The 72,089-nt window shown below is 43.9% G+C and overlaps 1 protein-coding gene across 2 annotated transcripts; it reads left to right on the top strand.

Moving 5' to 3' along the window:
- Window positions 1–3,275: 3,275 nt before the first annotated feature.
- On the top strand, window positions 3,276–48,422 carry ALLC (allantoicase). Of its 2 annotated transcripts, none has more exons than XM_069768133.1 (12): window positions 3,276–3,329; window positions 4,402–4,508; window positions 8,121–8,171; window positions 11,405–11,492; window positions 12,557–12,679; window positions 12,927–13,003; window positions 15,182–15,314; window positions 15,883–16,038; window positions 16,140–16,213; window positions 16,563–16,671; window positions 47,642–47,769; window positions 48,118–48,422. In XM_069768133.1, the coding sequence occupies exons 2-12, from the start codon at window positions 4,416–4,418 to the stop codon at window positions 48,256–48,258; spliced, it is 1,173 nt and encodes a 390-aa protein (XP_069624234.1). In that variant the 5' UTR covers window positions 3,276–3,329; window positions 4,402–4,415; the 3' UTR covers window positions 48,259–48,422. The 2 variants fall into 2 exon arrangements, with proteins under 2 accessions (XP_069624234.1, XP_069624235.1); XM_069768134.1 differs by having other exon boundaries at window positions 3,278–3,329; window positions 4,373–4,508.
- The last annotated feature ends 23,667 nt before the right edge of the window (window positions 48,423–72,089 follow it).

The following is a 72,089-nucleotide window of genomic DNA, read 5'->3' on the forward strand; positions in this document are numbered from 1 at the left end:
CCATTTTTTTCATTGGTCCATCTGATTGAGTACTTAGGTTTGATCCGTAAATCATGTATTGGGTTTTTTTTTTTTCAAACAATGTTCACAAAAAAAACAAAGACACAGTAACTATATATATATTCTATCCGTGGAAAACACAGACTAGGTACTTGAAAATATGGTCGTTATGGACTGTTATGCGTTGTGGGTAACAAAAATTTTGAGTCAAGAGGAAAATTAAGGAAGGACACCTTTATGTAGTCCATTGTACAAGAAAATGCCTGGGACAAGAATATGAGCTATACAAAACAGAAGTGAAGGCCTAATTTGCTTTTTTTATGCGGGAAAATATTTGAGATACTGTTATTTAATGAGTCTTAAAACAGTAAAATGACTTATTCATACACTTGGTCATTAGTATAAAGGTATACCAGCCTTCATCTAACAGATGGCATTTCTGTGCAGATCACTCCATTTTGATGGGTCTTTGAGTCTGAAAGCAATCTAGAAAATATGAAAGTTGGCGGCATGATACTCAAAGTTTAAAATAGTTATCTGGCCTTGGGGTACAAACCTGCAGGCACTCTGTAATTGTAGACTTGTGAATCCTCACAGTGTGCACTATGGGCAGTCATGTGACCACAATATGCGATTTGCATACTTCCGGCCACAGAGAGGCGTAGCTAGGGTTTTTTTTCAGGGGGGCGAAGCCTCTGAGTGGGCCCCTAACCAGGTAACCTTGATTACAACTGGGTGACGTACCCTAATAGTGGAGGAGAACCTCAGCAGATGACCGCACTGTTGCTGCTCCCATAGGCAGACTCTATAGCACAAGGCAGCCCCCAAAGGCAGACCCTACAGCACAAGGCAGCACTCATAGGCAAACTCTATAGTATAAGGCAGACCCCCCATAGGCAGACTCTGTAGTATAAGGCAGACCCCCATAGGCAGACTGTAGTATAAGGCAGACACCCCCATAGGCAGACTCTGTAGTATAAGGCAGACCCCCCATAGGCAGACTTTGTAGTATAAGGCAGACCCCCAAATGCAGACTGTAGTATAATGCAGACCCCCATAGGCAGACTCTGTAGTATAAGGCAGACCCCCCATAGGCAGACTCTGTAGTATAAGGCAGACCCCCCACAGGCAGACTCTGTAATATAAGGCAGACCCCCCATATTCAGACTCTGTAGTATAAGGCAGACCCCCCCATAGGCAGACTCTGTAGTATAAGGCAGACCTCCCATAGGCAGACTCTGTAGCATAACACTAGATAGACTCTAGCTGCACAACTAGAAAACTCCACCTCAGACCATGCTTCCTAAAAGGTCATCAAATGGTTTCTTGTACCTTCTGAGGAATCAGAGTGGCGATCGCAACACATTGCCAACAAGAGGAAAGGAAAATCTGCAGGAAGATATTAAAACCTAGGAAGAGAAAATCAAAACACTTTCACATAATTTAGAGAGGAAAAGCTAAGGATGGCTATTGGCTAAACATAAATGGAATAAGAACAACCTCCCAGAAACCTACAGAGGTGAAAAGAAGAGGAACTGGGAAGGAAAACAAACAGACTCACTGCAGGAATTCAACTGATGTTTGCCATGAAAGGTAAACCTAGAGGTACCAAATCCAGAATGTGGTAAGACAGAATAATCTGGGAAAATAGAAAACACCTGGAGATGAGCAAACCAAGAAGGGTAACAAAGACTGGAACCACCAGCATTTGGACAGGGAAGAAAAGGCAATAGCTCAGCAGATAGAGGAACCGACCACAAAGCAACACATCGAATTCCCAAGCCTGGCCATGACAATTTTCTGATAGTTGATTGAATCCATCTTTCCCTCCACACACTGCACTTTCCAGTCTTAGAGGAAGCAAAGCAGCCACAGAGCATCACTGAGCCACCGCCATGCTTCACTGCAGGCATCACTGAGCCACCGCCATGCTTCACTGTAGGCATCACCGAGCCCCTGCTATGCATCACTATAGGCAAGGTATTATTCTCAGTGTATACTTCTCTTCCAGTCATACCACTTAATTTTCATATCCTTTTTGGTCAGCAGAGGTATACATTTTGGAGTTAAGTCTTGGAGACCTTCCATGTTTACTGTGAATCTTACTGTGTAAACTGAAACCCTAGTAACTGCTGCCTCCAAATCTTGCTGCAGATTTATTACAGTCACTTGAGAGTCAATCTACCACATCCAGGTAGCGTAGCTCATGTCATTGTAACGTTGAACTTGTGAATATGCTTCCAAGAGATACACTTGAGAATAAGGATTTGCAGGATCCTAGTCCAGTTGCCTCTTCAGTTGTCCAGGGCCACCAGACGAGACCACTGCAAACGTCCTGCTACCTGTCTCATTCCAGAACTACTTCTGATTACTAGGCCCCACAACATTTTTATGTTGTGGTACAATACATACATGGCATCATGCCGGGCCTACTAATCAGGAGAGGTGCCGAGAATGCCATAGGTAGGAGAGCTTTACATGGATCTGGTCTGGTGACCATGGACGACCAACATGGCCACTGTACCATGGTACTACAAGTATATTTGCTCAACTTTAAAAGATATAGTTGGATGCAGAGTTCGTAAGTTCAAAATTAAAGGAACACTAGGTATTCTACCTGGATGTTGAAGAAAGCAGAAACTGTCACCAACTTATACATTTAATGCCTTTGTATCTTTTTGTATCCTTTTCCTTGTTTGTGTAAGGCTATGATCTCTTCTCTTACTTTTTACTTTTCTCTTAGCAATCCAAGAATATTAGTTGCTCATGAAAATTTGACCAATATTTCCTAGAAACGCTGCCAGAAGCTGGTATCTGGCTATGTATTATTGCAGCAGTTCATAACCATCAAAGTTCTATAGACACTTGTCACGAAGGGAGAAGATAATTCTGAGATGGCAGAGGTCATTAGATTAGAAGTGACTCTGTGTTGAAGTGGGAGAAACCACTGATTATATTAGTTGCGTTGAGCTATTTAATTTTATTTTCAAACAGCAGAAAGTTTGTACATTTTTTTCATAAACTTTATCTGCAAAAGGGGTTGAATAATTTTGATATTGACTGTAGACCACAATTCTCCTGATCTGCACATGTCCTTTTATACAAAAGTGGTGGTAACCAATGATTTCTAGTGTATCGATACATAATTCATGATGTGTGATAGTTGTAATATTCTGGGTTCACGATTGCAGGAAGATCATTAACTGGAGTAACTGATTGACAGGGTGGTTAAGAAATGTCTGTTACTGTATTTATTTAACCACTGTGATCTTCCAGTACTGACTGAGAGCCACCGAGGATCATAGTGCATGACAGACCCTATCAACAAGGTAAGACTAAATTAAAACCTTCTAATAGAGCCAGACAGACAAAAAGGTCAAAATTCATGCTACATACAGCCCTGGCAAAAATTAAGAGACCACTGCAAAATGTTCAGTTTGACTGATTTTTCTCTTTATAGGTATATTTTTGAGTAAAATTTAAATTGTTCTTTCATTCTATAAACTTGTGACAACATGTCTCCGAATTTCCAAGTTTGTATTTTTATTCTGAAAAAGAAAAATGGTTAAAATGAAAAAAAACAAAGAAACAGTGCTTTCAGACCTCAAATAATGAAAAGAAAATAAGTCCATAATCATTTAGAAACAACAATACTAATGTTTTAACTCGGTAAGAGTTCAGAAATCAATATTTTGTGGAATAACCATGATTTTTAATCACAGCTTACATGCGTCTTAGCATGCTTTCCACCAGTCTTTCACACTGCTCCTGGCACAAAAATTGAAGCAGTTCTTCTTTGTTTGATGGCTTGTGACTATCCATCATCCTCTTGATTACATTCCAGAGGTTTTCAATGGGGTTCAGGTCTGGAGATTGGGCTGGAGATTGGGGTTTTGATGCGGTGGTCTCTTAATTTTTGCCTGAGCTGTATAAGTAAATAGATAATATGTCATATATTATTATTATTAATGTTACACAAACGTGCTTGGATAAGCGACATGCATGCGACATCACGTCCCTGACTGCCATGGCAACTCATTGACTCATGTCCTGTTGGGTAAACTGGAGCCTAAACAAATGCTGCAAATTAGTCCAGTTATAGGATGAAATAATTCAAACCTGCAGCTTATACTGAGCAGTGTGAGATTTCAGCAGCAAGAGGGACACTGAGGAGTAAAACTTTCATAAAAGATTATACAGCTATTCTCACAAGGATTTTCAAAGAAATACACCAGTCTCATTAGGTCTAAGAGATCTACTTAGTAATAAATGGATATTTATAGTGAAATCTGGTGACAGAACCGCTTTAAAAAATGGCTTGACAAATAACATACAAAGTGCCCAGTAATTGGTATTTTTGTTCTTTATTTAGAGAATGAATTTATTGTTTGCTTTCTGTAGTAAGAGCATCCAATATGTCTTCATCAACGCAAGAACATAGAGGCGAACAACCTGTTCCAGAATTTGCACAGATGAATAATCTGGCCTGTGAGAGTGTTGGAGGGAAGGTAAATAACAATGAACGCCGAGATTCATGTGCAAGTATTTAGCGAGGTGATCAAAAATATCAGCGAGTAAAAATACTGATCATCCAGTGAAAGCAGGTATATTGCAAATTTATAGTAATAAGCTGCGATTTATCAAGACTCATATTTTGCATGCTAGGCTTGATGGTGCGCTGGATACGCCAAATTGATTAAGATGCGTCCACCATAATATGGTATATGAAAGAGGGTTAACTTCACAAAACAACCATTTAATTGAAATGTCTAAACATAGAACAATCCATATTACCGTATTTTGCAGCTTATAAGACGCACCGGATTATAAGACGCACCCCAAATTTTGAAGAGAAAAATAGGAAAAAAACTTTTTTTTAATAAAATGGTGGGGCTTCTTATAATCCATGCGTCTTATTGCTTACCGGGGGCGGTGGCTGCGGTGAAGCGGGGTCCCAGGGTCACTGCTGTAGGAGGCAAGAGTGGCGCGTTACTGCAGGCCGCAGGCTGGGATGAGGGGGTGTTTCGATGTGCGCCGCTGCCGGTGTTTGGTGGTGTGGGAGCTCTGTTGACATTTTGTGAAAGCCCAGAGCCCCCACACTTACATGGTTTACTATGCTGTAAACTCCGGGAATATGGCTGCCAGGGGCGGCGCATGCGCAGATGGAGATCTCGGCACCAAGATCTCGGGAGATGAGATCACAGAGATCCCATCTGCTTTTGTGGATTGACCAAAGATTCTCATTGTGACTGAGATCTGTGGAGTTTTCTGGCCATGGACTCAATATTTCAATGCTTCGTTCACTGAGCCAAACTTTTGTCTTGTGGCATAGTCTCCATCATGCTGGAAAAAGCAATGTTCATTCCCCTGGACTGTAGGGAGAAGTTGGTCTTGAAGGATGTTTAGATCCCGTTCTTTATTTATGACAGAGTTCTTTGATAAAATTGTGAGTTAGCTACCTCCATGGATGAAAAGCCTCCAGACATGAATGTTCTCAGTATGCTTAACTTTTGGGATGACACAGGACTTATGGTAGTGCTCACCCTTCATAATAATAATCTTTATTTTTTATATAGCACTAACACACAGCGCTTTACAGTTTTGCACACATCATCGCTGTCCCTGATGGGGCTCACAATCTAAATTCCCTATCAGTATGTCTTTTGGAATGTGGGAGGAAACCAGAGGAAACCGAAGCAAACACGGGGAGAACACACAAACTTCTTGAAGATTGTCTTTGGTGGGATTTGAACTCAGGACACCAGCGCTGCAAGGCTGCAGTACTAACCACTGAGCCACCATGCTGTCCTTTCTTCTCTGTACAATCATTATTTTAGATGTCCCAAACAATGTCCCAAACAATCTGAAAGGGGCTTCATCAGAGAAAACAGCTTAACTCCAGTCCTTCATAATCTAATCATTGTACTTCCTGAAAAATGTCAGTCTGTGCTTGATGTTTTAATTTGAGACAATAGACTTTCTTACTGCCCCTCTTGACATTGGGCCAGTCTGCAAAAGCCTTCACCTCACTTTGCATGCAGATGCACTGACAACTGCGTGCTGCCATTCCTGAGCAAGCTCTGCACTGGTGTTGATCGTATCTTATAGCTGAATCACCTTTAGGAAACCGTTCTGTCATTTGCTGGACTTTCGTGTGTGTCCTGAAGCATTCTTCACAGCAATTGACCCCTTCACTTTGACGTTCTTGATGATTGGGAAAAAGGTTGATTTAAGGGCAGTCTTGAAAGCAGCAATGTCCTTGCCTGTAAAGCCATTTTGATGCAAAACAATGATGACTGAATGTGTTTCCTTTGAGGTAGCCATGGTTAATAAAAGCAGACAACAGTTTCAAAACTTTTTGCCATGACTGTATGCCTCTAATGAATATATAGTATTGCCCCGACCGATTCATCAACCAGTTTGTGACAGAATTCTGACATAAAACTGTTTGAAGTGTGAGCCTCTTAATGAATTTGGTGCATTTTCCAGCTGCTCTGTGCAATCACAAGAAATGTACTTCAATCAGGGACTGGACTACATCCCTGTCATAATTTATGCCACGTTTGCAGTGTAAATTATAATGAATTTGTCGGCAGTGCTCAGCCATGCCCCCTGTTGGCTAGTTTGCACTCACTTTTCAGAAAGTTGGCATAGCTGTTCAAGACGGACGTCAAAAAACTCTGAGTTATAGAAACAATTTGCAACATTTTAAACAGTTTCACCCCAGAATTTTGATGAAAAATCTTTGATGAATCGGGCAATATTGTAAATTAATATCGTGTATAGTCTATTATGGATTATACTATTTTTGGACATGTCATTTTAAAAAAGTTGTTTTATGAAGTTAACCTCATTCATATTCCATATTAAGGTATGTGGACTACATGGAGGGTGATTTCTGCTCTCCTTCTATGAGGAGTTCCAAGTCTGGCAAACTCCATTTTCAATGTATTAAGTGGACAATGTTCATACTACGTTCTCTGTCTAGAGGCACAGCTAGGCATAGAGACCGATTTAGAGAATAATCTCTACTTCTACTATAATATAATGATTGTTTCAATCTTACTTTTTTTTTCTTAACCTCTCTTTATAAGCCTCTTTCAGGGACCTGCTCTATTAGTCAAAGAAGAGATCCACAACTGCTGCTCTGGAGGATTCAATGCAATCTAGTATTACATAATTGCTGATACAAATTAATATATGCCAAGTGCTGTAAAATAAACATACCCCGTACTGGCATAGTCCCTGGTCTCAGCTGACAGGCTGATTTTTAGGTCTGCTGACACATAGTGAGGTGAACTACAAGAATCAGATACTGTCCCGATTGGGTCACCATGTCGTGGTGGATGGCTTTTACATTTTTTTTTATCAAACCAATGTTAACCTAAGTACCCTATGTTATTTACATGTACTATTAGTACTTTATTTTACTTACTACAGGGTATTTGTACTTATCTTAGGTTCTGCTTGTTAAATGGCCACAGTGTTAATGCACACCAATGTATTGCACTTATAACAACATGTGCTCTGGCTCAATTTTTTAGGTTTTGTCACTGGATTGTAAGTAAATTAACTAGTACAGAGTATCTGTCCTAAACACACGGGTAAATGTTTTTCTGTGCTGTGATCTCGAAAAACCGCAACACAGGAAAATAAAGTAAAACATTAACTCACTGCACACTTGAACTTGAGTTACCCATGAAGTTGTGGATGTTTTCTTCTTCTATTCTGCTATTGAATGGCCAGCTTATTAATTAGTAATACTATTAGTATAAGGCCGGAGTCACACTACAGCGAGACACGGCCGAGTCTCGCAGGTTAAAAACAAGCTCTGGCACCGACACTCCGGAGCGGAGCGTGCATCTCCATGTATTGCTATGCGGCCGCACGCTACGTTCTGGAGTGCCGGTGCCAGAGTTTGGTTTTAACCTGCGAGACTCAGCCGTTTCTCGCTGTGTGTGATCCCGGCCTAATAATAGCATCTTTTTGAAAAATCTCAAAAACAAAAATGTTATTGATTCTTTAAAATATTGCAGAAATAAATAATTGTATTCCCAATGATTCCCTTTCCAGGAATGCATGTTTAAGCTCCTGTAACATTATACGTCCATATTTTGCAGGTTTTATTCGCTACTGATGACTGGTTTGCGGTTGCTGAAAATCTATTAAAAGTAAAGTCTTAGTTTATTATTGTTAGTGGGATTTGTCGGTTTTAAATCTGAACTAATAAATTATTTCTGCTTTTCCATTATATGGGTGTCACTCCTCTCCTGCTTCTCACACAGTCCCATCCCAATTTAAACCTCTAAGTCCTCTCCATTGGATCTGAATCTTGGTTATTCAGCCAAGCTAGGTTTATGGAAGTGGTAGCTCTCTGAATGCAGGAAGGGCCAAATGGCCACTGGAAGGACTAACCTTCTAGTTAGACCTCTTCATCTGGTTCACCCATGTAGGGATCCTGGTGTTGCCCTACTGGGTCATACTTGTAGGACACTCAGCATCAGGTGTGGACCTTAGGGGAGGAGGGACAGTCTCAAAAATTGATAGTCTGGCCTTGGAATGTTGGACCTTCATTCTGCCAACCTCCTTAAGGTTCAGACCTGATGTTGGATCTCTTATGCTTTTTATCGAACATAGAACTGTGTAAGAAACCCTGAGAGGAGCTGCATCCAGATAAAGGAAAATTATGAAAGTATTTATTTGCATTTGTTTTTTCAGCTCTGAGAAAGTTAAAAATTATGAATGATGATCAATGGTATTTCCTATATATGTCCACCTCTTGTTGCAGTTTCATGGCAGTGTTGTAAATGTGCACCGCAGTACAAGATATATTAGAATTGGTAGCAGAAGCATAACTTGGCATTCAACATGGGGGAACAAAACAGATCTGATTGGGGCTTTAATCCAGGTAATGCGTACCATTAGGGAGGTGCATTATAATTCTACTACTGGGTGTGGTGGGCATCTCAACAATCAACAATGCTGCTACTGACTAAAAACCATTATAGATAGAACGACAGGAAAATGTAAAATTATTAATTCCATAGACCATGTAACGGATTATTGTCAGAGGCGTAGCTTGGGGTTTGGTTCAGGGGGTTGAAACTTCTGAGTGGGCCTCTAACCAGGTAACCTTGATTACAAATATGATGGAGTAACGTAATAGTGGATGTAGGAGAACCTCTGCAGAACACCCTGCTGTTATTAAAAAAATCTCTGTACAAAGGCCAACACTGGTGTATGGTGACCATATAGTGGTAGATATCAGTCCTGCAGAACATATAAGAGATATCTAGGGTGCAAGTAGGAGGAACGTTAGAGGTCACACAATACAGTTACAGTACAGTAACAGATAGATACTTACAGCTTATGTACATTTTGGTGGAGTCATTCACTTTTCCTATCTGGCCCAGACCGACATGACAACCTCTGTAGTTAGGACTCGGCTGCAGAGATTACCACAAAGACGCATATGACTTCTCACATTTGAGGCACCTTAGCCATGTATCCCCAACTTGCACAAACTCCTTATCCTGCTAATACCCCAATGCTGAGCCGCTTCTGCTGTATGTGTCCCTATTTCTGCACCTACTGTGTTGTATTGTGTGACCTCTAACGTTCCTCCTACTTGCACCCTAGATACCTCTTTCATTGCACTCATAAAGCATGATGTCAACAAAAGTGCCCCACAAGCATTGTAAGATACCCCCACGGTGAATTCCTCCACAGCACCCTCCACACGCACAGTATGATGACCCTACTGAACCCCAACCATTAACTCCCCCAGAAAAATATGGTGAACCCCAACACAGTATGATCCCGCAACTGTGAAACCCACGCAGTCCTCCGTGCAGTATAATGGGCATACAGTATAATGTCCCCACACCTCTACACACTGTGTAATGGCCCCCACATAGTATGATGGACCCCACACAAACCTTCTCATTGTATTATTGCTTGCATACAGTATAAAGCACTGCATACAGCATAATGCACCCCATACTCCATACAGAATTATGCATCCCATAGTCCATACAGTATAATGCAGCCCATAGTCTGCTGTTTAGAATAATGCAACCCATAGTCCTAGTATGGAGTATGGGGTGCATTATGCTGTATAGACTATGGGTTGCATTATGGTGTATGGACCATACACCATAATGCAACCCATAGTCTATACAGCATAATGCACCCCATACTCCACCATACAGCATAATTCATCCCATACTTCATACAGCATAATGCATCCCATAGTCTATACAGAATAATTCACCCGATAGTCCATTCAGTATAATGGCCCCATAATCCAAACAGTATAATACACCCCTTAATCCATACAGGATAATGCAGCCCATAGTCTGCTGCATAGTATAATGCACCCCATAGTTCTCTATATAGTATAATCTACCCCATAGTTCATTCAGCATAATGCACTCCATAGCCCATACAGTATAATGCACCCCATAGTCCTCTATACGGTATTCTAGCTACCACAATGTTCTAAACAAAAAGAAATACAATACTCATCTACTCCTTGTTCCCCCCTTGCTGCTCTGGTCTCTGCAGTGAATGTTCTGAATCTCAGTGTAGCGGGCACCATGTAGTGACAACATCGCTCCTTCCTTCATCATTACATTCAACTGTAACGACATCTAGGATGCCGATACAGTTGAAGTTGCGATGACGAGTGGGGGCCTCTTGACTCATAGGCCCCATAGCGGAAGTGCAGGGAGATTGTGTCTACCTGCTCTGTCGGAGAGCTTAACTGTATCGGCACATTGTGCACAGCATTACAGTTGAAAGTGACGTAGCTTTGGGTGGGCCGCTCAGAGCCGCACCTTCTGTCCCCAGTAGCTACGCCACTGATTACAGTACATATAAATCTGTAATAAATTACTTACTGGAGACATCCTTTATGATTGGAGTTATCCATTTTCCCTTTTTTTTCATCTGGCCCAGACAGCCATGAAGGCTTCTTTCTCCAGTCATGACTCAATTGCAGCATTTACAGTGCAGAAACATTTGACATTTCACATTTCCTGCACCGCCATCATTCCAGTAATGGAGCTCTGGGTGTCAGTACTGGGGGGTTAGGTGTGGGATGATGAGCTACATGTAGCTCATGACCATCTTTCAGCACTGAATGTGGCTCTCAAGGTAAGAAAGGTTGAGACCACTAATCTAGATGCTTGGTAATGGTCCATGGCTTTAGGTTAAAACTATAACGGTGTCCTGGGGACGTGAACCCAGAGCCACTGATAAACCCCCCTCTGTTCCATACAACTAGTTAAGCTACTATCAGTCTAGTTGCATCTTACGCATGCATGCTTGGTCAAACTTCAACTACATGACTGACTTTAGAGCTTGCCTTAGTTATATAACTTTTTTTTTTTTTTTTTACTAGAAAGGCGATCCAGAGTTTAAAGTAGGACTCTTTACAGAATATGGAAAATGGATGGATGGTTGGGAGACGAGGAGGAAGAGAATACCAGGTGAGACATAGAAAGATTTATTGGTGCATGGTCTTCTATTATGTAGACAATAAGTGGTTGTCTGACTTCAATTGATCATCACCATAAACCAGTGGAATCATAAACCAGTAACACTGTTCAAATGAGTCAAAGAATATCTGTTGAATAAAAAATCCCTTCTGCTCAGATCCACGAATAGAACAATAACTTCAGTAGGGATAATTTCGACTACCAACAATCATTTAAAAGAAAGTATCATTGTTTTGTTTTAGAATCCCACATAAGTTTTTCAGCAAATGTGTTATCTTGCACTAAATGCTATCAATTTGTCTGATCCAGCTTCTTATTTCACTGTTTTGGTGACATGAAATGAAGGACAAACCAGTGACATAAATTAATATTACATGAACTTAGGAAGATGTGGACCCTTTGGATTGCAATAAATTTGAAGGTGCTAAATGGGAAGAGATGAATCTGAGGGATTTCCAGGTTTTTACCCTTTAACCTATGTGAAGAGAACAGGGACTTTTCTCCAGGACATTCCCATGTCACAATCTTAGAGTAGTTTTCATTAGCAACTGCAGACAGATTATGGATTCCAATATGTAATTCCAGAAAAAACTGTCAAGCCTAGTTGACTGGTTGAGGTCAGAACAGAAGAATGGGAGACAGGCAGATGGCCATGGCGGATCCACGTAGGTAACAGTATATAAAAAATAAAGTACACTTTAGCACAGGTAGACACCTAAAAAAAACATATTGCTCAAGCACAGAGCACTGGGGACATGGCCCTAAGGAAGTCTAGCATGATAGATTGAGGAGGAAGAGCTTTGGAGCTTGATGGGCCATTAAGAGGTCCTGAGTCAGTGTGCACATGAGCACTAGAGGCAAAATCAGAGGCCGCACAAGAGGGATAATGGCACTGAGTAGGACAATGTGCCAAGAGGATAGGTGGAACATGGATGTAAAGTGCAGGAGCAGAGCAGCGGCAGACTTGAGGACAGCAATCGTGTTGAGTGAATGTGACAAACTCTTACACCAAGCACTGTTCACAGCTTGTAATGGAATAACATATATCTACCTAGGTCATGACTGGTGTATAATTCAGCTTGGTGTTCCAGGAGTCATTCATGGCTTTCATGTGGACACACATTTCTTCACTGGAAATTATGCACCACGCATTTCAGTTCAGGTTGCATGTCTACAAGGTAACTATTATTTCCTTTTACTCTGTTACATTGATTTAGAATTATTTAGGTAACTTTTATATTAATTAGACAGCTAGTGTTTGGGGGTTTTATAAGTAATATATAAAATGTACTGTAAAAAAAAGATATATTGCATCATAAAGGGGTGCAAACAATTTTTTTTTGTATTTTTATTCTAAGACTTTATCATATTTGCACTGAATGTACATATATCGTGTAACATTTACAAACTTTTATGTCTTCTAAGAAATTATATCATTGCCTCCAAGAGAGGACAGAATTGGATCTGCTGCAAATGAGGAAGATTTTAGAGCCATCGATAGGGTAAGGAAGATGTGCAGGCATGAGATGATTAATATTCATATTTGCTTTAGGAGGTATCTTAAGAAATACAATATTTCAAGGATCTGTCACTAAAGATAAACCTACTTTTCTATGTTATACCAAGATACACAAAACTAAAAAAGCAAACTCTTATGTTAGTTCTGCGGTGTCAATCATTTACTGCGTCAATCTTTTTTTTATGTGTAAGTGTATATAAAGGATATATCATCAATATAATCAAATAGGCCATTTGTCACTCAACCCCTTAGGAAATGGTCACAAGCATTGGCTCCTATGTCAGTCTCAAACAGAGCGAGGATAAAGAGAAGAGGAACTCTGTGTAATATCGCTGTTATTGAGTGAGGGTGGCCTAACAATAAGTCGCTCTCCTGGGCGGTTGTGTGTGGCACAACTCCAAAACATGTTACATTAATACATCTGCTTTTTTCCTCACAACTTGCAATACTAGTAGCAGCTTCCAGGATCTATCACCCATTTCCTCCTCTTTTCAAACCTTCGTTCTCCACCCATTGGGTGAGTCCAGCGGTCGGAGCAGCAGCAGCCACACATTGGAATCATCAGAAGTAAAGTTAATTCCGAAACGCGTTGCATGAATAAATTAGTTTTTTTCCTCACAACTCACAATACTTGCAGCAGTGCCTCGTATCTACCACCCATTTCCTCCTCTTTCCAATTCTCAAATAGAGTTGACTTTTCCTGGAATTTTTGGTTAATTCTTGAGTGAGAGTGTGAATATACTAGAGGTTAGGACAGTCCAACATTGCATATAAGCTAATGCTTAAAGAAACACTAAGGCTAGGTTCACATTGCGTTAATGGGTGTCCGCTAGCGGATTCCGTTACATGGCGCAATTGTCGCAATTAGCGCTATGTAACGGATCCGTTAGCGCACCCATTGACTGCAATGTGCTAACGGATCTCTAGCGCATCGCTAGCGCATGCCATTTTTGGCATGCGCTAGCGATGTCCCGTTAGTTTCGGATGGATGGCGGACGCTGCTTGCAGTGTCCGAGGTCTGTTCCTCGCTAGCACAGATCGGGTATCTGCGCTAGCGGGATCGCCAAACGCGATACCTTTTGGGACATTGCGTTAGCGCAATCCGCTACCATATGCGCTAAACGGATTGCCCTAACGCACTGTGAACCTAGCCTAAAAGCCTAAGGCTTCATTCACACATCAGTATTTTTGCATCGGTGTTTGTACGTCAAAGCCAAGTGTGGAACTTACAGAGAAAAACTATAAATAAAAGATTGACACCTATTCTATATTTTGGCGACACTCGTTGTTTTGCCATACAAACACTAATGAAATACTGATCAAAAATACTGTGTGAATCAGGCCCAAATTTACCTCAAACCTCATTCACACGTCAGTATGTTTCATCAGTGCTTGTATGCCGAAGACTGGAGTGAAACTTACAGGGAAAAACTATCATTAGGTTGACAGCTGTTCTGTGTTTTGGAGACACTCCTGGTTGTATCATACAAATACTGATAAAATACTGAACAAAAATGGATGAGGCCTAAAAATGAATAAAAGGTGTAAAACATGTATTTTATCAGCTAAGTAAAAAACGAAACTTGTCAAAATCTAAGAAAAACAATCAGTATTCTAATTTTTTTTTAAATTTTATTGAGTAACTCTAGGGTGGGGATAAATTAGTTGTGGAGGCTTGCTTGACTTGTCTTCAATTCCCCTGCAGAGCAATGGTGGAAGGCTCCTGCTGAAGAAAGCTTCCTCCCAGTCAGAAATTAGCCTATTTTTAGATCTGTGAGAAGTAGGTTACTGAACTGAATGTCTCCTCGGACATAAATAGACAAAGAAAAGGGCTACAATTTTGTAAGAACAACAAACTCTTTTTTTTCCCTTCAGTTAAGGAAAATATATGCATGTTCAGCTCATGGATTAAATAAAGTTACCGTAATACAAAATCAGCTGTTCTGACACAGCATGTTACAAACTGTTGAAAGTTCTACAATGCACTTTTGCAAATTTTCAAAAAAGTAAAATATTAAGAAAAATCTAAATCTATATGAATAATTGAGAAAACAGCTAGAGTAACCAGAAAAAAGTATTTTTTATTTTTTTTTTTGCTATTGAGAAAGATAATTTTTTATTATTCAATGTGCATTATGATAAAATACAATTTTTTTTCTAGCTACATTCCGAAAAATGGGAATATTTATTGAAGATGACAGAGCTCAAACCAGGATATGCCGATTCATGCCATAATTTCTTTCACATCAGTTCAAAACAGAGATGGACACATATCCGACTAAACATATATCCAGGTAAATGGAGATCTACACTGATTAAAGCTGGCCGTGTATGAGTTCACTGCTAGACAAGCCTTCGTTCGGCAGACAGCCTTCTCTTCTAAACTTTCATAGATTTGGGCACTCTACCTATTTTTCATGTGTTTTTTTACGTAGAGATTTGACTTTGAAATTACATCTGCAAAGCAGAATATCGGCTGAATAAGTTCACGTGTAGAGTAGATCTAGAGTGGTTTTGTGGTTTTACCTTTGTCACAAACCACAGATAACCCTTTTTAATCTAAAAGCTAGCACCATTGGTTGTTACAAAGTTGCTTGCTACCATGAGACCCCTAAGAACAAGTGCCAATTCATAATCTCACTAACAGCAGCTGTAATGCACATTTAGCTAAGAGTTCTATGGTCTTTCCAAGGCAGTCTCGGCAATTTCTGCAGAACTCTTTGGGGGTTATATCTCGCAGCAAATTAATCATAAGTCAATACATATTCTTTTTTTGGATCTTGTATATTAGAGAAATATTGGAACCGAGTACCTCCAATATTATAGCCATTGACTCCGTGTGTGATCTATCATTTTTCCCAGATGGTGGAATTGCTCGCTTTAAAGTCTATGGTATTGGACAAAGAGATTGGTCTTTATGTGGCCCAAATGATGTGGAAGATCTGCTGTCGATGACGAATGGAAGTGTGTGCCTTGGGTATAGTGACGCACATTATGGCCATCCCAGGAATCTCATTGGTATATAGACGTAGAATCGTTGAACTGTTCACCATGGGAAAATGGTGTTAATCAGATTGTATCTGTCGATCATAAATTTTATTTTTGTATTTGATATGTAGGCCTTGGAAGAGCAGCTGACATGGGTGACGGGTGGGAAACAGCAAGAAGACTTGATCGGCCACCTGTTATAAAGGTAACCAATAAATATTTCTCAGAAATTCACCACAGAGCTCCAAGTAAGACATCTTTAGTGGCAGCTTATCTCCCTTTAGAATAAAAGGATCAGGCATGTTGAAATCCAACATTAACTGATCCTTCTTGGGAAGTGTCAGGACACCCTCTTAAATATTAGATGGTTAACCAGTCCTACCAAATCGGTGAGTTCACCTAATGTTTACATTCATTTAATCAGACAAGGATTTTGTTTAGGACATTTACAATATGGTTTACTACTTTTCTAGTAGAGAGGTTTGTGATTTTAATACTGAAGTATCGTTGCATAACTGATCTAAAAGTCATAGATGAAACAAAATATTTTATAGGCTGATGAAAATGGCATACTCCAAGTCCTAGGAAACGAATGGACAGTGTTTCGTCTTGGCCATCCCGGACTAATAACACACATAGAAATAGACACTAACCACTTTAAAGGTAAGTATGGTGTAAATAATCCCCATAATCATATAAAATTGGAGATGTTAACTATGAAGATGTCATTTTAACATGGTCATGAAATTTGCTGGTCACTGTCAAGTCTGTCACAAGTAGTCAGCTCAAAAAGGCAACATTGGACAGACTTCACACAAGACATCTCTGTTTAGTAGGTTCGGAGGAATTGCGGCCTTCAGCCTTTAACCCCTATATAGGGAACTGAATGTACATTGGGGCCCCCTGAGTTGTGTCCATGGAGTAGCTCCACATCGGAGGAGGGAGATTGAAGCAGAAGTAGTAAAACTAGCTGGGTCTGTAACTGCAGGGACAGAATCTGGAGACAAAACTATAGCCCAAGCAGTAGTTGGGGTAAGATACCAGGAGGTTAGTCAAAAGAGCAGTAATTTGAGATGGGCTCGAAGTAACTGGGATTACAGAACAGACAAGATTAGGAACAACCAAGTCAAAATCAGGGTATGAGCAGATATTACACTAACGATGTACGAGATAATGAAGTGCAATAGCTGGAAACTCTCTGCAGTATGTTGGGAGTTAAATATGTTGTGTCACTACCCTAATGGTGAAAGCATGTAGCTGATTACTCCTGCTAAGCTGCTGGACACCAAAAACCCATTCTGTCTGGCTGGGTGGTACCAAATGTCCCAGCCACACCATTATCCCTGACTTAACGGATCCCGTGCCGTCTTTTGATATTGTCAATGATATCTCCTCCATCACCAGTCCTGCCATCAGAATGAATACTGTGGCACCTGATGACTGAAACAGACATTGCTGCAGCAGGTCCAGGTAGGAATATACAGGTGCATCTCATAAAATTAGACCATTATCAAAAAGTTAATATATTTCAGTTGTTCAATACAAAAAGAGAAACTCATATATTATATAGAGTCATTACAAACAGAGTGATCTACAGTATTTCAAGTGTTTATTTCTGGAAATGTTGATGATTATGGCTTAAAGCCAATGAAAACCCAAATGTCATTATCTCAGTAAATTAGAATACTTTATAAAACCAACTTGAAAAAAAAAGACTTTAAAATCCAAAATGTTGGCCTACTGAAATGTATATTCAGTAAATGCACTCAATACTTGTTCGGGGCTCCTTTTGCATCAATTACTGTATCATTACGGCATGGTATGGAGGCGATCAGCCTGTGGCACTGCTGAGGGGTTATGGAAGCCCAGGTTCCTTTGATAGCAGCCTTCAGCTCATCTGCATTGTGGGGTCTGGTGTCTCTTATCTTCCTCTTGATAATATCCCATAGATTATCTATGCAGTTAAGGTCAGGTGAGTTTGCTGGCCAACCAAACACAGTGATACTGTTGTTTTTAAACCAGGGATTGGTTCTTTTAGCAGTGTGAACAGGTGCCAAGTCCTGCTGGAGAATTAAATTTCCATTTCTAAAAAGCTTGTGGGCAGAGGGAAGCATGAATTACTCTAAAATTTCATGGTAGATGGCTATGCTGACTTTGGTCTTGATAAAACACAGTGGACCTACACCAGCAGATGACATGGCTCCCCAAACGATCACTGATTATGGAAACTTAACACTAGACCTCAAGCTGCTTGGATTGTCTGCCTCTCCACTCTTCCTCCAGACTCTGGGACCTTGATTTTCAAGGTCAAGTGTGAAGTGTCCACAATCAATGATGGTTTGGGGAGCCGTGTCATCTGCTGATGTAGGTCTACTGTGTTTTATCAAGACCAAAGTGAGCGCAGCTGTCTACCAGGAAATTTTAGAGCACTTCATGCTTCCCTCTGCCAACAAGCTTTTTGGAGATGGAAATATCATTCTCCAGCAGGACTTGGCACCTGTCCACACTGCCAAAAGTATCAATTGCTGGTTTAAAAACAACAGTATCACTGTGTGGCGCCCCAGGGTCCTGGTCGTCACAGTGGTCTTGCTATCCTCCAGGGGAGAGTGATGCTACGTTCGGAGGCAAGGAAGGATAACTGCATCCAGGTATCACAAACATGCATCACATTCATACTCCAGGCCACCAGGGGGAGCTTCTGAACCTATTTACTAGGTGACTCCCCATATATATATAACTGGTAGTCTGTAGGAAAAGTCAATCAGTCCTTCAGGGAAGCTGTTCCTGGCAGGAACAAATTCCTGTCAGAGGACAGAGGAGAAGGTCCACGAAGCTGTGCATGCCCTAAGAGCTGCAGCTCCCAGAAAGAGACATTTTGAAAGCAGAATTGTATTGCAGTGAGCGTGAAGGAATGCAAAGCCAAGGAGAGGATACCAGAAGGGGACCAGCCCCAAACAGGCTGCCTCCTTCTAAGGCGCAGAACACCGGTAGCCAGAAAACCGAGGTAGTAAGGACCTCTATGCCTTACTTCAGAGACCGGCAGGACAGCTAATTGCACGTTACCTGTCCGCACCTACACCCAGGAGGCACGGTGGCACCACTCAGAGGCTAGGGCATGCTAGAGTCCCTATAAACAGCTTCAAGCCACCAGTCATACGTCCTATCCGACTATGGAGACAGAGAGAGAGACACCACATCTGTGAGCCTTATTTGAAGCTTATGCAGTAAGGGACTACGCCACTACAGCGCAAGGGAAGGCTATTGATTTCCACCTGGACAAGGGGACTCTGGACTTGCCTCTGAACTGGCCGGACTCTGCCAGCCCTGTGATCAGGGCCGTATTTGCCACTAGGCACTCGAGGGCACGTGCCTAGGGCGGTGACGATGTGGGGGGCGGCACCAGAGCAAAGGTTTTTTTTTTGTAAAGTCCGGTGGGGTCACCCTAATAATAACCCACCCCCCCGCTCGTGGTCGCCCACGGTCACCCGCCCGCCCTTGCCCCGACATCATACAGTGTGGTGACTAGTCATCATCATACATTGATACTCACCTAGCTAGCTCCAGCGATGCCTGGCTGGTCTGGTCTCCGCGTCGGCCGGCGGCAGCTCGTCCTGTGTGAGCGGTCAGGTGGTACCGCTCATTAAGTTCATGAATATGCGCATATTCATGAACTTAATGAGCGGTACCAGTACCACCTGACCGCTCACACAGGAGGATGAGGGTGCTGCGCCGCCGCTGCCGGGACAGAGGTGGATTCCGCGCGGTGTGGAAAGGAGTCGGATGGTGACTCAGTGAGTATGATTTCATGTGACAGCCAGGGTGGGAGGACGGCGGGGGGAGGACTGTGGACGGGGAGCGGAGCAGCGAGCCGAGCCATAGGATGGGACTGTAGCGTGGAGCAGTGGGGTCGGGGAGCCTCAGCCGATGAAGATGAGCCGCCTTGATGACCATAAATGATGGTGACGCTGACGCCCATGCATGGAGGATGGAGCCTGGGGGCGGCTGGCCAGGGGGGAGAGGAGATGACGAGCCATGCAAGATGGGAGCCCGAGCCAGGCGGCGATGAGCCACGCGTACGGGGGGGGGGGGGGGTATGGGAGATGAGCCAGAGAGCCACCCCGACCCCTGCATACAGGGAGGCCTGGGAGGGGGACATCACATGAGCCACGCATGGGGGGGATGGGAGATGAGCTAGAGCCACCCTTGCATACAGGGAGGCCTGGGAGGGGGACATCACATGAGCCATGCATGGGGGGTGGGAGATGAGCCAGAGCCACCCCTGCATACAGGGAGGCCTGGGAGGGGGACATCACATGAGCCATGCATGGGGGGGTGGGAGATGAGCCAGAGCCACCCCTGCATACAGGGAGGCCTGGGAGGGGGACATAACATGAGCCACGCATGGGGGGGATGGGAGATGAGCTAGAGCCACCCCTGCATACATGGAGGCCTGGGAGGGGGAATTATGAGCCATCAGCCATGCATAGGGGGGGGAATTATGAGCCATCAGCCATACATAGGGGGGGAATTATGAGCCATCAGCAATGCATACAGAGGGGGGGAATTATGAGCCATGCATACAGGGGGAATATGAGCCATCAGCCATACATACGGGGGGGGAATTATGGGCCATGCATACGGGGGAATATGAGCCATCAGCCATACATAGAGGGGGGAGTTATGAGCCATGCATACAAGATGGGAGGGGGGCATTATACACTATTGAGCATCATGTGGGGTCATACAGTATGGAGCATCATGTGGGGCCATTATACAGTATGGAGCATCATGTGTGGCCTTTATAAAGTATGGAGCATCATGTGTGGCCATTATACAGTATTGAGCATCATGTGAGGTCATTATACAGTGTGGAGCATCATGTGTGGCCATTATAAAGTATGGATCATCATGTGTGGCCATTATACATTATGGAGCATCATGTGCGGCCATTATACAGTATGGAGCATCATGTGCGGCCATTATACAGTATGGAGCATCATGTGCGGCCATTATACAGTATGGAGCATCATGTGTGGCCATTATACAGTATGGAGCATCATGTCTGGCCATTATACAGTATTGAGCATCATGTGTGGCCCTTATACAGTATGGAGCATAATGTGTGGCCATTATACAGTATTGAGCATCATGTGGGGCCATTATACAGTATTGATCATCATGTGGGGTCATTATACAGTATGGAACATCATGTGTGGCCATTATACAGTATGGAGCATCATGTGTGGCCAATGGCCATTATACAGTATTGAGCATCGTGTGGCCATTATACAGTATGGAGCATCATGTGTGGCCAATGGCCGTTATACAGTATTGAGCATTGTGTGGCCCTTATACAGTATTGAGCATCATGTGTGGCCATTATACAGTATGGAGCATCATGTGTTGCCATTATACAGTATGGAGCACTGTGTGGCCATTATACAGTATGGAACATCATGTAGGGCCATTATACAGTATGTGGAGCACTGCATAGCCATTATACAGTATGGAGCACTGCGTGGCCATATTTTTTTTTTGTTTTAATGTATATGAATACATTAAAATACATCAATAGAATACATCAATAGTAAAAGAATAAAAACTGAAAATGTAGGCCCCTTAAAAAATAGTGAGGAAAGAATGGTTGTAGATGACGAGGAAAAAGCTAACCTATTAAACACCTTCTTCTCCACGGTATTTATGGTGGAAAATGAAATGCTAGGTGAAATCCCAAGAAACAATGAAAACCCTATATTAAGGGTCACCAATCTAACCCAAGAAGAGGTGCGAAACCGGCTAAATAAGATTAAAATAGATAAATCTCCGGGTCCGGATGGCATACACCCACGAGTAGGGTTGAGCGAAACGGGTCGAACATTTTCAAAAGTCGCCGACTTTTGGCTAAGTCGGGGTTTCATGAAACCCGATCCGACCCCTGTGCGGGGTCGGCCATGCGGTACGCGACTTTCGCGCCAAAGTCGCGTTTCAATGACGCGAAAAGCGCCATTTCTCAGCCAATGAAGGTAAACGCAGAGTGTGGGCAGCGTGATGACATAGGTCCTGGTCCCCACCATCTTTGAGAAGGGCATTGCAGTGATTGGCTTGCTGTCTGCGACGTCACAGGGGCTATAAAGAGGCGTTCCCGCCGACCGCCATCTTACTGCTGCTGATCTGAGCTTAGGGAGAGGTTGCTGCCGCTTTGTCAGAAGCAGGGATAGCGTTAGGCAGGGTCCATTAACCACAAAACCGCTTGTGCTGCAGCGATTTGCACTGTCCAACACCACCCTCGGTGTGCAGGGACAGTGGAAGTTTTTTTTTTCTTTTTCCCCCTCAGCGCTGTAGCTCATTGGGCTGCCCTAGAAGGCTCCCTGATAGCTGCATTGCTGTGTGTACGCCGCTGTGCAAACCAACTGCTTTTTTCAAAGCACAAATCCTCTTGTTCCTTCCTTTCTGCACAGCTATCTTTTTTGTTTGTCCACACTTTTTATTTGATTTGTGCATCAGTCCACTCCTTATTGCTGCCTGCCATACCTGGCTGAGATTACTGCAGGCAGGGAGATAGTAATTGTAGGACATTCCCTGTTTTTTTTTTTTTTTGGTGGGAGATTAAGATTGGCAATTTGGCATTTCTGCTAGAGTGCCATCCCTGTGTGTGCCATCTCTCTCACATAGTGGGCCATAGAAAGCCTTTTCATTTTTCTGTATTTTTTTTTGTGGGGTGTATAAATTCTCCCTGATAAAAATACAGTGGGAGATTAATATTAGCCTTTGGGCTTGTGTGCCAGTCCTGAGTGTGCCATCTCTCTCACAAATAGTGGGCCATAGAAAGCCTATTTTTTTTTTTTTTGGGTTTTATAAATTCTCCCTGAAAAAAAGGGAGATTAATATTGGCCTCTGGGCTTGTGTGCCAGTCCTGAGCGTGCCATCTGTGCCAGCCCTGAGCGTGCCATCTCTCTCACAAATAGTGGGCCATAGAAAGCCTATTTAATTTTTTTTTTGGTTTTATAAATTCTCCCTGAAAAAAAGGGAGATTAATATTGGCCTCTGGGCTTGTGTGCCAGTTGTGAGCGTGCCATCTGTGCCAGTCCTGAGCGTGCCATCTCTCTCACAAATAGTGGGCCATAGAAAGCCTATTTAATTTTTTTTTTTGTTTTATAAATTTTCCCTGAAAAAAGGGAGATTAATATTGGCCTCTGGGCTTGTGTGCCAGTTGTGAGCGTGCCATCTGTGCCAGCCCTGAGCGTGCCATCTCTCTCACAAATAGTGGGCCATAGAAAGCCTATTTAATTTTTTTTTTTGGTTTTATAAATTCTCCCTGAAAAAAAGGGAGATTAATATTGGCCTCTGGGGTTGTGTGCCAGTTGTGAGCGTGCCATCTGTGCCAGTCCTGAGCGTGCCATCTCTCTCACAAATAGTGGGCCATAGAAAGCCTATTTAATTTTTTTTTTGGTTTTATAAATTTTCCCTGAAAAAAGGGAGATTAATATTGGCCTCTGGGCTTGTGTGCCAGTTGTGAGCGTGCCATCTGTGCCAGCCCTGAGCGTGCCATGTCTCTCACAAATAGTGGGCCATAGAAAGCCTATTTAATTTTTTTTTTGGTTTTATAAATTTTCCCTGAAAAAAGGGAGATTAATATTGGCCTCTGGGCTTGTGTGCCAGTTGTGAGCGTGCCATCTGTGCCAGTCCTGAGCGTGCCATCTCTCTCACAAATAGTGGGCCATAGAAAGCCTATTTAATTTTTTTTTTGGTTTTATAAATTCTCCCTGAAAAAAAGGGAGATTAATATTGGCCTCTGGGCTTGTGTGCCAGTTGTGAGCGTGCCATCTGTGCCAGTCCTGAGCGTGCCATCTCTCTCACAAATAGTGGGCCATAGAAAGCCTATTTAAATATTTTTTTGGTTTTATAAATTCTCCCAGAAAAAAAGGGAGAATAATATTGGCCTCTGGGCTTCTGTGCCAGTCCTGAGCGTGCCATCTGTGCCAGTCCTGAGCGTCCCATCTCTCTCACAAATAGTGGGCCATAGAAAGCCTATTTTTTTTTTTTTTGGGGTTTTAGAAATTCTCCCTGAAAAAAAAAGGGAGATTAATATTGCCCTTTGGGCTTGTGTGCCAGTACTAAGCGTGCCATCTCTCTCTCTCTCTCTCTCAGTCAGTGGGCCATAGAACGCCTATTTTTGGTTTTATTTGTTTTCTAAATTCTCCCTGAAAAAATCATTTTATTTTATTTGGTTTCTAAATTCTTCCTGATAAAATCATATTTTTTTTATTATTTTTTTTTCTAAAGTCTCCCTGAAAAAAACAAAACAAAAAAAAAAACAAACAAAAAAAACAGTGGGGGATTAATATTGGCCTTTCTGCTTGTGTGCCAGTCTTGACTCCTGTGTGCGTCATCTCTCACTCAGTGGGCCATAGAACGCCTATTTTTTGTTTTATTAGTTTTATAAATTCTCCCTGAAAAAATCATTTTATTTTATTTGGTTTCTAAATTCTTCCTGATAAAATCATATTTTTTTTATTATTTTTTTTTCTAAAGTCTCCCTGAAAAAAAAAAAAAAAAAACAACCAAAAAAAACAGTGGGAGATTAATATTGGCCTTTCTGCTTGTGTGCCAGTCTTGACTCCTGGGTGTGCCATCTCTCTCTCTCTCTCTCTCTCTCTCTCTCCAATTGTGGTCCATAGAAAGCCTATATTTTTTTTCCTTGATTTGGGTTCCAAAATCTACCAGAGAAAATAACTACATCAATCATTGGTAGAAAAATATTGGCCTCTGGGCTTGTGTGCCACTCCTGACTCCTGTGTGCGTCATCTCTCAGTCAGTGGGCCATAGAACGCCTATTTTTGTTTTTATTTGTTTTATAAATTCTCCCTGAAAAAAATCATTTTATTTTATTTGGTTTCTAAATTCTTCCTGATAAAATCATATTTTTTTTATTATTTTTTTTTCTAAAGTCTCCCTGAAAAAAAAAAAAAAAAAAAAAACAAACCCCCCAAAAAAATGGGAGATTAATATTGGCCTTTCTGCTTGTGTGCCAGTCTTGACTCCTGGGTGTGCCATCTCTCTCTCTCTCTCTCTCTCTCTCTCTCTCTCTCTCCAATTGTGGTCCATAGAAAGCCTATATTTTTTTTCCTTGATTTGGGTTCCAAAATCTACCAGAGAAAATAACTCCATCAATCATTGGTAGAAAAATATTGGCCTCTGGGCTTGTGTGCCACTCCTGATTCCTGTGTGCGTCATCTCTCACTCAGTGGCCCATAGAAAGCATATAGTTTGTTACATTTGTTTTCTAAATTCTCCCTGCAAAAATCTATTTTTTTTTTTTTTTGGGGTTTCTAAAGTGTTCCTGAAAAAAATAAAAATAAAAAAAAAATAATAGTGTGACATTAATATTAACATTTGTGCTTCAGTGACAGTCCTGCGTGTGGGGCATCTCTCTAATTTGCAGCCACCAAAAACAGAGTGTGTAACATTGGGCCTGATTTTCGCTGTGGTCTCACCAACCTGTAAAGGGGTAGCTAAATCATACTGAAGTTATAGCTCACCGTGTAAGTTGTGTGACTGCAACAAATAACGTTAGTTTGGTTACGTTTTTAAAACAATGAGGAAGTCTAGTGGAAGAGGTCGTGGCCGGGGGCGTTCATTGTCAGCTGGTAATGAGGGTAGTGGTAGTGGTGGAGCATCAGGTGGTCGTGGGGAAAAAAATATTGCACCTAAGTCTGGAGCTGTGGAGCCAGGTTCGTCGTCCGGCTACACAAGGCCTCGAACGCTCCCTTTTCTGGGATTAGGAAAACCGCTTTTAAAGCCGGAGCAGCAAGAGCAAGTTTTGGCTTATCTTGCTGACTCAGCCTCTAGCTCTTTTGCCTCCTCTCGTGAAACTGGTAAAAGTAAAAGCAGCGCGTCGTTAGTGGATGTTCACGGTCAGGGACAAGTCACTTCCTTGTCCTCTTCAGCAAAAACAACAACAGAGAAGAATGCAGCAGGCGACACAACGGGTTACTCCATGGAGCTCTTTACACATACCGTCCCTGGCTTAGAAAGTGAAGCAGTTAACAGTCCATGCCCATTACAAGTTGAATCTGACATGGAGTGCACTGACGCACAGCCACAGCCAGACTACTATGCTGGTCCTTTGACTCAGACCACAACATTGCCCTCGCAGGGTGCTGATCAAGAATCAGACCCTGATGAGACTATGTTGCCCCATCACGAACGCTATACCACCAAACGACACGGTGACACAGACGAAGTTGCGCAGGAGGTACAAGAAGAGTTATTAGATGACCCAGTTCTTGACCCCGATTGGCAGCCATTGGGGGAACAGGGTGCAGGCGGCAGCAGTTCTGAAGCAGAGGAGGAGGAGGGGCCGCAGCAGGCATCAACATCGCCACAGGTTCCATCTGCCGGGCCCGTATCTTGCCCAAAACGCGTGGCAAAGCCAAAACCTGGTGGAGGACAGCGTGGCCATCCGGTTAAAGCTCAGTCTGCAATGCCTGAAAAGGTATCCGATGCTAGAAAGAGTGCAGTCTGGCATTTTTTTAAACAACATCCAATTGATCAGCGCAAAGTCATCTGTCAAAAATGTTCTACTTCCTTAAGCAGAGGTCAGAATCTGAAAAGTCTCAATACTAGTTGCATGCATAGACATTTAACCACCATGCATTTGAAAGCTTGGACTAACTACCAAACGTCCCTTAAGGTTGTTGCACCCTCGGCCAATGAAGCTAGTCATCAACGCAACATCCCTTCCGGCAGTGTAGGACCACCATTTAGCGCACCACCTGCTGTATCTGTGCAGGTATCTTTGCCAGGCCAAAGCAGTCAGGGTCAGGGAATCACCAGTTTCGTAGTAGGAAACACTGCATCTAGGGCACCGGCGGCAACAATACTATCTCCCACCGTCTCTCAGTCTGCCATGTCCACCGGCACCCCCGCTAGTTCCACGATCTCCAGCTCTCCAGTCCAGCTCACCCTACATGAGACTATGGTTAGAAAAAGGAAATACTTAGCCTCGCATCCGCGTACACAGGGTTTGAACGCCCACATAGCTAGACTAATCTCGTTAGAGATGATGCCCTACCGGTTAGTTGAAAGCGAAGCTTTCAAAGACCTGATGGACTACGCTGTACCACGCTACGAGCTACCCAGTCGACACTTTTTTTCCAGAAAAGCCATCCCAGCCCTCCACCAGCATGTTAAAGAGCGCATCGTCCATGCACTCAGGCAATCTGTGAGCACAAAGGTGCACCTGACAACAGATGCATGGACCAGTAGGCATGGCCAGGGACGTTACGTGTCCATCACGGCACACTGGGTAAATGTGGTGGATTCAGGGTCCACAGGGGACAGCAAGTTTGGGACAGTTCTGCCTAGCCCACGGTCTAGTAAACAGTTGTCTGTAGCCGTTCGCACCCCCTCCTCCTCCTCCTCCTCCTCGTCCTCCTGCAGAAGCAAGAGCTCGTCCACAGACCGCAGTCGCACAAACACTCCATCCGCACCTGCCACTGTTGCACACCAGGTCTCCCATTATGGGGCAGCTACTGGCAAACGTCAGCAGGCTGTATTGGCTATGAAGTGTTTGGGCGACAATAGACACACCGCGGAAGTTCTGTCCGAGTTCTTGCAGCAAGAAACGCAGTCGTGGCTGGGCACTGTAGATCTTGAGGCAGGCAAGGTAGTGAGTGATAACGGAAGGAATTTCATGGCTGCCATCTCCCTTTCCCAACTGAAACACATTCCTTGCCTGGCTCACACCTTAAACCTGGTGGTGCAGTGCTTCCTGAAAAGTTATCCGGGGTTATCCGACCTGCTCCTCAAAGTGCGTGGACTTTGCGCACATATCCGCCGTTCGCCTGTACACTCCAGCCGTATGCAGACCTATCAGCGTTCTTTGAACCTTCCCCAGCATCGCCTAATCATAGACGTTGCAACAAGGTGGAACTCAACACTGCACATGCTTCAGAGACTGTGCGAACAGAGGCGGGCTGTTATGTTTTTGTGGGAGGATACACATACACGGGCAGGCAGTAGGATGGCAGACATGGAGTTGTCAGGTGTGCAGTGGTCGAAGATTCAAGACATGTGTCAAGTCCTTCAGTGTTTTGAGGAATGCACACGGCTGGTTAGTGCAGACAACGCCATAATAAGCATGAGCATCCCCCTAATGCGTCTGCTGATGCAAAGTTTGACGCACATAAAGGATCAGGCGTCTGCACCAGAGGAAGAGGAAAGCCTTGATGACAGTCAGCGATTGTCTGGTCAGGGCAGTGTACATGACGAGGTACCGGGCGAAGAGGAGGTGGAGGATGAGGAGGATGATGGGGATGAGTATATTTTTAATGAGGAAGCTTTCCCGGGGGCACGGGAAATTGGTGGCGTGGCAAGGCCGGGTTCTGGTTTTTTGAGGGACACAAGTGACGTAGATTTGCCTGCAACTGCCCCTCAACCAAGCACAACCGCAGATTTGACAACGGGAACTTTGGCCCACATGGCGGATTATGCCTTGCGTATCCTCAAAAGGGACACACGCATTACAAAAATGATGAACGATGACGATTACTGGTTGGCCTGCCTCCTTGATCCTCGCTATAAAGGCAAATTGCAAAATATTATGCCACATGAGAACTTGGAACTAATATTAGCAACAAAACAATCAACTCTTGTTGACCGTTTGCTTCTGGCATTCCCTGCACACAGCGCCCGTGATCGTTCTCACACGAGCTCCAGGGGCCAGCAGACCAGAGGTGTTAGAGGGGCAGAAATCAGAAGTGGCGTTGGCCAGAGGGGTTTTCTGACCAGGTTGTGGAGTGATTTTTCTATGACCGCAGACAGGACAGGTACTGCAGCATCAATTCAAAGTGACAGGAGACAACATTTGTCCAGTATGGTTACAAACTATTTTTCATCCCTTATCGACGTTCTCCCTCAACCGTCATTCCCATTTGATTACTGGGCATCCAAATTAGACACCTGGCCAGAATTGGCAGAATATGCATTGCAGGAGCTTGCTTGCCCGGCAGCTAGTGTCCTATCAGAAAGAGTATTCAGTGCTGCAGGTTCAATACTAACAGAAAAAAGGACTCGTCTGGCTACCCAAAATGTAGATGATCTAACCTTCATTAAAATGAACCACAACTGGATTTCAAAATCTTTTGCCCCACCCTGCCCGGCTGACACCTAGCTTTCCTATGAAAAGGTCTTGCCTGTGGACTATTCTGAATGACTTTTCCAATCTCGTAATTTTCTTCACCTGATTGTCCAGCATACGACATGTTTCCACCTCACGAAATGGCCAAACTCCCCACACGGGGCCGTGCTATCGCCACTTTGCGCTTGGACCCTTGAGAGTGCTGTTTGTCTGAAGAGGTGGGTGTGGCCGCTTTTGGTCGACGGCACTGCCACTGGGTCCCTCATAGTACAATAAAGTGTCTCTGGCGGTGGTGGTGCGCACCCAACGTCAGACACACCGTTGTAATATGAGGGGCCCTGTGCCTGTACCGCCGGCCACAAGACAGTTCCCCCCCCCAGCTCAAACAGTGCTCTACCACTAGCAAAATTATCTCTCACAGCTTCACCAATGTGTAGTCTAGGCGCTGACATCCTTCAATGCCTGGCACTGACAATACCATTGTTTTGACATTTTTGTTATGTTAGGCCTTCGAAGCCTGTCTGCGGTCCCTTCTTTCTACAACTACTACACTGACCAGGCCACTGCTGGCCGTGTTACCCTGGAACCAATTTAAAAGTGCCTACAGTCAGCCCAATTTTGTTATGTTAGGCCTCCGAAGACTGTCTGCCGTCACTCCTTCCACTAGACTTCCACTGACCATACACTGCTGCCCATGTACCCCTGGAACCAATTTAAAAGTGCCTACAGCCAGCCCAATTTTGTTATGTTAGGCCTTCGAAGCCTGTCTGCGGTCACTCCTTCCACTAGACTTCCACTGACCAGACCACTGCTGCCCGTGTACCCCTGGAACCAATTTAAAAGTGCCTACAGCCAGCCCAAGTTTGTTATGTTAGGCCTTCGAAACCTGTCTGCGGTCACTCCTTCCACTAGACTTCCACTGACCAGACCACTGCTGCCCGTGTACCCCTGGAACCAATTTAAAAGTGCCTACAGCCAGCCCAAGTTTGTTATGTTAGGCCTTCGAAGCCTGTCTGCGGTCACTCCTTCCACTAGACTTCCACAGACCAGACCACTGCTGCCCGTGTACCCCTGGAACCAATTTAAAAGTGCCTACAGCCAGCCCAAGTTTGTTATGTTAGGCCTTGGAAGCCTGTCTGCAGTCACTCCTTCCACTAAACTTCCACTGACCAGACCACTGCTGCCCGTGTACCCCTGGAACCAATTTAAAAGTGCCTACAGCCAGCCCAAGTTTGTTATGTTAGGCCTTCGAAGCCTGTCTGCGGTCACTCCTTCCACTAGACTTCCACAGACCAGACCACTGCTGCCCGTGTACCCCTGGAACCAATTTAAAAGTGCCTACAGCCAGCCCAAGTTTGTTATGTTAGGCCTTGGAAGCCTGTCTGCGGTCACTCCTTCCACTAGACTTCCACTGACCAGACCACTGCTGCCCGTGTACCCCTGGAACCAATTTAAAAGTGCCTACAGCCAGCCCAAGTTTGTTATGTTAGGCCTTGGAAGCCTGTCTGCGGTCACTCCTTCCACTAGACTTCCACTGACCAGACCACTGCTGCCCGTGTACCCCTGGAACCAATTTAAAAGTGCCTACAGCCAGCCCAAGTTTGTTATGTTAGGCCTTGGAAGCCTGTCTGCGGTCACTCCTTCCACTAGACTTCCACAGACCAGACCACTGCTGCCCGTGTACCCCTGGAACCAATTTAAAAGTGCCTACAGCCAGCCCAAGTTTGTTATGTTAGGCCTTGGAAGCCTGTCTGCAGTCACTCCTTCCACTAAACTTCCACTGACCAGACCACTGCTGCCCGTGTACCCCTGGAACCAATTTAAAAGTGCCTACAGCCAGCCCAAGTTTGTTATGTTAGGCCTTCGAAGCCTGTCTGCGGTCACTCCTTCCACTAGACTTCCACAGACCAGACCACTGCTGCCCGTGTACCCCTGGAACCAATTTAAAAGTGCCTACAGCCAGCCCAAGTTTGTTATGTTAGGCCTTGGAAGCCTGTCTGCGGTCACTCCTTCCACTAGACTTCCACTGACCAGACCACTGCTGCCCGTGTACCCCTGGAACCAATTTAAAAGTGCCTACAGCCAGCCCAAGTTTGTTATGTTAGGCCTTGGAAGCCTGTCTGCGGTCACTCCTTCCACTAGACTTCCACTGACCATACACTGCTGCCCATGTACCCCTGGAACAAATTTAAAAGTGCCTACAGCCAGCCCAAGTTTGTTATGTTAGGCCTTCGAAGCCTGTCTGCGTCCCGTTCTTTCAACTACAACTACACTGACCAGGCCACTGATGGCCGTGTTCCCCTGGAACCAATTTTAACTTGCCTACAGCCAGCCCTATGTTATTATGTTAGGCCTTCGAAGCCTGTCTGCGTCCCGTTCTTTCAACTACAACTACACTGACCAGGCCACTGATGGCCGTGTTCCCCTGGAACCAATTTTAACTTGCCTACAGCCAGCCCAATGTTAGGCCTTTGATGCCTGTCTGCCGTCACTCCTTCCACTAGGCCTCCACTGACCTGTCTATTGCTGCCCGTGTACCCCTTGAACCAACATCATTAAATATAAAAAAAATTAATTTGATTATAAAAAATAAGATCGTGTTGAGATCTCAAATGCAGACATTTTAACAATCAAAACAAACACACAACAAATATCTGGAACTGTACTACAAAGGTCCAACAGCTACAATTTCTTTCTCCTGCAAGAAGTTAACTGAAAGTTTTTTGGAGTTGTTAACACAGATATGGCATCCACCGAGTGTTGTCCTGTCGCGTCTCCTTTAAATTATTTCCAATAAGATGTTAAACTATTAATTTAATAAAATCAATAATTAAAAAAATAATTGAGTAAGTCAAAAGCACATTGCAAATAAACATTAATTACAAATCAAGAAGCATGGCGCGTCCGAGGGTGAGTAGATACCGAATAAGAATATAATCACCCTCGGACGCGCAATGCTTATTTACAACAGCCTTCCTTCCTAAGAATCAGCCCTTTCGTGGTGTAGAGAGAGGTTGTGTTACACTCCAAGGTGTTCCCCGGGTTGCCTTTCATGAGCTTCGATCTTCCGGCTCTCGTTTAGTAGTTGGTGGAAACTACGCTGCATTAGGCCTACAAATTTGGTATGGGGTGTAGAGACAGGTTGTGTTACACTCCAAGGTTTTCACCAGGTTGCCTTTCCTGAGCTTCTATCTTCAGGCTCTCATTAAATTGTGGTTAAATGGAACAACTGCATTTGGCGTACTAGTTGGTTTGGGGCCTACTATCGGTGTCTGCCACTCCTTGCTGTTCTCCTCCACTGAACAAAGCTGTGCCGCCTGTTTACTACGGTTGCCAATTTTGAACTGCATTTCGACTACTTACTGATTTGGCCCTACTCTCTGTGTCAGCCTCTCATTCCAGTTGTCCTCCACTGCAATGCCCCCTGGTTATTCCTGTGTTACCAATTTTGAACTGCATTTAGCCCACTTTCTTCTTTGGGCCTATATCTGTGTTTCCACTTCATCGTGCCCATTGCCCAGCCAGTGATAGATGAGTCTGCTGGTACATTGACCCATAACGCAACATTCCCCGTGCACGCTACACAACAACATTGTGACCCTGCTGAAAGTCAGGTTGCTCTTCCCGCATACCATACCACCTTACACGGGGACAAAGAGGAAGGTGCAGATGAAAGTGCAGGTTCCTTCATCAGGTGGGGGGAGGAATACTAGTTGGCGACGTCACTGGCACAGGGCCTCTCATAGTACGCAAAAGTGTTGCTGCCGGTGGGAGGCGCCCCCGCCGTGCAAACACACCGCTGTACTTTGAGGGGCCCTGTGCCAGTGCCAATGCCAACGAGTGGGCCCCCCCTGCTTGCTCAGGTTCACAGCACTTGCAAAGTTGAAATACTTACCTCTCCCTGCTCCACTGCCGTGACGTGGTCCAGATTTCCTGGGCCCACTAATTACTTGAACCAGCCCTACCCCCCACAACTTTAGCCAAATGACCCCCAATTTCAAATGCCTTCCAATTATTATAAGGTAAATTACGCTTGACAAGCTTCATTAAGAAGAATGGATGGTTTTGACATTAAAATGGGCACTCTAGGTGTTTTCCTGGCCCCCACTCACTGCCGACTATGCTGCCCCATTGACTTGCATTGGGTTTCGTGTTTCGGTCGATCCCGACTTTACGTCATAATCGGCCGATTTCACTCGACCCGACTTTGGACATAGTCGGGTTTCGCAAAACCCGGCTCGACTCTAAAAAGGTCAAGGTCGCTCAACTCTACCCACGAGTACTAAGAGAACTAAGTAATGTAATAGATAAACCATTATTTCTTATTTTTAGGGACTCTATAGCGACAGGGTCTGTTCCGCAGGATTGGCGCATAGCAAATGTGGTGCCAATATTCAAAAAGGGCTCTAAAAGTGAACCTGGAAATTATAGGCCAGTAAGTCTAACCTCTATTGTTGGTAAAATATTTGAAGGGTTTCTGAGGGATGTTATTCTGGATTATCTCAATGAGAATAACTCTTTAACTCCATATCAGCATGGGTTTATGAGAAATCGCTCCTGTCAAACCAATCTAATCAGTTTTTATGAAGAGGTAAGCTATAGGCTGGACCACGGTGAGTCATTGGACGTGGTATATCTCGATTTTTCCAAAGCGTTTGATACCGTGCCGCACAAGAAGTTGGTACACAAAATGAGAATGCTTGGTCTGGGGGAAAATGTGTGTAAATGGGTTAGTAACTGGCTTAGTGATAGAAAGCAGAGGGTGGTTATAAATGGTATAGTCTCTAACTGGGTCGCTGTGACCAGTGGGGTACCGCAGGGGTCAGTATTGGGACCAGTTCTCTTCAACATATTCATTAGTGATCTGGTAGAAGGTTTACACAGTAAAATATCGATATTTGCAGATGATACAAAACTATGTAAAGCAGTTAATACAAGAGAAGATAGTATTCTGCTACAGATGGATCTGGATAAGTTGGAAACTTGGGCTGAAAGGTGGCAGATGAGGTTTAACAATGATAAATGTAAGGTTATACACATGGGAAGAAGGAATCAATATCACCATTACACACTGAATGGGAAACCACTGGGTAAATCTGACAGGGAGAAGGACTTGGGGATCCTAGTTAATGATAAACTTACCTGGAGCAGCCAGTGCCAGGCAGCAGCTGCCAAGGCAAACAGGATCATGGGGTGCATTAAAAGAGGTCTGGATACACATGATGAGAGCATTATACTGCCTCTGTACAAATCCCTAGTTAGACCGCACATGGAGTACTGTGTCCAGTTTTGGGCACCGGTGCTCAGGAAGGATATAATGGAACTAGAGAGAGTACAAAGGAGGGCAACAAAATTAATAAAGGGGATGGGAGAACTACAATACCCAGATAGATTAGCGAAATTAGGATTATTTAGTCTAGAAAAAAGACGACTGAGGGGCGATCTAATAACCATGTATAAGTATATAAGGGGACAATACAAATATCTCGCTGAGGATCTGTTTATACCAAGGAAGGTGACGGGCACAAGGGGGCATTCTTTGCGTCTGGAGGAGAGAAGGTTTTTCCACCAACATAGAAGAGGATTCTTTACTGTTAGGGCAGTGAGAATCTGGAATTGCTTGCCTGAGGAGGTGGTGATGGCGAACTCAGTCGAGGGGTTCAAGAGAGGCCTGGATGTCTTCCTGGAGCAGAACAATATTGTATCATACAATTATTAGGTTCTGTAGAAGGACGTAGATCTGGGGGTTTATTATGATGGAATATAGGCTGAACTGGATGGACAAATGTCTTTTTTCGGCCTTACTAACTATGTTACTATGTTACTATGAAACAGTGTGATCAGCAGTGCTAAATGGGTGTGGTTGGGACTTGGATATGGGTGTGATTAGTTGTGAAATGGGTGTGGTCAACCTTTAGACCTTTTTCCCTTCAAAAGTTGGGAGGTATGGCACCGCATTTCACAGATCACAGCAAGTACCGCAAATCCCATAGGGAATGAATGAGACCAAGCACAGTGTTACCGTAAGTGATCCGTTACGTGGCAGATGCAGAAAAACTGCCCCATCTGCTGCAAAAGGCTACTTTCACATCAGCGATTCTTGCCAAAAGTCTATGCTGATAGTGTCATACTCACCAATGGAGGAGGCAGCACTAAAAGTGCCTAGGGCAGCAGAAACTCTAAATACGGCCCTGCCTGTGATCTGGTGCTTTGGACAGTGGATGCTGAAGTCTTCAGTAAAGGTAAAGAGACTGCAAACCTGTGTCCTCGTTCTTCACTGCGCTTCTCACCATTCTACCATCTATACACTGGGAAGCCCTGGGGATATACTTCACCTGTGGGAAGGTGTTGTGAATTCTGTTGTCAAGCTCCCTCCTGTGGTCATGAATGGTACTTCGGCTGGTTCTGTTCATGGGCTTCCTCTGTTGGTTGTGAGTGGGGCTGCGGCTTCTGAGTTTCCTTCCACAGGTGACGAGGTTAATTCGTTAGCTGGCTGCTCTATTTAACTCCACTTAGATCATTGCTCCATGCCACCTGACAATGTTCCAGTATTGGTCTAGTTCTCTCCTGGATCGTTCTTGTGACCTGTCTTCCCAGCAGAAGCTAAGTTCCTGCTTGTTTTTCTTTGTTTGCTTTTTTTCTGTCCTGCTTGCTATTTTGATTTTTGTCTTGCTTGCTGGAAGCTCTGGGACGCAGAGGGAGCGCCTCCGCACCGTGAGTCGGTGCGGAGGGTCTTTTGCGCCCTCTGCGTGGTCTTTTTGTAGTTTTTTGTGCTGACCGCAAAGTTAACTTTCCTATCCTCAGTCTGTTCAGTAAGTCGGGCCTCACTTTGCTAAATCTATTTCATCTCTGTGTTTGTATTTTCTTCTTTACTCACAGTCATTATATGTGGGGGGCTGCCTTTTCCTTTGGGGAATTTCTCTGAGGCAAGGTAGGTTTTATTTTTCTATCTTCAGGGCTAGCTAGTTCCTTAGGCTGTGCCGAGTTGCATAGGGAGCGTTAGGAGCAATCCACGGCTATTTCTAGTGTGTGTGATAGGATTAGGGATTGCGGTCAGCAGAGTTCCCACATCTCAGAGCTCGTCCTATATTATTGGTAACTATCAGGTCATTCCGTGTGCTCTTAACCACCAGGTCCATTATTGTCCTTACCAACAGGTCATAACAGGAAGGTATACCATCTAGCTGCCATATCATCACCCCAGCGGACCCCTTAAAGCAGCGTCGGTCACCCTGACTGAATACCACAGGTGGCATCACGAACACAAACTTTATCCCTTTAAAGACCTTTCCCTTTTATAAGGATGTCCCAGGGCCACGGACCGGGTCAGCCGCCATGACATCCCCCCCTTTGAGCCGACCAGACCCGGTACCGAGTACCCCCTTGCCCTGACGGGGCACTCCAACTGTGCTTGCAAACTAACCTGACCTTAACCCCATATAGAATCTATGGAGTATTGTCAAGAGGAAGATGAGACACCAGACCCAACAATGCAGATGAGCTGAAGGCTGCTATCAAAGCAACCTGGGCTTCCATAACACCTCAGCAGTGCCACAGGCTGATCGCCTCCATGCCACGCCGCATTAATGTAGTAATTGATGCAAAAGGAGCCCCGAACAAGTATTGAGTGCATTTACTGAATATACATTTCAGTAGGCCAACATTTCGGATTTTAACCCCTTTCTGACATCTGACGTACTATCTCGTCGAGGTGGGGTGTGTTATGAATAGGTAATTCAGAACCACAATGGACCTTGAAGTTCAGAGCACACAAAGTGACCTGACAATAACCAAAAAACATAGGACGAGCTCTGAGACGTGGGAACTCTGCTGACCGCAATCCCTAATCCTATCACACCACATTAGAGGTAGCCGTGGATTGCGCCTAACGCTCCCTATGCAACTCGGCACAGCCTGAGAAACTAGCTAGCCCTGAAGATAGAAAAATAAGCCTACCTTGCCTCAGAGAAATTCCCCAAAGGAAAAGGCAGCCCCCCACATATAATGACTGTGAGTTAAGATGAAAATACAAACACAGAGATGAAATAGATTTAGCAAAGTGAGGCCCGACTTACTGAATAGACCAAGGATAGGAAAGATAGCTTTGCGGTCAACACAAAAACCTACAAACAACCACGCAGAGGGGCAAAAAGACCCTCCGCACCGACTAACGGTACGGAGGTGCTCCCTCTGCGTCTCAGAGCTTCCAGCAAGCAAGAAAAACCAATATAGCAAGCTGGACAGAAAATATAGCAAACAAAAGTAACACAAGCAGAACTTAGCTTATGCTGAGCAGACAGGCCACAGGAACGATCCAGGAGGAAGCAAGACCAATACTAGAACATTGACTGGAGGCCAGGATCAAAGCACTAGGTGGAGTTAAATAGAGCAGCACCTAATGACTTAACCTCATCACCTGAGGAAGGAAACTCAGAAGCCGCAGTACCACTCACATCCACCAACGGAAGCCCATAGACAGAATCAGCCGAAGTACCACTTGTGACCACAGGAGGGAGCTCGAGCACAGAATTCACAACAGTACCCCCCCTTGAGGAGGGGTCACCGAACCCTCACCAGAGCCCCCAGGCCGACCAGGATGAGCCATATGAAAGGCACGAACAAGATCGGCAGCATGGACATCAGAGGCAAAGACCCAGGAATTATCTTCCTGACAATAACCCTTCCACTTAACCAGATACTGGAGTTTCCGTCTCGAAACACGAGAATCCAAAATCTTCTCCACTATATACTCCAACTCCCCTCCACCAAAACCGGGGCAGGAGGATCAACGGATGGAACCATAGGTGCCACGTATCTCCGCAACAATGACCTATGGAATACGTTATGGATGGAAAAAGAATCTGGAAGGGTCAAACGAAAAGACACAGGATTAAGAACCTCAGAAATCCTATACGGACCAATGAAATGAGGCTTAAACTTAGGAGAGGAAACCTTCATAGGAATATAACGAGATGACAACCAAACCAAATCCCCAACACGAAGTCGGGGACCCACACAGCGTCTGCGATTAGCGAAACGTTGAGCCTTCTCCTGGGACAAGGTCAAATTGTCCACTACATGAGTCCAAATCCGCTGCAACCTGTCCACCACAGTATCCACACCAGGACAGTCCGAAGACTCAACCTGCCCTGAAGAGAAACGAGGATGGAACCCAGAATTGCAGAAAAACGGCGAAACCAAGGTAGCCAAGCTGGCCCGATTATTAAGGGCAAACTCAGCCAACGGCAAAAAGGACACCCAATCATCCTGATCAGCAGAAACAAAACATCTCAGATATGTTTCCAAGGTCTGATTGGTTCGTTCAGTCTTGCCATTTGTCTGAGGATGGAAAGCCGAGGAAAAAGACAAATCAATGCCCATCCTAGCACAAAAGGCTCGCCAAAACCTCGAAACAAACTGGGAACCTCTGTCAGAAACGATGTTCTCTGGAATGCCATGTAAACGAACCACATGCTAGAAGAACAATGGCACCAAATCAGATTTGGAAGGTAATTTAGACAAGGGTACCAAATGGATCATCTTAGAGAAGCGATCACAAACTACCCAAATGACCGACATTTTTTGAGAGACGGGGAGATCCGAAATAAAATCCATAGAGATATGTGTCCAAGGCCTCTTCGGGACCGGCAAGGGCAAAAGCAACCCACTGGCACGAGAACAGCAGGGCTTAGCCCGAGCACAAATCCCACAGGACTGCACAAAAGAACGCACATCCCGCGACAGAGACGGCCACCAAAAGGATCTAGCCACTAAATCTCTGGTACCAAAGATTCCAGGATGACCAGCCAACACCGAACAATGAACCTCAGAGATAACTTTATTCGTCCACCTATCAGGGACAAACAGTATCTCCGCTGGGCAACGATCAGGTTTATTAGCCTGAAATTTTTGCAGCACCCGCCGCAAATCAGGGAAGATGGCAGACACAATTACTCCCTCTTTGAGAATACCCGCCGCCTCAGGCAAACCCGGAGAGTCGGGCACAAAACTCCTAGACAGGGCATCCGCCTTCACATTTTTAGAGCCCGGAAGGTACGAAACCACAAAGTCAAAATGGGAGAAAAACAGCGACCAACGAGCCTGTCTAGGATTCAACCGTTTGGCAGACTCGAGATAAGTCAAGTTCTTGTGATCAGTCAAGACCACCACGCGATGCTTAGCTCCTTCAAGCCAATGACGCCACTCCTCGAATGCCCACTTCATGGCCAGCAACTCTCGATTGCCAACATCATAATTTCGCTCAGCAGGCGAAAACTTCCTGGAAAAGAAGGCGCATGGCTTCATCACCGAGCAATCAGAACCTCTTTGCGACAAAACAGCCCCCGCTCCAATTTCAGAAGCATCAACCTCGACCTGGAACGGAAGCAAAACATCTGGTTGACACAACACAGGGGCAGAAGAAAAACGACGCTTTAACTCTTGAAAAGCTTCCACAGCAGCAGAAGACCAATTGACCACATCAGCACCCTTATTGGTAAAATCGGTCAATGGTTTAGCAATACTAGAAAAATTACAGATGAAGCGACGATAAAAATTAGCAAAGCCAAGGAACTTTTGCAGACTCTTCAGAGATGTCGGCTGAGTCCAATCATAAATGGCCTGGACCTTAACAGGGTCCATCTCAATAGTAGAAGGGGAAAAAATGAACCCCAAAAATGAAACCTTCTGAACACCAAAGAGACACTTTGATCCCTTCACAAACAAAGAATTAGCACGCAGGACCTGGAACACCATTCTGACCTGCTTCACATGAGACTCCCAATCATCCGAGAAGACCAAAATATCATCCAAGTATACAATCAGGAATTTATCCAGGTACTCTCAGAAGATGTCATGCATAAAGGACTGAAATACTGATGGAGCATTGGCAAGTCCGAATGGCATAACTAGGTACTCAAAATGGCCCTCGGGCGTATTAAATGCAGTTTTCCATTCATCGCCCCGTTTAATACGCACAAGATTATATGCACCACGAAGATCTATCTTGGTGAACCAACTAGCCCCCTTAATCCGAGCAAACAAATCAGACAGCAGCGGCAAGGGGTACTGAAATTTGACCGTGATTTTATTAAGAAGGCGGTAATCAATACAAGGTCTCAGCGAACCATCCTTCTTGGCCACAAAAAAGAACCCTGCTCCCAATGGCGATGACGACGGGCGAATATGACCCATCTCCAAGGATTCTTTTACGTAACTCCGCATAGCGGCATGCTCAGGTACAGATAAATTAAACAGTCGACCCTTAGGAAACTTACTACCAGGAATCAACTCGATAGCACAATCACAATCCCTATGCGGAGGTAGGGCATTGGACTTGGGCTCATCGAATACATCCCGGTAATCAGACAAGAACTCTGGGACCTCAGAAGGGGTGGATGATGAGATAGACAGAAATGGAACATCACCATGTACCCCCTGACAACCCCAGCTGGACACAGACATTGATTTCCAATCTAATACTGGGTTATGTACTTGTAGCCATGGCAACCCCAACACGACCACATCATGCAGATTATGCAACACCAGAAAGCGAATATCCTCCTGGTGCGCAGGAGCCATGCACATGGTCAGCTGGGTCCAATACTGAGGCTTATTCTTGGCCAAAGGCGTAGCATCAATTCCTCTCAATGGAATAAGACACTGCAAGGGCTCCAAGACAAACCCACAGCGCCTAGCAAACTCCAAGTCCATCAAATTCAGGGCAGCGCCTGAATCCACAAATGCCATGACAGAATAGGAAGACAAAGAGCAGATCAAAGTAACGGACAAAAGAAATTTCGACTGTACCGTACCAATGGTGGCAGACTTAGCGAACCGCTTAGTGCGCTTAGGACAATCAGAGATAGCATGAGTGGAATCACCACAGTAGAAACACAGCCCATTCTGACGTCTGTGTTCTTGCCTTTCAGCTCTGGTCAAAGTCCTATCGCACTGCATAGGCTCAGGTTTATGCTCAGATAATACCGCCAAATGGTGCACAGATTTACGCTCACGCAAGCGTCGACCGATCTGAATGGCCAAAGACATAGACTCATTCAGACCAGCAGGCATAGGAAATCCCACCATGACATCCTTAAGGGCTTCAGAGAGACCCTTTCTAAAAATAGCTGCCAGCGCACATTCATTCCATTGAGTGAGCACGGACCACTTTCTAAACTTCTGACAATAAATCTCTATCTCATCCTGACCCTGACACAGAGCCAGCAAATTTTTCTCTGCCTGATCCACTGAATTAGGTTCATCGTACAGTAATCCGAGCGCCAGAAAAAACGCATCAATATTACATAATGCAGGATCTCCTGGCGCAAGGGAAAATGCCCAGTCTTGAGGGTCGCCACGTAATAAAGAAATAATGATCTTAACTTGTTGAACTGGGTCACCAGAGGAGCGAGGTTTCAATGCCAGAAACAGTTTGCAATTATTTTTGAAACTTAGAAATTTAGCTCTATCTCCAGAAAACAAATCAGGAATAGGAATTCTTGGTTCTAACATAGAATTCTGAGCCACAAAGTCTTGAATATTTTGTACTCTTGCAGTGAGATGATCCACACATGAAGACAGACCTTTAATGTCCATCACTACACCTGTGTCCTGAACCACCCAAATGTCTAGGGGAAAAAAAAGGCAAAACACAGTGCAAAGAAAAAAAATGGTCTCAGAACTTCTTTTTTCTCTCTATTGAGAAGCATAGTACTTTAGGCCTCCAGTACTGTTATGAATAGGTAATTCAGAACCACAATGGACCTTGAAGTTCAGAGCACACAAAGTGACCTGACAATAACCAAAAAACATAGGACGAGCTCTGAGACTTGGGAACTCTGCTGACCGCAATCCCTAATCCTATCACACCACACTAGAGGTAGCCGTGGATTGCGCCTAACGCTCCCTATGCAACTCGGCACAGCCTGAGAAACTAGCTAGCCCTGAAGATAGAAAAATAAGCCTACCTTGCCTCAGAGAAATTCCCCAAAGGAAAAGGCAGCCCCCCACATATAATGACTGTGAGTTAAGATGAAAATACAAACACAGAGATGAAATAGATTTAGCAAAGTGAGGCCCGACTTACTGAATAGACCGAGGATAGGAAAGATAGCTTTGCGGTCAACACAAAAACCTACAAACAACCACGCAGAGGGGCAAAAAGACCCTCCGCACCGACTAACGGTACGGAGGTGCTCCCTCTGCGTCTCAGAGCTTCCAGCAAGCAAGAAAAACCAATATAGGAAGCTGGACAGAAAATATAGCAAACAAAAGTAACACAAGCAGAACTTAGCTTATGCTGAGCAGACAGGCCACAGGAACGATCCAGGAGGAAGCAAGACCAATACTAGAACATTGACTGGAGGCCAGGATCAAAGCACTAGGTGGAGTTAAATAGAGCAGCACCTAACGACTTAACCTCATCACCTGAGGAAGGAAACTCAGAAGCTGCAGTACCACTCACATCCACCAACGGAAGCCCATAGACAGAATCAGCCGAAGTACCACTTGTGACCACAGGAGGGAGCTCGACCACAGAATTCACAACAGGGGTGGGCCCATATGACCACCGACGGGATAGTACATCATAGTGATCGGCCGCGCTCACGGGGGAGCGCGGCCGATCGCGGCCGGGTGTCAGCTGCCTATCGCAGCTGACATCCGGCACAATGTGCCAGGAGTGGTCACGGACCGCTCCCGGCACATTAACCCCCGGCACACCACGATCAAACATGATTGCGATGTGCCGGCGGTACAGGGAAGCATCGCACAGGGAGGGGGTCTCCCTGCGTGCTTCCCTGAGACCCCCGGAGACCCCCGAAGGTCTTTACCTCCTTCCTCGCTGCAGGCCCCGGATCCAAAATGGCCGCGGCATCCGGGTCCTGCACGGAGGGAGGTGGCTTCACAGCACCTGCTCAGAGCAGGCACTGTGAAGCCTGGAGCTGTGCATGTCAGATCGCTGATCTGACACAGTGCACAGCAAAGTGTCAGATCAGCGATCTTACACTATAACATGATGCCCCCCCTGGGGAAATGTTATAGTGTAAAAAAAAAGTTTCACATGTGTAAAAAAAATTAAAAAAATTCCCCCCAAAATTCCCCCCCCCCAAAAAATATTGTTCCTATAAATACATTTCTTTATCTAAATAAAAAAAAAAACAATAAAAGTACACATATTTAGTATCGCCACGTCCGTAACGACCCCACCTATAAGACTGTCCCGCTAGTTAACCCCTTCAGTGAACGCGGTAAAAAAAAAAAAAAGGCAAAAAACAACGCTTTATTATCATACCACCAAACAAAAAGTGGAATAACACGCGATCAAAAAGACGGATATAAATAACCATGGTACCGCTGAAAACATCATCTTGTCCCGCAAAAAACGAGTCACCATACAGCATCATCAGCAAAAAAATAATAAAATTATAGTCCTCAGAATAAAGCCATGCAAAAATAATTATTTTTTCTATAAAATAGTTTTTATCGTATAAATGCGCCAAAACATTAAAAAATGATATAAATGAGGTATCGCTGTAATCGTACTGACCCGAAGAATAAAACTGCTTTATCCATTTTACCAAACGCGGAATGGTATAAACGCCTCCCCCAAAAGAAATTCATGAATAGCTGGTTTTTGGTCATTCTGCCTCACAAAAATCGGAATAAAAAGCGATCAAAAATTGTCAGGTGCCCGAAAATGTTACTAATAAAAATGTCAACTCGTCCCGCAAAAAACAAGACCTCACATGACTCTGGGGACCAAAATATGGAAAAATTATAGCACTCAAAATGTGATAACGCAAAAAATATTTTTTGCAATAAAAAGGATCTGTCAGTGTGTGACGGCTGCCAATCCTAAAAACCCCCCTAGTTAGTGAAAAATTAAAAAAAATTAAAAAAATGTATTTATTTCCATTAGCGTTAGGGCTAGGGTTAGGGCTAGGGTTAGGGTTAGGGCTAGGGTTAGGGTTAGGGCTAGGGTTAGGGTTGGGGCTAGGATTAGGGCTATGGTTAGGGTTGGGGCTAAAGTTAGGGTTGCGGCTAAAGTTAGGGTTATGGTTTGGATTACATTTTTGGTTGGGAATAGGGTTGGGATTAGGGTTAGGGGTGTGTCAGGGTTAGGGGTGTGTTTAGGGTTACCGTTGAGATTAGGGTTAGGGGTGTGTTTGGATCAGGGTATCAGTTATAATTGGGGGGTTTCCACTGTTTAGGCACATCAGGGGCTCTCCAAACGCGACATGGCGTCCGATCTCAATTCCAGCTAATTTTGCGTTGAAAAAGTAAAACAGTGCTCCTTCTCTCCCGTGTGCCCAAACAGGGGTTTACCCCAATATATGGGGTATCAGCGTACTCAGAGCACATTGGACAACAACTTTTTGGGTCCAATTTCTCCTCTTACCTTCGGGAAAATACAAAACTAGGGGCTAAAAAATAATTTTTGTGGAAAAAAATATTTTTTATTTGCACGGCTCTGCGTTATAAACTGTAGTGAAACACTTGGGGGTTCGAAGCTCTCACAACACATCTACATAAGTTCCTTAGGGGGTCTACTTTCCAAAATGGTGTCACTTGCGGGGGGTTTCCACTGTTTAGGTACATAATGGGCTCTGCAAACGCAATGTGACGCCTGCAGACCATTCCATCTAAGTCTGCATTCCAAATGGCGCTCCTTCCCTTCCGAGCCCTCCCATGCACCCAAACGCTGGTCCCCCCCCACATATGGGGTATCAGCGCACTCAGGACCAATTAGACAACAACTTTTGGGGTCCAATTTCTCCTCTTACCCTCGGGAAAATATAAAACTGGGGGCTAAAAAATAATTTTGGGGGGAAATTTTTTTATTTTTTATTTTCACGGCTCTGCGTTATAAACTGTAGTGAAATACTTAGGGGCTCAAAGTTCTCACAACACATCTAGATAAGTTCCTTGGGGGGTCTAGTTTCCAATATGGGGTCAATTGTGGGGGGTTTCTACTGTTTAGGTACATTAGGGGCTCTGCAAACGGAACGCAATGTGACGCCTACAGACCATTCCATCTAAGTCTGCATTCCAAATAGCGCTCCTTCCCTTCCAAGCCCTCCCATGTGCCCAAACAGTGGTTTCCCCCCACATGTGTGGTATCATCGTACTCAGGACAAATTGGACAACAACTTTTGGGGTCCAATTTCTCCTCTTACCCTCGGGAAAATACAAAACTAGGGGCTAAAAGATAATTTTTGTGGAAAAAAATATTTTTTATTTGCACGGCTCTGCGTTATAAACTGTAGTGAAACACTTGGGGGTTCGAAGCTCTCACAACACATCTACATAAGTTCCTTAGGGGGTCTACTTTCCAAAATGGTGTCACTTGCGGGCGGTTTCCACTGTTTAGGTACATAATGGGCTCTGCAAACGCAATGTGACGCCTGCAGACCATTCCATCTAAGTCTGCATTCCAAATGGCGCTCCTTCCCTTCTGAGCCCTCCCATGCACCCAAACGGTGGTCCCCCCCCACATATGGGGTATCAGCGCACTCAGGACAAATTAGGCAACAACTTTTGGGGTCCAATTTCTCCTGTTACCCTCGGGAAAATACAAAACTGGGGGCTAAAAATAATTTTTGTGGTAAAAAATTTGTTTTATTTTTACGGCTCTGCATTATAAACTTCTGTGAAGCCCTTGGTGGGTCAAAGTGCTCACCACACATCTAGATATGTTCCTTAGGGGGTCTACTTTCCAAAATGGTGTCACTTTTGGGGGGTTTCAATGTTTAGGCACATCAGTGGCTCTCCAAACGCAACATGGCGTCCCATCTCAATTCCTGTCAATTTTGCATTGAAAAGTCAAACGGCGCTCCTTCCCTTCCGAGCTCTCTCATGCACCCAAGCAGTGGTTTACCCCCACATATGGGGCATCAGCGTACTCAGGACAAATTTTACAACAACTTTTGGGGTTCAATTTCTTCTCTTACCCTTGGGAAAATAAAAAATTGGGGGCAAAAAGATAATTTTTGTGAAAAAATATGATTTTTTATTTTTACGGTTCTGCATTATAAACTTCTGTAAAGCACTTGGTGGGTCAAAGTGCTCACCACACCTCTAGATAAGTTCCTTAGGGGGTCTACTTTTCAAAATGGTGTCACTTGTGGGGGGTTTCAATGTTTAGGCACATCAGGGGCTCTCCAAACGCAACATGGCGTCCCATCTCGATTCCAGTCAATTTTGCATTGAAAAGTCAAATGGCGCTCCTTCACTTCCGAGCTCTGTCATGCACCCAAACAGTGGTTTACCCCCACATATGGGGTATCGGTGTACTCAGGACAAATTGTACAACAACTTTGAGGTCCATTTTCTCCTGGTACCCTTGGTAAAATAAAACAAATTGGAGCTGAAGTAAATTTTTAGTGAAAAAAAGTTAAATGTTCATTTTTATTTAAACATTCCAAAAATTCCTGTGAAACATCTGAAGGGTTAATAAGCTTCTTGAATGTGGTTTTGAGCACCTTGAGGGGTGCAGTTTTTAGAATGGTGTCACACTTGGTTATTTTCTATCATATAGACCCCTCAAAATGACTTCAAATGAGATGTGGTCCCTAAAAAAAAAATGGTGTTATAAAAATGACAAATTGCTGGTCAACTTTTAACCCTTATAACTCCCTAACAAAAAAAAAATTTGCTTCCAAAATTGTGCTGATGTAAAGTAGACATGTGGGAAATGTTACTTATTAAGTATTTTGTGTGACATATCTCTGTGATTTAATTGCATAAAAATGTAAAGTTGGAAAATTGCGAAATTTTCAAAATTTTCGACAAATTTCCGTTTTTTTCACAAATAAACGCAGGTAATATCAAAGAAATGTTATCGCTATCATGAAGTACAATATGTCACAAGAAAACAGTGTCAGAATCACTGGGATCCGTTGAAGCGTTCCAGAGTTATAACCTCATAAAATAAAAGCAGGCTGTACTAACCTCCAGTGCTGGCGCTGTTCCAGTGATGTTGGCGATGCATATCGCGTCACATTGTTATGTAACATGAGCCCTGCAGTCAATCAGTGGCCGCTAATGGGTCACATCACTCTCCTCTCCTTTGGATGGAATTGACATCCGGAGGTAGTGAGAACTGCCGCTGCTCGCTCACTTCCTCCGGAGGTCAGCTTTGTCAGAAGGAAGTGAGAGTGAAGCGAGCGATTAGCGGACGCTGATTAGCTGCAGGGTTCACATTACATAACAATGAAATGCGAGCCTGGGATACCAAACACCGTTCCACTGATCTTACCGGTGGGGAGTGCAGGCTGTTTTACATGAAGTAATATAGTAATTGAGAAGGGGTTGTCTGAGTAGTGAACAACTCCTCTAAGTATTAACTGGGGAATGAAAGGTGGTAACTGGCTGCTGGACGAGCGTCGGCCAGTTGTTATTTCATGCCCATGGCCATCGATAGTTCAGTATTTTTTAGAATGTGTTTTCTGTCTCCACCGATCATATCACAGTCCGTTGTAATACTTGTAGGAAATGCACCAAATTCATGCAAAATCGAAGCTTGCGTTCTGACCCCGAAAGAGGAAGAAGAGAAGCTCAGAGACAAATGGGCTATGAAACTGGATAAGAAATGGAAAACTCTTCTACCTGTGACACAGGTATTGGTCAAAGTTTGGATAAAACCAGGTTGCATTGTAAACCTCTGCTCTATTCTCATCTGTCTGATAACGTGCAACAGTACCCCACATTCCTGGTATCATGTTAGAGACGCCAATGGTGACATTAGGCTCGAAGACCAGCTGGCCCCCCTGTCCTCTAGCTTTTCCACAGTCTGCATTTGTTTCTGCCATTCCAAATCCCAATGATCCACTTGTAATGCAGGTTACAGAAGGAAATCACGACTCCACTTTTGTGTACTAATTCCAATATGTATCAGTACTATTATCTCTTCTATTCATGAATGCTCACTTCGTATTGAAAAGGAATTTATATGTTTATTTTTCCAGCTTCATCCTCACAAGAGACATTTTATTGATGGAACATCTTTATCACTACAAGAAGTCATAACGCATGTGAAGGTCACCATTGCTCCGGATGGTGGTGTAAGCAGATTACGGCTCTGGGGTTTTCCTCGCCAACTGCCTTGAGACATTGAATGCAATTGCGCTACTAGAAGGATTGTCTGTTCAGATCTTCTCATTTGGATGAATTTTAGCCATTTTACCAGTATGAATCTCAGTTGTACTTTTCTAACCTGAATAATTATTGCAGCTGACCAATGGAAGAATAAACACACAAATTGAAAACCTTTAAATTTTGTCAAGTAATTTCCTTTTTTTCTTACATTATCTTTGCTTTCATGTGATCCAGCAAGCTTCCAAGGCTGCATGCAATCATCAATGGCATAGGTGTCAATACCGGCCCATGCAGATGCCACAGGACCCCTGGAGAGAAGGATCCTGTTTCTGTTTAGTTTAAAGGGAACCTACAGCAGAAACACAAAAATGATCCCTATTTTGGAGTAATCCAATGTGTCAGCGCTGACTTATCAAGCTTTGAAGTAACATGCACGTTAGCCTGTAGGATGCATTCAGGGCATGTTGTTCCACTCTAACTGCCCCTAAAAAGACTTTTCAACATTTGCTGAATTAAGTTGCATATAGAAGGGTCCTTTTGTGCCAGTGTGTGACATGACCACACTTTTTAGTGCAAAGTAAGTGTGTCCATTAAATTGCACAAACTGATAAATATAGAGCACTTCAGGGAGGAAAACAAAAAAAAATCAAAATATTATACCTGACAACCCCTTTCATCTTCAAACGACCTGTGATATATATTTTCATCATTAGAGATTGGTGAACCCGAACAGTAAAGTTCGGCTTCCTTACCGTACACCTACTGTTCGGGCACGGACACCGAACACGGACTTCACCAGGAAGTCCGTGTTACTGTTCGGTTTCGGCTGCCCGAACACGGGATGTTTATTGTTCCGTCATGTGCATGACAGTGCGGCAAACACCGCTTCTGACCGGTGGTGAAACCATCCCCGCAGGTCAGACAGCCGCTGTTCCCATGCTGACAAAAGACAGCGTGAGCGCTCAGCTGTGATCAGAGCTATAAAGTTTACCTCCGGTCGCTGGTGTCAACTGATGGGACAACTGCTCCCATCATCTGACACCTGCTGCTGCTAATAACATCGAGAGCAGGAGTGGCGGATGGGAGTATTCATCAGCCACAACTGCGCTGTAAATAAATAATTTAAAAAAAACCTGGCATGAGTTCCCCTGTATCTTTGTTAGCCAGCCAGACAAAACACACAGCTGGGGGCTGCAACCTTCAGCTGTTAGCTTCAGCAAGGCTATTTATCAAGAATAGAGTGGTCCCCACGCTGTAATTTGTAATTATTTAAATAAAAATAACTTAAAAAAATGGCATGGGGTCCCCCCATTTTTGACAACCAGCCTTGCTAAAGCAGACAGCTTGGGGCTGGTATTCTCAGTCTGGTATTCTCAGGCTGGTAAGGGAGGATGGATATTGGCCCCCCAGCCTAAAAATAGCAGCCCGCAGCTGCCCAGAAAAGGCACATCTATTAGATACACCAGTCCTGGTGCTTTGCCCGTCTCTTCCCACTTGCCCTGCAGTGGTGGCAAGTGGGGTTCATATTTGTGGGGTTGATGTCACCTTTGTATTGTCAGGTGACATCAAGCCCTCGTCTTAGTAATGAAGAGACATCTATAATCACCTATCCATTACTAATCCTACAGTTGTATTGTAAATAAAGACACAGCCAGAATAAAGTCCTTTATTAGGTAACGTTCACACTAGCGTTATGCTAGTGTGCGTCGGGTTAGCGTTGGGCGACGCAGCGGCGACGCACGCGTCATGCGCCCCTATACTTAACATGGTGGACGCATGCGTTTTTGTTAGTTGCGTTGTGCGACGCAAGCGTCTTTTTTGCCGCAAGCGTCGGACCAAGAAAACGCAACAAGTTGCATTTTTCTTGCGTCCGATTTTCGGCAAAAAACGACGCATGCGTCGCAAAATGCAGCGTTTTTGCATGCGTTTTGCTGCGTTTTTGCGTGTGTTGTGCGTTGCATCGCCGACGCAGCGGCGCACAACGCTAGTGTGAACGTAGCCTTAGAAAAACAAAACACAGTTTTCCTTTTTTATTTAAAAATAACAAACACAGCTATATTCACCTAACGCCTATTTCACCGAAGCCCTTGTTCTCCTGTAATAAAACTAAAATTACACAAAAACTACAATATCCATCACCTCTCCGTCGTTCTGTCTCATGCCGTAATCCATGTCTGGGGGAAAAACAGTTTTCAACCTGGATGGTGCCAAGGCTGAGAGCCACTGGTGACAGAACTGCTGTGAGCGCAGCCTCAGTAACTGGCAGTGATGTCATCAAGGTTATCTCTGGTCACCGAGGCTTTGTTCCCAGCTGGGTTGAACTGCCGTGACCTTGGTCAGATCCCCGATAGAACCGTGAGAAAAACTTATTTTTTTATCTAACTACTTCAATACTAAAGAGGCTTACCATATTCAGAAAACCCCGTCCCCATTCACAGTTTGTTTTAAAATATGCTTTATTCAACTTCCCCGGATCCAACTCTGAGTTTCTGTTGCTTCTTTTGGTGTTTGCTATTGTCTGCAGCACTGCAGCCGATAAGTGAGATCAGCAGCACTGCCCATACCCCTCAGAGCTGCTGAGTTCATTGATCGGCTGCAGCGCTGACGGTGTGATATTATGCAGGGAAGTGGAGCAGGGTCAGCTGTGACATTACCTGTTGTAATTGGTGGATCTTGTGTTATCAGCTGTGTATAAAGGTGTTGCCTGCCATTGTAATCCTGCCTCTGATGATAAGGAGCCTGCTGAAAACTCTTCGTGAAAGAACAGGAAATATGAGCTCTAGTGACACATGTAAAAATTGCAAGTTTACTAAAAAAATGTTATGTAAAGATTGTGATATAAAAAGAAACATTGTTAATTTTTTTTAAAAGCATACTGTCATGCTTCTGCCAGAAGATAAATGGCAGGGAGGGAAAGCTATGCTACTAGAGAAAGATTAAAGGGGGCACTTCTGACCCTACACTCCATAGCATACCTAGACAGGTTCCTTCACCCCATGTGGCGATCACGTTCCTATCTCTGTCTTACACTGAGACTACCCTAACTCTAGTTACTGCTGTAACATAAAGACACAAAGGGAAACAGACAGGGATTTAAAAGAAACAGCAATCACTCAACGCGCTCCCAGACTACAGAAAGGAGAAAGGGGAAGGAAATGGTGAGACAATCAAAATAGGAGATAAGGTAAAGGAAGACACTCATACAAAATTCTAAACAGATATCTCCAGAGATGACTCCTAGAACCTCTCTTCACACAGCTCACACCTCTAGCTCCAAACCAGGTAATAGAAAGCTATCACTGACGACTACTCAAGCTAAGAGGTGAGTAGTTACAACCAAAGGGGATTGGAGAAATCAGAACAGTTTAGGCTACTTTCACACATCAGGCTTTTGCCGTCATGATAAACCCGGCAAATTTTTTTAAAAAAAGGAACCGGCTAAAGTTGCCGCCAGATCCGTTGTTTCTCATAGACTTGTATTAGTGCCGGATTGCGATGGCCTCATGCTTCATCCGTTTTTTGCCGGATCCGTTGAAAATCCATTTTCCAGGACCGGAGAAAACGGACATAGGAACGTTTTTCTGTCCGTCAAAAAAGCGGACAGCAACGGATCCGGCGATAAACGGGTGAAACGTGAGGCCATCCGTCACAATCCGGCGCTAATTTAAACAAATCAGGCTCTTTCCATTCTTGAGTTCTTTCTCTCCTCCCCAGAATCCAAAATAGCCGGCAGATCCACAAACTCGGATCCGGCGAAAAATCGGATCCGTCAAATCAGTTTTTCACAATTTATGACGGATCCGTTTTTTTCAAAATTCGCTGGATTTAGCCTGACGGCAAAAACCTGATGTGTGAAAGTAGCCTAAGATAAATCAGGACAGAACGCTTTAGAAGAAGAGCAGAACTGTTTATCCATAGCAATGGCAGCTCAAGGGAAATGTGCACAGCTAACTGGAAAGCAAAGCAGATCCATCCCGTGCAGATGCATGTGTAGCCAGACTCGGTGGTCTTTTGACTTCTGTCTGTCGCAGAATCTCCATGACAAATACATGCAACACAAAAACCTGATTTATGCCATAGGTCATTTTGTAGTGATAATTTTTCTCTAGATGGTTAACAAAGTAAGCTGAAATAAACATTATTTGCCATGTAAGTTTATGAGAAAACACCAATATAAACCCGCCATACACAAATAATGATATTATTATATTATTCTCTACAATATAATCTCAGTGTTGCAGTTCAGATCCGTTTTTGCTGCACAATGTCACCTGACTGACTATACCGGGACTCCACTTTCTGGCCTCAGAAGGACTTTTTTGTTAATATCATTGTTTTTCTTAATCTCTAGCATATAACGTTGCAGGGATGTGATGGAGACTTCCCGATGACCTCGCAGCACAATTGTCCTTATCTTACAAATGGAAGAATTCCTCTTTAAACAAATCAACCTAAAGTGAAGTTTGTTTCAGAAGGGCGAGAAAACAAACCTGTAAATAAACTAATGTGAATTGTCAGACAGCTCCTGTTAATACAAGTGAACCAGAGCGAGATACGGAGACCTGATATTCCCCTGAGAATCCAGAAGTATCCAAAGACAAAGTTTTTAAATATATAAAAAAGTCATGAAAATAAGAAACAACTCGTATCACCTATACATTTCCAATCGGTTATATTTTATTATGATTTTCAGTGTCATACTGTATGTTCTTAGCAGAATAGTCAGTCTTGTAGGACGAGTCTTTTGGAATGATGTGATCAAGGCCTTGTGTTTGCATTCACATAGCGGCCAGTCATAGACATTGACTCCCACCTTAGCCTAGTGATGTCACCATCGTGATGTTCAACCAATGATGACATCATATGATGAAAATAAAAAAAAATAATATTTTATCCAATGGATAGGATGTGGGTTCTGTCATTAAATGACATCTGTATTGACATGATGCCTGTTACACATCCGAGGCCAAAAAGGGGTCTGGTGATTGTCTGGTTCTCTAACATTTGAAACACTATGGAGGGGAATTCATTCTGTTCTCCTGTCTTAATCCAGAGTCTGCAGAAGTCAAAAAAGCACCAAATTAATTGTGTCGTGCAACTTTTAATGAATTTGGCGCATCTTCTGCTACCTGTGCCAGAGTCAGAAAATGTACCCCATTCATGGACTATCACACATTTCCGCAAAAATGAATGCTCTTTCTGTGACATAATGATAGTGAATCTTTTGGTCTGCGCTAGACCACATCCCCTCCCACTATGCTCTATCCACTTTTCAAAAAGTTGGCAGAGTGGACATAAAAATTTGTGTGTGTAACTATGCATTACATCAAAATTTGTGACTTTTCTACGTCAACTTTCTGATGAAAAATTGCTGGAGGAATCCCCTCTTAGTCCATTTCTCGTAAATACCAAGGTTTGAACCAGTTACAGAAGAAGAAGTAAGCAGGCTCCTTGCATCTTCTCGCCCGACCACTTGCACCAGTGACCCCATTCCGTCACATTTCCTCCAGTCCCTTTCCCCGGCTGTCACCTCTCACCTAACTAAAATATTCAACCTTTCCCTCACTTCCGGTATTTTTCCCTCCTCATTTAAGCATGCCATCATACATCCATTACTTAAAAAACCATCCCTCGACCAAAACTGTGCCGCTAATTATAGACCTGTCTCTAATCTTCCCTTCATCTCTAAACTCCTCGAACGCCTGGTCCACTCCCGTCTTACCCGCTATCTCTCAGATAACTCTCTTCTCGACCCTCTTCAATCTGGTTTCCGCTCTTTACACTCTACTGAAACTGCCCTCACTAAAGTCTCTAATGACCTACTAACAGCTAAATCTAATGGTCACTACTCCATGCTAATCCTCTTGGATCTCTCTGCAGCATTTGATACTGTGGATCATCAGCTCCTCCTCACTATGCTCCGCTCCATCGGCCTCAAGGACACCGTTCTCTCCTGGTTCTCCTCCTATCTCTCTGACCGATCCTTCACTGTATGTTTCGCTGGTTCCTCCTCCTCTCACCTTCCCCTTACTGTTGGGGTTCCTCAAGGATCAGTCCTAGGCCCCCTCCTCTTCTCTATGTATACTGCCCCTATTGGACAAACAATCAGTAGATTTGGCTTCCAGTACCATCTCTATGCTGACGACACCCAACTATACACTTCTTCTCCTGATCTCACGCCTGCCTTATTAGAAAACACCAGTGATTGTCTTACCGCTGTCTCTAGCATCATGTCCTCCCTCTATCTGAAACTAAACCTGTCAAAAACTGAACTCCTCGTGTTTTCTCCCTCTACTAACCTACCTTTGCCTGACATTGCCATCTCCGTTTGCGGTTCCACCATTACTCCAAAGCAACATGCCCGCTGCCTTGGGGTCATCCTTGATTCTGACCTTTCATTCACCCCCCACATCCGATCACTGGCTCGCTCTTCTTACCTGCATCTCAAAAACATTTCTAGAATTCGCCCTTTTCTTACTTTCGACTCTGCAAAAACTCTTACTGTTTCACTTATTCATTCTCGTCTGGACTATTGTAACTCTCTACTAATCGGCCTCCCTCTTACCAAACTCTCCCCGCTCCAATCTGTCCTGAATGCTGCTGCCAGGATCATATTCCTCACCAACCGTTACACCGATGCCTCTACCTTGTGCCAGTCATTACACTGGTTACCCATCCACTCAAGAATCCAGTACAAAACTACTACCCTCATCCACAAAGCACTCCATGGCTCAGCACCACCCTACATCTCCTCTCTGGTCTCAGTCTACCACCCTACCCGTGCCCTCCGCTCCGCTGATGACCTCAGGTTAGCATCCTCAATAATCAGAACCTCCCACTCCCGTCTCCAAGACTTTACACGTGCTGCGCCGATTCTTTGGAATGCACTACCTAGGATAATACGATTAATCCCCAATCCCCACAGTTTTAAGCGTGCCCTAAAAACTCATTTGTTCAGACTGGCCTACCGCCTCAATGCATTAACCTAACGATCCCTGTGTGGCCTATATTAAAAAAAAAAAAAAAAAATTAATTAACTGGTTCATGCAGCTTTACATGAACACCCAAGCCTTACACTATGGCTGGTCCGAATAACTATAGCAATTGTTACCATCCACCTCTCGTGTCTCCCCTTTTCCTCATAGTTTGTAAGCTTACGAGCAGGGCCCTCACTCCTCTTGGTATCTGTTTTGAACTGTATTTCTGTTATGCTGTAATGTCTATTGTATGTACAAGTCCCCTCTATAATTTGTAAAGCGCTGCGGAATATGTTGGCGCTATATAAATAAAAATTATTATTATTATTATAAGGTATGCTAATACATTTTATTGATCAACTTAATATCTTTGACCATTATGAGTAATATGTTATAGCAGAGTGCTGAGGGAAGGCCGACACCACCCAGGGTACCCCCTTGTTTATAGGGAATCAGGTCATCAGGTGTTTGCTACCCCATCTGAGAGCAGCATAATGGAGAAGCAGAGACTACTTACTTTTGATAAAATCACTATTTTAGCTGCTGTAGATCTCACAGTTCTCTGAATGTTGAGCTCTGTAAAACCCCACCCACATCACCGATTGGCTGCTTTCTGCCTATGCACAGTGTACCCTGAATGATTCCAATCAGGGGTAGAGATGGGGTTGTGCAGAGCTCATGAATATGGAGGTCTACCTGGCAGCAGGTTTACTAGTCTGATTGCAGACTTGAAGCCCAAGTATGTGTGTGTGTGTATATATATATCTACATGTAAGTACTAGCTGAAGAGCCCAGCGTTGCCTGGCATAGTAACTAACTGTGGTTAGTTCTGCCAAATTATAATGATTATATTCATTTTACACACAACCGAGCTCAATGTGATTTTGGTGTAATTTTCTCTAAAACGTTCCAGAAATAGAGCGTCTGTGTGCAGACCCCTCTCCTGTGCTACTCATTGCAAGCCAAAAGGGGCGCTGCTGTGTATTACTCGGTGTTTTCCTGCCTGTCCAGGCACATATGACATGGGCGTCCCTCACCATGGCCTCTCCCTGCCTCGTACCTGAGCGTGCACCTACTACCCAGCTCCCCAACCTCCTCCAGCCTCATTACTACCTCTTCCTCCCCGTCACTGAAATAGCTGGTGGTACGGAGCTGGGCGCCGAGGATGCCGGCCGAGGTGAGTACTGTGGACTCTCCTTACAGAAGTGCAGCCATTGGAGGTAATAGTCGGCCTGTGAGAGATACAGAAGCCGTGTGACCCCCTCCTCAGCACTGTGTGCCCCCTCCTCAGCACTGTGCCTCCCTCCTCAGCACTGTGTGCCCCCCTCCTCAGTACTGTGACCTCCTCCTCAGCACTGTGTGCCCCCTCCCCAGCACTGTGCCCCCCTCCTCAGCACTGTGTGCTCCCCCTCCTCAACACTGTGAGCCCCCCTCCTCAGCACTGTGTGCCCCCCTCCTCAGTACTGTGACCTCCTCCTCAACACTGTGTGACCCCCTCCTCAGCACTGTGTGCTCCCCCTCCTCAACACTGTGAGCCCCCCTCCTCAGCACTGTGTGCCCCCCTCCTCAGTACTGTGACCTCCTCCTCAACACTGTGTGACCCCCTCCTCAGCACTGTGAAAATCATATTGTCTGTTTTTTTAACATTTTATTTGCATATTATGGTGGAAAATAAGTATTTGGTCAGAAACAAAATTTCATCTCAATACTTTGTAATATATCCTTTCTTGGCAATGACAGAGGTCAAACATTTTCTGTAAGTCTTCACAAGGTTGCCACACACTGTTGTTGGTATGTTGGCCCATTCCTCCATGCAGATCTCCTTTAGAGCAGTGATGTTTTTGGCTTTTCGATTGGCAACACGGACTTTCAACTCCCTCCAAAGGTTTTCTATAGGGTTGAGATCTGGAGACTGGCTAGGCCACTCCAGGACCTTGAAATGCTTCTTACGAAGCCACTCCTTCGTTGCCCTGGTGGTGTGCTTTGGATCATTGTCATGTTGAAAGACCCAGCCACGTTTCATCTTCAATGCCCTTGCTGATGGAAGGAGGTTTGCACTCAAAATCTCACGATACATGGCCCCATTCATTCTTTCATGTACCCGGATCAGTCGTCCTGGCCCCTTTGCAGAGAAACAGCCCCAAAGTATGATGTTTCCACCACCATGCTTTACAGTAGGTATGGTGTTTGATGGATGCAACTCAGTATTCTTTTTCCTCCAAACACGACAAGTTGTGTTTCTACCAAACAGTTCCAGTTTGGTTTCATCAGACCATAGGACATTCTCCCAAAACTCCTCTGGATCATCCAAATGCTCTCTAGCAAACTTCAGACGGGCCCGGACATGTACTGGCTTATGCAGTGGGACACGTCTGGCACTGCAGGATCTGAGTCCATGGTGGCGTAGTGTGTTACTTATGGTAGGCCTTGTTACATTGGTCCCAGCTCTCTGCAGTTCATTCACTAGGTCCCCCCGCGTGGTTCTGGGATTTTTGCTCACCGTTCTTGTGATCATTCTGACCCCACGGGGTGGGATTTTGCGTGGAGCCCCAGATCGAGGGAGATTATCAGTGGTCTTGTATGTCTTCCATTTTCTAATTATTGCTCCCACTGTTGATTTCTTCACTCCAAGCTGGTTGGCTATTGCAGATTCAGTCTTCCCAGCCTGGTGCAGGGCTACAATTTTGTTTCTGGTGTCCTTTGACAGCTCTTTGGTCTTCACCATAGTGGAGTTTGGAGTCAGACTGTTTGAGGGTGTGCACAGGTGTCTTTTTATACTGATAACAAGTTTAAACAGGTGCCATTACTACAGGTAATGAGTGGAGGAAAGAGGAGACTCTTAAAGAAGAAGTTACAGGTCTGTGAGAGCCAGAAATCTTGATTGTTTGTTTCTGACCAAATACTGATTTTCCACCATAATATGCAAATAAAATGATAAAAAAACAGACAATGTGATTTTCTGGATTTTTTTTCTCAGTTTGTCTCCCATAGTTGAGGTCTACCTATGATGTAAATTACAGACGCCTCTCATCTTTTTAAGTGGTGGAACTTGCACTATTGCTGACTGACTAAATACTTTTTTGCCCCACTGTATATACACAGGGTCGGACTTGCCCAAATGAGGATTCTCCGGGGGGCCCAGGCACTGACATCTGCTGGAACAGTGAACATAAGTCACGTGTGCCAGTGATGTGCATACTAACCTCTCTTCCCAGTGGTCTAACTAGGAGGAGTGGCGACATAAAAAGCCATCAGGGCGCAACAGCGCTCTTTTACTTACAAACTGTGAGCCGCAGTCTGCAGTGGGCGAGTGTTTCACCACTGTCATCAGTGGCGTATGTACTGCTGTTGTCTAACTCTGGCAGGAGCCATGATTAGGATTTCCTCCCAGCGAGTACTTCACTACTCCCCGCAGCTCCTCCCAGAGTTAGACAAGCGGGAGAGCAGTGTGCGCATCACTGATGACAGTCTGGCACCGTATATATATATATATATATATACTAGATTGTGGCCCGATTCTAACGCATCGGGTATTCTAGAATATGCATGTCCCTGTAGTATATGGACAATGATGATTCCAGAATTCGCGGCAGACTGTGCCCGTCGCTGATTGGTCGAGGCAACCTTTATGACATCATCGTCGCCATGGCAACCATTATGACATCTACGTCGATACTGTGCCCGTCGCTGAATCAGAAACGTGGGATTTCTATGTCCTTTATGACATCATCGTCGCTGTGCCCGTTGCTGATTGGTCGAGGCCTGGCGGCCTCGACCAATCAGACGCGGGATGTCTACGTCCTTTATGACATCATCGTCACTGTGCCCGTTGCTGATTGGTCGAGGCCTGGCGGCCTCGACCAATCAGAGACGCGGGATTTCTACGTCGATGCTGTGCCGGTCTCTGATTGGTCGAGGCCTAGCGGCCTCGACCAATCAGAGAGGCGGGATTTCCAGGACAGACAGACAGACAGACAGACAGACGGAAAAACCCTTAGACAATTATATATATAGATATATATATATATACAGAATATATATATATATATATATATATATACTGTATATATATATATATACAACCCCTGGCAAAAATTATGGAAATCACCGGCCTTGGAGGATGTTCATTCAGTTGTTTAATTTTGTAGAAAAAAAGCAGATCACAGACATGGCACAATACTAAAGTAATTTCAAATGACAACTAACACTAAAATAAATTTTTTTCATAAAACTTACAGTTATAGATAAAATGAAGATTCTTAGCACATAAATTGGCCAATTCATGTGTGCCCATCAACCACGGCAAGGTGATCTCCCTCTGATGGGTCCTACTCTAACATACATGCCACTTTTGGGCCACCAGCCTACAACTCTGGACAAAACATGTCACTTTGGGCTAAACCTACAATTTATTGGCAGGTAGAGTAGATTACCACCACCTGCAAAGTCAATGGGAGGAGTGCACAATCAAATAGAGAAAAAAAACAACCAGTACTCCTAATGTGAACACGTACAAGCTGCAAGCTGCATCATATAGATAAAGAAGAACACAGCAGCACATGTACATGAATCTAGGCCATGTGAAAACACAGACAAATATTCAATATGAATTATACTTCTCAAAAATATTTTTCATAAAATGTTTAAAAAAAAAATATTTTTCATTAAACTTACAGTTATAGATAAAATGAAGATTCTTAGCGCATAAATTGGCCAATTCATGTTTTGTAGAAAAAAAACAGATCACAGACATGGCACAAAACTAAAGTAATTTCAATTGACAACTTTCTGGCTTTAAGAAACACTAAAAGAAATCAAGAACAAACAATGTGGTAGCCAGTAATGGTAACTTTTTTTTAATCAAGCATAGGGAAAAAATTATGGAATCATTCAATTCTGAGGAAAAATTATGGAATCACTCTCTAAGTTTTCATACATAAAAATAACACCTGCATCAAGTTAGATCTGCATATTAGTCTTCATCTAAAAAGGAGTGGTCACACCTTGGAGAGCTGTTGCACCAAGTGGACTGACATGAATCATGGCTCCAACAGAGAGATGTCAATTGAAACAAAGAGGATTATCAACTCTTAAAAGAGGGTAAATCATCACAGTCAGCTGTGTCTAAAATCTGGACCAAATACAAACTGCATGGGAAGGTTGTTAAAGGCAAACATACTGGTAGACCAAGGAAGACATCAAAGCGTAAAAACTGGAAACTTCAAGCAATATGTCTACAAAACAGGAAATGCACAACAAAACAAATAAGAAACGAATGGGTGGAAACTGGAGTCAACGTCTGTGACCGAACTGTAAGAAACCACCTAAAGGAAATGGGATTTACATACAGAAAAGCTAAACGAAAGCCATCATTAACACCTAATCAGAAAAAAACAAGGTTACAATGGGCTAAGGAAAAGCAATCGTGGACTGTGGATGACTGGATGAAAGTCATATTCAGTGATGAATCGTGAATCTGCATTGGGCAAGGTGATGATGCTGGAACTTTTGTTTGGTGCCGTTTCAATGAGATTTATAAAGATCACTGCCTGAAGAGAACATGCAAATTTCCACAGTCATTGATGATATGGAGCTGTATGTCAGGTAAAGGCACTGGGGAGATGGCTGTCATTACATCTTCAATAAATGCACAAGTTTATGTTGATATTTTGGACACTTTTCTTATCCCATCAATTGAAAGGATGTTTGGGGATGACAAAATCATTTCTCAAGATGATAATGCATCCTGCCATAGAGCAAAAACTTTGCAAACATTGCTTGAAAAAAGACACATATGGTCAATGTCCTGGCCTGCAAATAGTCCGGATCTCAATCCAATTGAAAATCTTTGGTGCAAGTTGAAGAAAATGGTCCATGACAAGGCTCTGACCTGCAAAGCTGATCTGGCAACAGCAATTCAGAGAAAGTTGGAGCCAGATTGATGAAGAGTCCTGTTTGACACTCATTAAGTCCATGCCTCAGAGACTGCAAGCTGTTATAAAAGCCAGAGGTGGTGCAACAAAATACTAGTGATATGTTGGAGTGTTTTTTTGTTTGTTTGTTTTTCATGATTCCATAATTTTTTCCTCAGAATTGAGTGATTCCATAATTTTTCCCCTATGCTTGGTTAGAAAAAGTAACCATTACTGACTACCACATTTTTTGTTCTTGATTTCTTTTAGTGTTTCTTAAAGGGAAGGTGCCGCATTTTATTTTTTGTATTAAAAATGATTGTTTATATAAACAATTATTTTTAATACAAATTTACTTTTTTTAACTTTAGCATTTTTTTTATTATTCATTTTTTTTCAGCCACTGGGCGCCGCCATTTTCCTGTGCAGGAGTGTAAGTGTAGCTGCACGACACTTACACTCTGCAAATACGGCAGCCCCGGGCATAGGACTCAGCAGTCGGCGTCCGACCGTATAGTTTTCATTGAGCTGCTCCCTGCTCTGATGTGGCCACGCCCCCTGAGCCGTCCACATCACAGCAGAGGCAGGAGATCAGAGCCATCTTCCTGGAGCTCACAGTGCATCTGTGAGCTCCAGTTTCCCAGTATAATCGCAGGAGCCCTGCGGTTATAGGAGGAGGAAAAGGAGGAGACCAAGGATGGGAGGAAGAAAGGACTCAGCAGCCAAGCAGTCAAGTAAGTATCAGTGGGCAGGGGGAGAGGAACTCTAATCCTATCCTTTTTGGTGCTGACTCTGAGCAGTTATCTCCTCCCATGTGTGTTACTGTGCTGAGCCGTGTATCTAATCCTGTCCTGTGTGATACTGTCTGCTGAGCCGTGTATCTAATCCTCTCCTGTGTGATACTGTCTGCTGAGCCGTGTATCTAATCCTATCCTGTATGATACTGACTGCTGAGCCATGTATCTAATCCCCTTCTGTGTGATACTGTCTGCTGAGCTGTGTATCTAATCCTATCCTGTGTGATACTGTCTGCTGAGCCATGCATCTAATCCTATCCTGTGTGATACTGTGCTGAGATGTGTATCTGATACTGTCCTGTGTGATACTGACTGCTGAGCCATGTATCTAATCCTATCCTGCGTGATACTGTCTGCGGAGCCATGCAGCTAATCCTATCCTGTGTGTTACTGTGCTGAGCCATGTATCTAATCCCCTTCTGTGTGATACTGTCTGCTGAGCTGTGTATCTAATCCTCTCCTGTGTGATACTGTCTGCTGAGCCATGTATCTAATCCTATCCTGTGTGATACTGTGCTGAGATGTGTATCTAATACTGTCCTGTGTGATACTGACTGCTGAGCCATGTATCTAATCCTATCCTGCGTGATACTGTCTGCGGAGCCATGCAGCTAATCCTATCCTGTGTGTTACTGTGCTGAGCCGTGTATCTAATCCTGTCCTGTGTGATACTGTCTGCTGAGCCGTGTATCTAATCCTCTCCTGTGTGATACTGTCTGCTGAGCCATGTATCTAATCCTATCCTGTATGATACTGACTGCTGAGCCGTGTATCTAATCCTATCCTGTGTGATACTGTCTGCTGAGCTGTGTATCTAATCCTGTCCTGTGTGATACTGACTGCTGAGCCGTGTATCTAATCCTCTCCTGTGTGATACTGTGCTGAGCCTTGTATCTAATCCTACCCTGTGTGATACTGTGCTGAGCTGTGTATCTAATCCTCTTCTGTGTGATACTGTGTGCTGAGCCGTGTATCTAATCCTATTCTGTGTGATACTGACTGCTGAGCCGTGTATCTAATCCTCTCCTGTGTGATACTGACTGCTGAGCCATGTATCTAATCCTATCCTGTGTGATACTGTCTGCTGAGCCATGCATCTAATCCTATCCTGTGTGATACTGTCTGCTGAGCCATGCATCTAATCCTATCCTGTGTGTTACTGTGCTGAGCCGTGTATCTAATCCTGTCCTGTGTGATACTGTCTGCTGAGCCATGTATCTAATCCTATCCTGCGTGATACTGTCTGCGGAGCCATGCAGCTAATCCTATCCTGTGTGTTACTGTGCTGAGCCGTGTATCTAATCCTGTCCTGTGTGATACTGTCTGCTGAGCCGTGTATCTAATCCTCTCCTGTGTGATACTGTCTGCTGAGCTGTGTATCTAATCCTATCCTGTGTGATACTGTGCTGAGCCTTGTATCTAATCCTACCCTGTGTGATACTGTGCTGAGCCGTGTATCTAATCATGTCCTGTGTGATACTGTCTGCTGAGCCGTGTATCTAATCCTGTCCTGTGTGATACTGTCTGCTGAGCCATGCATCTAATCCTATCTTGTGTGTTACTGTGCTGAGCCGTGTATCTAATCCTGTCCTGTGTGATACTGTCTGCTGAGCCATGCATCTAATCCTATCCTGTGTGTTACTGTGCTGATCCGTGTATCTAATCCTGTCCTGTGTGATACTGTCTGCTGAGCCGTGTATCTAATCCTGTCCTGTGTGATACTGTCTCCTGAGCTGTGTATCTAATCCTCTCCTGTGTGATACTATCTGCTGATCCTTGTATCTAATCCTCTCCTGTGTAATACTGACTGCTGAGCCGTGTATCTAATCCTCTCCTGTGTGATACTGTGCTGAGCCTTGTATCTAGTCCTACCCTGTGTGATACTGTGCTGAGATGTGTATCTAATCCTCTCCTGTGTGATACTGTGCTGAGCCTTGTATCTAGTCCTACCCTGTGTGATACTGTGCTGAGATGTGTATCTAATCCTCTCCTGTGGGATACTGTGTGCTGAGCCATGTATGTAATCCTATTCTGTGTGTTACTGTGCTGAGATGTGTATCTAATCCTCCCCTGTGTGATATTGACTACTGAGCTGTGTATCTAATGCTATCCTTTGTGATACTGACAGCTGAGCCATGTATCTAATCCTATCCTGTATGATACTGACTGAGCTGGGTATCTAATACTGTCCTGTGTGATACTGACTGCTGAGCTGTGTATCTAATCCTCTCCTATGCACTTCTCTCCCCCGTTATGTGTGATCTATATGGCGGTATTATGTGAGAACACTGGTGGTATTATGTGAGATCTATATGGCGGTATTATGTGTGCTCTATATGGCGGTATTATGTGAGAACACTATGGCGTTGTTATTTGCAATCTATATGATGGTATGTGAGAACTATAGGACAGTACTATGTGTGCTCTATATCGCGGTATTATGTGAGATCTATATGGCGGTATTATGAAATCTATATGGTGGTATAATGTGAGAACACTGGTGGTATTATGTGTGCTCTATATGGCGGTATTATGTGAGATCTATATGTCGGTATTATGTGAGAACACTATGGCATTGTTATTTGCAATCTATATGATGGTATGTGAGAACTATAGGACAGTATTATGTGTGCTCTATATGGCGGTATTGTGTGCTCTATATGGCGGTATTATGTGAGATCTATATGGCGGTATTATGTGATATCTATATGGCGGTATTATGTGAGATCTATATGGCGGTATTATGTGAGATCTATATGGCGGTATTATGTGATATCTATATGGCAGTATTATGTGATATCCATATGGCGGTATTATGTGAGATCTATATGGCGGTATTATGTGAGATGTATATGGCGGTATTATGTGAGAACACTATGGCAGTATTATCTCCAGAAAGGGGACCCATTCTAGGGTTGTTCTGGCTGAGCAGCTGCACACTGGTCTGGGGTAATAGAGGGGGCAGCATGACCTCCAGTTAGGTGCAGTTAGGGGAAGGCTGGTGAGGCAGCTGAAGAGAGGGGTCTCATTTTTATCGTTACTATATGGCTACATTTCCTTCCCAGCATCACCCCAGACTGCGCCTGTCGCCTCGCTTTCACACATTGCCAGGACAGGATGGAGAAGACAGGATCTGAGGAGGGGAATGGGGTCTGTATGCAAAGTCTGGATCAGAACAGGCCATCAATCTGCAGAAATGTTTCCTGGATTTCTGAGGAGACGGTCCATCCATATGTATAAAAGACAGCGCTCTATGTACAATCCCTGGCTGCTCCGCACACTGAACATGGTGCCCCCCCACAGACAAGCACACTGCTCTCCTGAAATACTCTGCGCTGCTGTCACCCTGCTCCCTCCACCACATATCTCCCAGAATCCTTGCTGCCTGCCATCCTCGTTGACTGTCTACTTGTCAGTATAAGGCCGGCTTCACACTCAGCGTATGAAAATACGGTCCGTATATTACGGCCGTAATACGCTGAAATGTCCCGAAGATAGTGGTCCGTAGCTCCTCCGTAGGCAGGGTGTGTCAGCGTTTTTTGCGCATGGCATCCTCCGTATGTAATCCGTATGGCATCCGTACTGCGTGGTTTTCTCGCAGGCTTGCAAAACCAACATACCGCTATAGAAATGATCCATGTGTCCCAAAAAGAAAAAAATATATATATATACTGTCTATATATATATATATATATATATATATATATACAGTGGGGCAAAAAAGTATTTAGTCAGTCAGCAATAGTGCAAGTTCCACCACTTAAAAAGATGAGAGGCGTCTGTAATTTACATCATAGGTAGACCTCAACTATGGGAGACAAACTGAGAAAAAAAAATCCAGAAAATCACATTGTCTGTTTTTTTATCATTTTATTTGCATATTATGGTGGAAAATAAGTATTTTGTCAGAAACATAATTTCATCTCAATACTTTGTAATATATCCTTTGTTGGCAATGACAGAGGTCAAACCTTTTTCTGTAAGTCTTCACAAGGTTGCCACACACTGTTGTTGGTATGTTGGCCCATTCCTCCATGCAGATCTCCTCTAGAGCAGTGATGTTTTTGGCTTTTTGCTTGGCAACACGGACTTTCAACTCCCTCCAAAGGTTTTCTATAGGGTTGAGATCTGGAGACTGGCTAGGCCACTCCAGGACCTTGAAATGCTTCTTACGAAGCCACTCCTTCGTTGCCCTGGCGGTGTGCTTTGGATTATTGTCATGTTGAAAGACCCAGCCACGTTTCATCTTCAAAGCCCTTGCTGATGGAAGGAGGTTTGCACTCAAAATCTCACGATACATGGCCCCATTCATTCTTTCATGTACCCGGATCAGTCGTCCTGGCCCCTTTGCAGAGAAACAGCCCCAAAGCATGATGTTTCCACCACCATGCTTTACAGTAGGTATGGTGTTTGATGGTTGCAACTCAGTATTCTTTTTCCTCCAAACACGACAAGTTGTGTTTCTACCAAACAGTTCCAGTTTGGTTTCATCAGACCATTGGACATTCTCCCAAAACTCCTCTGGATCATCCAAATGCTCTCTAGCAAACTTCAGACGGGCCCGGACATGTACTGGCTTAAGCAGTGGGACATGTCTGGCACTGCAAGATCTGAGTCCATGGTGGCGTAGTGTGTTACTTATGGTAGGCCTTGTTACATTGGTCCAAGCTCTCTGCAGTTCATTCACTAGGTCCCCCCGCGTGGTTCTGGGATTTTTGCTCACCGTTCTTGTGATCTTTCTGACCCCACGGGGTGGGATTTTGCGTGGAGCCCCAGATCGAGGGAGATTATCAGTGGTCTTGTATGTCTTCCATTTTCTAATTATTGCTCCCACTGTTGATTTCTTCACTCCAAGCTGGTTGGCTATTGCAGATTCAGTCTTCCCAGCCTGGTGCAGGGCTACAATTTTGTTTCTGGTGTCCTTTGACAGCTCTTTGGTCTTCACCATAGTGGAGTTTGGAGTCAGACTGTTTGAGGGTGTGCACAGGTGTCTTTTTATACTGATAACAAGTTTAAACAGGTGCCATTACTACAGGTAATGAGTGGAGGAAAGAGGAGACTCTTAAAGAAGAAGTTACAGGTCTGTGAGAGCCAGAAATCTTGATTGTTTGTTTCTGACCAAATACTTATTTTCCACCATAATATGCAAATAAAATGATAAAAAAACAGACAATGTGATTTTCTGGATTTTTTTTTCTCAGTTTGTCTCCCATAGTTGAGGTCTTACCTATGATGTAAATTACAGACGCCTCTCATCTTTTTAAGTGGTGGAACTTGCACTATTGCTGACTGACTAAATACTTTTTTGCCCCACTGTATATATATATATATATATATATATATATATATATATATATATATATATATATGTCATTAGACACATATATGTATATATATTAATATTTATTCCAGCGCTATACAGCTTGAAAGCCGGTAACTCAATTACCGGCTTTTTCTTTCTCCTTCTTAAAACCCGACATGATTTGAGACATGGTTTACATACAGTAAACCATGTCTTCTCTCCATTTTTTTTGCAGATTCCACACTACTAATGTCAGTAGTGTCAATATAACAAAAAATTGGAGCAAACAACCAAAGTATATAAAATATATCAAATTTATTAAATTCCATTTAAAAATTACATATCAATACAGAATACCACACAGAGCAAAAATAAAGGGTTAATGGTGCACCTTAAGTGACTTGCCTAGAAAGCCTGGGAGCTTTCTAGGAAATTTCCCACGATCTATGAACATCCAGCAGAGGGCGCCTCACCGCAAATGAAGCTAAATATAGCTCATTGATCTATATTTAGACTCATTCCCCGGGGTTTTGCAGCGAGGAGCAGCCTGCATTAGCAAAGCTCCTTGCTGCAAAATGTTTTAACCCCTTCAGAAGGATTTACATCGTTGGACGTTACAGATCTGCGGAGGGTAAGTATATTGTTGGTTTATTATGTTTTTTCTTTCACAGAACGAGGGTCTTCAGTGATTGGATTGGGCGTAGAATAAAATACTCCAACAACCATTGTTTTTATTTCATTAAAATAATTTTAAATAATGTGTTTGTGTTTTATTTAACCCTTTCATTCAATTGGATTAATAATGGATAGGTGTCATAATTGACGCCTCTCCATTATTAATTAGGCTTAATGTCACCTTACAATAGCAAGGTGGCATTAACCCTTCATTACCCCATATCCCACCGCTACACGGGAATGGGAAGAGAGTGGCCAAGTGCCAGAATAGGCGCATCTTCCAGATGTGCCTTTTCTGGGGTGGCTGGGGGCAGATATTTTTAGCCAGGGGGGGGGGGCAATAACCATGGACCCTCTCCAGGCTATTAATATCTGCCCTCAGTCACTGGCTTTACTACTCTGGCGGAGAAAATTGCGCGGGAGCCCACGCCAATTTTTTCCGCCATTTAACCCTTTATTTTAAGAGCTAGAACGGCCAAATTTTGCAGATACACACTACTGACATTAGTAGTGTGGAATCTGCAAAAAAAATGGAGAGAAGACATGGTTTACTGTATGTAAACCATGTCTCAAATCATGTCGGGTTTTAACACTAGAACTACTGATGGAGTCATTTTGACTCCTTTCGTTTTTTATTTCTCTTCTGTGACTACATTTTTCAGAATTCCGGCTTGAAACTCGGTGACTTTTCCTCAAATATGATGTGAAAAAAGATTTTGTGAGAATAAATAATTTTGGTGAAAAATTTGCTCGTTTTTTTCAAAATTTACCAAGAACTACTGAAGGGAGTCATTTTGACTCCCTACTATATTTTGAGGTCCTTTTGTCACTAAATGTTGCTATAAAGTTTTGTGCATAATTTTTTCACTCTGTCTTATTTACCCTGATGTACATATAGATGTAGTTCAATTTACATGTCAACTTTTCACATTTTCCTTGTGTTTTACCTGCTTGTATTACTGTGTAATGCTGAACAAAATAGCTTGTTTACTCTATGCTCTTATCTTATGCTAATGAAGGGTGGTGTTTTTCTAAGGTCCTAGCAGGAGACAGTATTCTGGATAGTAACTTTACTTTCAGTTCAGCTGAAGAGACAAAGAGAACAGACGCAGACATACGAGCTTTGAAGACTCATACAGGTATGAATTGTTATGAAATAGTTTAGCTGTCTGTCAACTGATTCAGCCCACCTACTTTTGAAGGTGGCAGAACAGTTATTATTTCTTTTAGTTTTCATTTCATTTCTATTTTTCAGCAGGGAACTATATAGAATTATGGAATTTGTGAGGAATATGGAGAGAAGACGTTTGATAAAGCCTCAGGATATTCTGGCTACTTTGCAATCCATACCGGAGGATGAATCGGAATCTGAATTGCAGGAACATGTATTTGATTCTGTGTTGTGAATTCTGTGGCTGAGTTCACTTCTGTGGTCACAAGTGGTATTGCAGTCTCTGGGCTTCCTCCCTCAGGTGTTTTGGTGAGCTCGTTGGCTGCCTTGCTATTTAGCTCCACCTGAGTCTGTCTTCCTTGCTCCTTGTCAATGTTCCAGTGTTGGATCTGAGCTACTGCATCTTTCCTTGGGCCTGCTGCTCTGCTAGATAAGTGCTTCTAGTTTGTTTTCTGTTTTTTTCTGTCCAGCTTGCTATTGTCTTTTGCTGGAAGCTCTGAGAAGCAGAGGGGTGCACCGCCGTGCTTTTAGTTCGGCACGGTGGGTCTTTTTGCCCCTTTGCGTGGTTTTCGTTTTAGGGTTTTTTGTAGACTGCATAGTTCTCTTTGCTATCCTCGCTCTGTCTAGAATATCGGGCCTCACTTTGCTGAATCTATTTCATTCCTACGTTTGTCTTTTCATCTTGCTAACAGTCATTATATGTGGGGGGCTGCCTATTCCTTTGGGGTATTTCTCTGAGGTAAGTCAGGCTTGTATTTCTATCTTCAGGCTAGTCAGCTCCTCAGGCAGTGCCGAGTTGCATAGGTAGTTGTTAGGCGCAATCCACTGCTGCTTATAGTTGTGTGAGGATAGATCAGGTACTGCAGTCTACAGAGATTCCACGTCTCAGAGCTCGTCCTATTGTTTTTGGTTATTGCCAGATCTCTGTATGTGCGCTGATTACTGCACGCTGTGTTGCCTGATTGCCAGCCATAACAGTACAAGGAGCCACACCAATGATTCCCAATAGAGGGAAAAAAGAAATCCTGACATCATTTTTTTTTCTTAGCTCTGTCTTCAGTCTTTTTTTTCCCCTAGACATTAGAGTGCTTCAGGACACAGCTGTGGACATGGATATTCAGGCTCTGTGCTCCTCAATGGATAATCTCGTTGTAAATGTACAAAAGATTCAAGATACTATTGATCAGAAATCGATGCTAGAACCAAGAATTCCGATTCCTGATTTGTTTTTTGGTGACAGAACTAAGTTCCTGAGCTTCAGAAATAATTGTAAGCTATTTTTGGCCTTGAAACCTCATTCTTCTGGTAATCCTATTCAACAGGTTTTGATTATTATTTCTTTTTTGCGCGGCGACCCACAGGACTGGGCGTTTTCTCTTGCACCAGGAGATTCTGCATTGAGTAATGTTGATGCATTTTTCCTGGCGCTCGGATTGCTTTACGATGAGCCTAATTCAGTGGATCAGGCTGAGAAAAATCTGCTGGCTTTATGCCAGGGTCAGGATGATGTAGAAGTATATTGTCAGAAATTTAGGAAATGGTCAGTACTCACTCTGTGGAATGAATCTGCACTAGCGGCTTTGTTCAGAAAGGGTCTCTCTGAAGCTCTTAAGGATGTAATGGTGGGATTTCCTATGCCTGCTGGTTTGAATGAGTCTATGTCCTTGGCCATTCAGATCGGTCGTCGCTTGCGCGAGCGTAAATCTGTGCACCATCTGGCGGTACTGCCTGAGAGTAAACCTGAGCCTATGCAGTGCGACAGGACTATGACTAAAGTAGAACGGCAAGAACACAGACGTCTGAACAGACTGTGTTTCTATTGTGGTGATTCTACTCATGCTATTTCTAATTGTCCTAAACGCACTAGGCGGTTCGATAGCTCTGCCGTTATTGGTACTGTACAGTCCAAATTCCTTTTGTCCATTACCTTAATGTGCTCTTTGTCATCGTATTCTGTCATGGCGTTTGTGGATTCAGGCGCTGCCCTGAATCTGATGGATTTGGATTATGCTAAACGTTGTGGATTTTTCTTGGAGCCTTTGCGGTGTCCTATTCCGTTGAGAGGAATTGATGCTACACCTTTGGCCAAGAATAAGCCTCAGTACTGGGCCCAGCTGACCATGTGCATGGCTCCTGCACATCAGGAAGTTATTCGCTTTCTGGTACTGCATAATTTGCATGATGTGGTCGTGTTGGGGTTGCCATGGCTACAAACCCATAATCCAGTATTGGATTGGAACTCTATGTCGGTAACCAGCTGGGGTTGTCAGGGAGTACATGGTGATGTTCCATTTTTGTCTATTTCGTCATCCATTCCTTCTGACATCCCAGAGTTCTTGTCGGACTTTCAGGATGTATTTGAAGAGTCCAAGTCTGATGCCCTACCTCCGCATAGGAATTGTGATTGTGCTATCGATTTGATTCCTGGTAGTAAATTCCCTAAGGGTCGTTTATTTAATTTGTCCGTACCTGAACACACCGCTATGCGCAGTTATGTGAAGGAGTCCCTGGAGAAGGGACATATTCGCCCATCGTCGTCACCATTGGGAGCAGGGTTCTTTTTTGTAGCCAAGAAGGATGGTTCGCTAAGACCGTGTATTGATTACCGCCTTCTTAATAAGATCACTGTTAAGTTTCAGTATCCCTTGCCATTGATTTCTGACTTGTTTGCTCGGATTAAGGGGGCTAGTTGGTTTACTAAGATTGATCTTCGTGGTGCGTATAATCTGGTGAGAATCAGGCAGGGAGATGAATGGAAAACGGCATTTAATACGCCCGAGGGTCATTTTGAGTATCTGGTGATGCCGTTCGGACTTGCCAATGCTCCATCTGTTTTTCAGTCTTTTATGCATGACATTTTCCGTGAGTATCTGGATAAATTCTTGATTGTTTACTTGGATGACATTTTGATCTTCTCAGATGATTGGGAGTCTCATGTGAAGCAAGTCAGAATGGTTTTCCAGGTACTGCGTGCTAATTCCTTGTTCGTGAAGGGATCAAAGTGTCTC

Source organism: Ranitomeya imitator, chromosome 5 (assembly GCF_032444005.1).
Source record: "Ranitomeya imitator isolate aRanImi1 chromosome 5, aRanImi1.pri, whole genome shotgun sequence".
NCBI classification, from domain to species: Eukaryota; Metazoa; Chordata; class Amphibia; order Anura; family Dendrobatidae; genus Ranitomeya; species Ranitomeya imitator.

Excerpts from the sequence above, each read along its gene's own strand:
- ALLC (XM_069768133.1), top strand. The coding sequence starts at position 4,416 with ATGTCTTCATCAACGCAAGAACATAGAGGCGAACAACCTGTTCCAGAA. Across the intron at positions 11,493-12,556 it reads GAGGAGGAAGAGAATACCAG|GTCATGACTGGTGTATAATT; the intron begins GTGAGACATAGA and ends ATATCTACCTAG. Across the intron at positions 12,680-12,926 it reads TCAGGTTGCATGTCTACAAG|AAATTATATCATTGCCTCCA; the intron begins GTAACTATTATT and ends ATGTCTTCTAAG.